Source organism: Oncorhynchus nerka, linkage group LG4 (genome assembly GCF_034236695.1).
Source record: "Oncorhynchus nerka isolate Pitt River linkage group LG4, Oner_Uvic_2.0, whole genome shotgun sequence".
Classification (NCBI taxonomy): Eukaryota; Metazoa; Chordata; class Actinopteri; order Salmoniformes; family Salmonidae; genus Oncorhynchus; species Oncorhynchus nerka.
The window spans coordinates 45,499,683-45,571,771 of record NC_088399.1 but is presented as its reverse complement, the minus strand read 5'-3'; the positions used below and the strand labels follow the sequence as shown (position 1 = coordinate 45,571,771).

General features: G+C 41.3%; 1 protein-coding gene and 1 pseudogene across 2 annotated transcripts; one reads left to right on the top strand and one right to left on the bottom strand.

Annotated features, from left to right (window-relative positions):
* Positions 1 to 14,892: 14,892 nt before the first annotated feature.
* On the top strand, positions 14,893 to 60,302 carry LOC115128162 (potassium/sodium hyperpolarization-activated cyclic nucleotide-gated channel 1-like). 2 transcript variants are annotated; one of them, XM_065017585.1, is made up of 5 exons: positions 14,893 to 15,157; positions 18,937 to 19,083; positions 25,893 to 26,133; positions 38,462 to 38,626; positions 55,254 to 60,302. In XM_065017585.1, the coding sequence occupies exons 1-5, from the start codon at positions 15,143 to 15,145 to the stop codon at positions 56,360 to 56,362; spliced, it is 1,677 nt and encodes a 558-aa protein (XP_064873657.1). In that variant the 5' UTR covers positions 14,893 to 15,142; the 3' UTR covers positions 56,363 to 60,302. The 2 variants fall into 2 exon arrangements, with proteins under 2 accessions (XP_064873657.1, XP_064873656.1); XM_065017584.1 differs by having other exon boundaries at positions 14,893 to 15,163.
* A 3,154-nt stretch (positions 60,303 to 63,456) lies between these two features.
* On the bottom strand, positions 63,457 to 69,432 carry LOC115128758 (zona pellucida sperm-binding protein 2-like; annotated as a pseudogene).
* Positions 69,433 to 72,089: the final 2,657 nt, after the last annotated feature.

The window sequence follows — 72,089 nt, the reverse complement described above, 5'->3', positions numbered from 1 at the left end:
TGGTAACATGAGTTTTGCTCACGCAACAGAATTTGGACTGCCATTGTTTTCACCTCTCCTACTGTGAAAGACATTTGCGGTTGATGTATTATCGATTATATATTTTAAAAACAACCTGATGATTGATTATAAAAAACGTTTGACATGTTTCTGTGGACATTATGGAAACTATTTGGAATTTTCATCTGCGTTGTCGTGACCGCTCTTTCCTGTGGATTTCTGAACATAACACGACAAACAAACAGAGTTATTTTGATATAAAAATCATCTTTATGGAACAAATGGAACATTTGTTGTGTAACTGGGAGTCTCGTGAGTGAAAACATCCGAAGGTCATCAAAGGTAAACAATTAATTTGATTGCTTTTCTGATTTTCGTGACCAAGCTTCCTGATGCTAAGTGTACTTAATGTTTTAGTGCGATCGATAAACTTACACAAACGCTTGGATTGCTTTCGCTGAAAGCATAATTTCAAAATCTGACACGACAGGTGGATTAACAAAAGGCTAAGCTGTGTTTTCCTATATTGCACTTGTGATGAATATAAATATTTGTAGTAATACTTATTGAATGTAGCGCTATGCTATTCAGCGGTTGTTGATGACACTTAACCCGATGTTGGGATTGCAGCCAGCTTCAATGCCATGCAACACTCCTCCAACTGCTCTTAAATGCTAGCAAAATCAAATGCATGCTTTTCAACCGTTCGCTGCCCGCACCCACTCCCCCAACTAGCATCACTACTCTGGATGGTTCTGACCTAGAATACATGGACAACTACAAATACCTACAGTGGGGTGAACAAGTATTTGAAACACTGTCGATTTTGCAGGTTTTCCTACTTACAAAGCATGTAGAGGTCTGTCATTTTTATCATAGGTACACTTCAACTGTGAGAGACGGAATCTAAAACAAAAATCCAGAAAATCACATTGTATGATTTTTAAGTAATTAATTTGCATTTTATTGCATGACATAAGTATTTGATCACCTACCAACCAGTAAGAATTCCGGCTCTCACAGACCTCCTGCCCTCCTGTTCTCCACTCATTACCTGTATTAACTGCACCTTTTTGAACTCGTTACCTGTATAAAAGACACCTGTCCACACACTCAATCAAACAGACTCCAACCTCTCCACAATGGCCAAGACCAGAGAGCTGTGTAAGGACATCAGGGATAAATTGTCGACCTGCACAAGGCTGGGATGGGCTACAAGGACAATAGGCAAGCAGCTTGGTGCGAAGACAACAACTGTTGGCACAATTATTTGAAAATGGAAGAAGTTCAAGATGACGGTCAATCACCCTCGGTCTGGGGCTCAATGCAAGTCCTCACCTCGTGGGGCATCAATGATCATGAGGAAGGTGAGGGATCAGCCCAGAACTACACGGCAGGACCTGGTCAATGACCTGAAGAGAGCTGGGACCACAGTACCAAAGAAAACCATTAGTAACACACTACGCAGTCATGGATTAAAATCCTGCAACACACGCAAGGTCCCCCTGCTCAAGCCAGCGCATGTCCAGGCCTGTCTGAAGTTTGCCAATGACCATCTGGATGATCCAGAGGAGGAATGGGAGAAGGTCATGTGGTCTGATGAGACAAAAAATAGAGCTTTTTGGTCTAAACTCCACTCGCTGTGTTTGGAGGAAGAAGAAGGATGAGTACAACCCCAAGAACACCATCCCAACCGTGAAGCATGGAGGTGGAAACATCATTCTTTGGGGATGCTTTTCTGCAAAGGGGACAGGACGACTGCACCATATTGAGGGGAGGATGGATGTGGCCATGTATCGCAAGATCTTAAAGAGCATTGAAGATGGGTCATGGCTGGGTCTTCCAGCATGACCATGACCCGAAACACACAGCCAGGGCAACTAAGGAGTGGCTCCGTAAGAAGCATCTCAAGGTCCTGGAGTGGCCTAGCCAGTCTCCAGACCTGAACCCAATAGAAAATCTTTGGAGGGAGGTGAAAGTCCTTATTGCCCAGTGCCAGCCCCGAAACCTGAAGGATCTGGAGAAGGTCTGTATGGAGGAGTGGGCCAAAATCCCTGCTGCAGTGTGTGCAAACCTGGTCAAGAACTACAGGAAACGCATGATCTCTGTAATTGCAAACAAAGGTTTCTGTACCAAATATTAAGTTCTGCTTTTCTGATGTATCAAATACTCATGTCATGCAATTAAAATGCTAATTAATTACTTAAAAATCATACAATGTGATTTTCTGGATTTTTGCTTTAGATTCCGTTTCTCACAGTTGAAGTGTACCTATGATAAAAAATGACAGACCTCTACATGCTTTATAAGTAGGAAAACGTGCAAAATCGGCAGTGTGTCTGGCTAAACTGTAAACTCTTCTTCCAGACTCATATCAAACATCTCCAGTCCAAAATCAAATCTAGAGTCGGCTTTCTGTTTCGCAACAAAGCCTCGTTCACTCACGCCGCCAAACTTACCCAAGTAAAACTGACTGTCCTTCCAATCCTCGACTTCGGCGATGTCATTTGCAAAATAGTTTCCAATACTCTACTCAGCAAATTGGATGTAGTCTATCACAGTGCAATCCGTTTTGTTACCAAAGAGCCTTATACCACCCACCACTGCGACCTGTATGCTCTAGTCGGCTGGCCCTCGCAACATATTCGTCGCCAGACCCACTGGCTCCAGGTCATCTATAAGTCTATGCTAGGTAAAGCTCCGCCTTATCTCAGCTCACCCGTCACGATAACAACACCCACCTGCTATCTGAGCAGCTAACTGATCGCTGCATCTGTACATAGTCCATCTGTAAATAGCCCACCCAATCTACCTACCTCATCCCCATATTGTTTTGATTTACTTTGCTGCTCTTTTGCACACCAGTATCACTACTGACACACCATCATCTGCTCATCATCATTTGCTCATCGATCACTCCAGTGCTAATCTGCTAAATTGCAATTACTTGGCTACTATGGCAAATGTATTGCCTTACCTCCTCATGCCATTTGCACACACTATATATAGACTTTCTTTTTTTATATTGTGTTATTGACTGTACACTTGTTTATTCTATGTGTAACTCTGTGTTATTGTTTCTATCGCAATGCTTTGCTTTATCTTGGCCAGGTTGCAGTTGTAAATGAGAACTTGTTCTCAACTAGTTTACCTGGTTAAATAAAGGTGAAATAAAAAATAAAAATAAAAAACCCATCAAACACCTTTGGGATGAATTGGAACGCTGACTGCGAGCCAGGCCTAATTGCCCAACATCAGTGCCCGACCTCACTAATGTGGCTGAATGGAAGCAAGTCCCCACTGCAATCATCCAACATCTAGTGGAAGCCTTCCCAGAAGAGTGAAGGCTGTTGTCGCAGCAAAGGGGGGACCAACTCTATATTAATGCCCATGATTTTGGAATGAGCTGTTTGACAAGCAGGTGTCCACATACAGTGCATTCGGAAGTATTCAGATCCCTTTATTTTTTCACATTTTGTTAGGTCACAGCCTTTTTCTAAAAATGTATTCAAATGTTTTTCAATCTACAAATGTTTTTCAATCAATTTGTTTGGACCCTTAAGTGGTCCGAGTATAAATCCTCGTTTTTGCTTACATAAGCGCACATGCCAAGGGAAAGAACCAAGTCTCCTGGTAGGTTGCAACCTGTTCTGAATGAGTCTGACGTCAGATAATTTCCAGGTCGATACCTGGAGATCAGTAAGAAATGATGTTAACCTCAAGACATATGTTAAGGGGACCTGTATTAGTTTTACCTAACATCAATATGTCTTACACCATTGTAGTGGTGATAGGTATGAAGGAGTCTGTTTCATAGCTATGTTACCCACGGAGGACGTAACCTCACGACGGAAGTACTCTCTAAGCACTGAACAGGTTGTATGCGGTGGGATCATGGTTCATGACTTCTAATAACTATCCTCCTGAATGGAGGGTTCTACTTATTAGTGGCATTGACCATCAGAAGAGTGTTCTGGGGATTCCCTTACACGTGTTGCAATCTGAGTGACTACTAACTCCTCTGTCGCGGTGATCAATAGCAATTTGACTTGTGAGGTCTAACCTTCTTACTGATTTTTGTTGGACTGACTGTGGTAGCATTGGTACTAGTGCTCAAGGGGACCAGTTGTCCTACCGATTTATTCTGAAATATGGTCCTACCGGAACAAATGATTAGAGGACTTTACTAGATGTATTGTAGTTGAAACTACACATGGCAAGATGACTATTTTTGCCATTTGTTTTGGAGGTAGAAGTTCACTGGACTTCTTTTACGACCAGTGTGGTACACCTCAGTAATATCTTAGATGTCTAGGGGCCTGTCTGCTCCTCACTGTTCTCATAGGGGAGTTTACAACTAGATTTGTTTTCTGCTCTGGTGGCCTCGTACGATGTTGCACGTGGTCTCGAACCCCCTATTGGCCTCGTTGAGGCTCATCATGGGTCTGGGCTACTATTCCCCCCTTTGTGTCCCCCCCCACCAGTGGTTGGTGTTGGTATCTGAGGTACAAACAAAAAGATTGGACCCTATGTATGAGTCATAACAACGAGCGGCCGTGTTGTTATGAGAATGGCTGTAACCTTTCAACCAAATCTCCTGGTATTTGTGCTTCTAAACTCTCAGTGGCTGTCGAGGTTTGTCAGTCACCACAGCGTATGGCAACCTCTTTCAACAGTGGGAGTCATCGGGTCAGTTGCGGTACTGACACCATTAGTGTCATTGTAAAGTGGCAGTCCCCCACAAAGTGGAAGATGTATCATCGGAAGTATCAATGTTTTTCTTGCTGTGGCGGCCGCAGTGCTTGCGGAAATGTTCGAAGAGCAAGAGAAGTTCATCTCAACTACGGTATTGCACGACCTCAAAGAGGGAAGTTGCTCATTCACAGAGACTGCTGGATCGTAATCATGAAATAATGGTCAATCAGGTTTGCTGATGGAATGTGTCGAGATATCATATCTCCTTGGATCGGATTCTGTACCAAGAGGTTTCTAAACATCTTTTTCCCAAGGGGTGCTTCGACAGATAGCCATCGTGGATGACTGCGTTGCAGCTAGCATCAGGGGAAGACAGTGTGGTCAGTGGATAAGCACTGTGACCATACGTGGTTGGTTTTCCAATCCCTCAGTAGGAAGTGGGAGGAACTGATCCATCAAGTCTGCTCCGAGTAGCAGGGGTTCAAGGCTGTTAACATACACAGGGTGAACAAGCGATACGTCCTGGAAGTGTAGTTTCAGCATGACTCTCAATGTGAGAGGTGAGGTAGTCTGAGTGACCCCTCGAAGTGTAGTGTCTCATCGTTCCACTTCTAATGAACGTTTAGTTGGCTTCAAAACCCCTTTGAGATCATCAAACAATGTTTGAGAGAGGAGCAACATTGTCGCGCCCGAATCAATTAGCGCATAACAAGTTAAGCAGTCCTCTAGGACTGTTTCCAGGTATGGCCGTGTAGAGTTGCATTTAATGGACATATTCCCCACAAAGTGGCATTGTCATTCGCAATGACGTGATTTCTGTACAAGGTGAAGGCATATCGACTTTTCGGACTTTGAGTGGGCTTGGCTTTATCTAAACTTTTGAACTTTTAGCAGTTGATTGGTTGTGATCAGTAATTGAGTGGTTATTTTCAGTTATTGTGTGGTTGTGTTCAGAAGTTGTGGTCAGTAGATGTGGTCAGTAGTTATCTGGCTGTGGTTAGGGATGTTTTACGTTTTACCACCACACCTGTGGTCACGAGTCATGAAGGCAGTCAAAATCCATGTGAATGCTTTAGTCACAGTAATTAGGCTTGTCAAAGCTCTGATGCTGCTGATGGTCATTAGTAGACTACCAAACTTGCTAACTGCCTGGTATGCCTCGCTCTATTGTCCCTGTAATCACTCTGACATCAATACAAATGTCATTGAATATCTAATCAAACACTTAATGAGAGCACATTAGCTAATGTTGCGCAACATTTCTATAGGCTATGCAATTGCGCGAGAAAACGCTCCTCTATATGGCCTCTATTAAAAAGAGGAGGATCCCATTAGCTTTCTATTGGCAAGGCCAACTATATTTATTTCTTAACTTTCCTAATATCAAGCACATTGCTTGTCTTTACAACAGGAGTATAGCCTACATGAAAAGTGTCCTCCATTCACTATTTACGTACATAGATGACATGTATTTTTTTCCGGTGCCCATATTTCGAGACAGGTGCATGATAATGGTCCATTCTAAATCAAAACAAATTTCACACATATATTATTTAGTATATGTAAAGACAAGATTAAATCAATTATAGTCTGATGGAAACTGATGGCAGCCCATTCTTGCATAATCAATGCTTGGAGTTTGTCAGAATTTGTGGGGTTTTGTTTGTCCCCTCGCCTCTTGAGGATTGACCATAAATTCTCAATGGGATTAAGGTGTGTGGAGTTTTGGCCATGGACCCGAAATATCGATGTTTTGTTCCCTGAGCCACTTAGTTATCACTTTTGCCTTATTGTTCGTCACCAAACTGTTCCTGGATGGTTGGGAGAAGTTGCTCTCAGAGGATGTGTTGGTACCATTCTTTATTCATGGCTGTGTTCGTAGGCAAAATTGTGAGTGAGCCCACTCAATTGGCAGAGAAGCAACCCCACACATGGCTGGTCTCAGGATGCTTTACTGTTGTAGGACACAGGACTGATGTTAGCGCTCACCTTGTCTTCTCCAGACAAGCTTTTTTCCGGAAGCCCCAAACAATCAGAGAAGGGGATTCATCAGAGAAAATGACTTTACCCCAGTCCTCAGCAGTTCAATCCCTATACCTTTTGCAGAATATCAGTCTGTCCCTGATGTTTTTACTGGAGAGAAGTGACTTCTTTGCTACCCTTCTTGACACCAGGCCATCCTCCAAAAGTCTTCGCCTCACTGTGCGTGCAGATGCACTCACACCTGCCTGAAGCCATTCCTGAGCAAGCTCTGTACTGGTGGTGCCCCGATCCCGCAGCTGAATCAACTTTAGGAAATGGTCCTGGCGCTTGCTGGACTTCTTTGGGTGCCCCGAAGACTTCATCACAACAATTGAACCGCTCTCCTTGAAGTTCTTGATGATCCGATAAAAGGTTGATTTAAGTGCAATCTTACTGGCAGCAATATCCTTGCCTGTGAAGCCCTTTTTGTGCAAAGCAATGATGACGGCATGTGTTTCCTTGCAGGTAACCATGATTGACAGAGGAAGAACGATGATTCCAACCACCACCCTCCTTTTGAAGCTTCCAGTCTGTTATTCGAACTCAATCAGCATGGCAGAGTGATCTCCAGCCTTGTCCTCGTCAACACTCACACTTGTGTTAACTAGAGAATCACTGACATGATGTCAGCTGGTCCTTTTGTGGCAGGGCTGAAATGCAGTGGAAATGTTTTTGGGGGATTCAGTTCATTTGCATGGCAAAGAGGGACTTAGCAATTAATTGCAATTCATCTGATCACTCTTCATAACATTCTGGAGTATATGCAAATTACCATCATACAAACTGAGGCAGCAGACTTTGTGAAAATTAATATTTGTGTCATTCTCAAAACTTTTTGCCACGACTGTAGAGCCTAACTGGCATACATAAGCAGCGAGTGAGTTTCAAGTTTTGGAAAAATCATTTTCAACATAAAAATGCACCTTTATAATAATAGCATTACATGCATAATCGCATTTGCGGTCACTTTTGATAATTGCGTTTTCCCGCTAATGGAACATTTGTGCTTATTGTGCCATGTGCTCATTGCTGCGCTTATAATGTGAAGAACTATCCTAATAGTTTATCAACATTTAAAGCTAAACATTCTGATCTGTTGTGTCAGCCACACTGTGTAAAAAAAAGTTTATTTTGATGCTAGTAGTAGTTGCATTAATTTGGGGTCTAACGCATCCCACAACTGTCCCAGACTATGTTTGGAATATTTATTTCTCACAGAGAAAAGATTAGGTCAACTTTTGTACTTTGGGGGATAGTAGATTGCTACATAGGCTAGTGCTCCTGCTGGTTCTTTAGGACTACACATCTTGTTGGGTGACAAAATGTAAATGTGGACAGCTCTTCCAATATCTTCAATATGCACCTCGGAATTGGATAAGGCCACCTGTAGTTGTGTCCCAATGTGTCTGTCTTCACTTGTAGCCTGTGAGAAAGACCTTATCATGTGATGGAGAGTCGTGTGAGTGAGAGGTGATTCGGAGCTCACAGCACTCAGGGAGTGCTGAGATGCAGTGCCTTAGACTGCTGCACCCCTCGGGAGCCCCCTAAGTAGTTGTGTTGTTGTGCTCAGTAGTTTTGCTCTGTAGTTGTACTCAGTAGTTTTGTGGTTCAGTAGTTGTGTGGTTAGTAGGTGTGGTCAGCAGTTGCATGGTAATGGTGAGTAGTTATGGTGAGTAGTTTTGCTCAGTAGTTGTCGGTAGTAGAAGTGTGATTATGGTCAATAGTTGTGGTCATAAATTGTGGTCATTAGTTGTGTGGTTGTAGTCAGAAGTTGTGTGGTTGTGGTCAGTAATTCTCGTCGCTCTCTTCCCTCGTATGATCATTTTGGGAAACAGTTAATGCAGTTACTAAAACATGCTGTATCGTTTGAACCATATAAGGTATTTTGGTTCCGGAAATTATGAAGGTGTCATACCCTCTAACTTTTATTCTAACTTGTTCAGGAAGTGGTAAATATGTCAGTTGTTTACAAAAAGTTGCAGCAATTTTGTTCATGCAGTTATTAAAGCAGCTGTAACTTTTTATCAGAATAAGATATTTTTGTTCCACAGTCAGTAGTGGTTGTGGTCAGTTGTGTGGTTCAGTAGTTACGTGGACAGTAGTTGTGTGGTAATGGTCAGTACTTCTGTTCAGTCTCTGTGTGGTTGTGGTCAGTAGTTGTGTGGTTGTGATCAGTCGTTGTGGTCAGGAGTTGTGTGGTCAGTCATTGTGTGGTCAGTAGTTGTATGTTTGTGGTCAGTAGTTGTGTGGTTGTGGTCAGTAGTTGTGTAGTTGTGTAGTTCAGTAGTCACGTGGACAGTAGTTGTGTGGTAATGGTCAGTACTTCTGTTCAGTAGCCGTGTGGTTGTGGTCAGTAGTTGTGTGGTTGTGATCAGTCGTTGTGGTCAGGAGTTGTGAACAGTAGTTGTGGTCTGTAGTTGTTATGGTCAGTATTTGCAGTCTGTCACGACTTCCGCCGAAGTTGGCTCCCCTGCCTGTTCGGGCGGTGCTCGGCGGTCGTCGTCACCGTCCTACTAGCCGCTACCGATCCCTTTTTCGTTTGTCTGTTGGTTTTGTCTTATTAGTTTCACCTGTGTGTATTTTAGTTTAATTAGTTTCCCTATATATCGTAGGTTGTCCCGCCCTTGTTTTGTGCGGGATTGTTTTTGTTACTCTGTTGGATTGTGGTTTTCATGTGTGTATTCTCCGGACTGTTTGGTCCTGTGTTTGGGCTGGTCTATTCTATGCGCCTGTATGTTGGCGTGACCGTTTGTTTGCCGGAGAATAAATTCACGATATACTGAACCCTGCTTTCTGCACCTGATTCCAAACCACCACTCCTAGTATCCCGTGACACAGTCAGTAATTGTGGTCGGTAGTTGTGTGGTCCAGTAGTTTTGTGGTTGGGGTCAGTAGTTGTGGTCACGCTCCTCTCCCTTGTCAAAATTCTTCCCTCCGCTGCCACATGTGATCCTCTCTGTCTGTGACTATCCATAGCAACGTCTCCGTTTGGGCTGCTCAATGATTAGACAGAGAGCTCTTAGCTGCTGTTATTTACCTACTTTCTTTCACTCTAAACTATGACAAACAGCTGTACGTTTTTATTGGTAGAAGATATTTCTGTTCTGTGTTTTGCTTTGAAAAGCAGAGAAGTAGAGGACGATTTAATAACCTCTTAGAGCTACCCCCCTACTTTTTTTCAATTTCCGCCTGAAGACATACCCAAATCTAACTGCCTGTAGCTCTGGCCCAGAAGCAAGGATATGCATATTCTTGGTAACATTTGAAAGAAAACACTCTGAAGTTTGTGTAAATGTGAATTGAATGTAGGAGAATTTAATACAATAGATCTGGTTTAGATAATACAATGAAAAAAGCCATTTTTTTTATTTTTTTATTGTTGTATCATCATCTTTAACTAACATTAGGCTATAATTAGCAATACAAATGGCTCTGATACGAATAATATTACTACACAGATCATACACATAATGTTAGCTAACAAGCCAGCCAGCTAGAGTTAGCTAGATAGCTAACAGTACGCTTTAACTTGAAATGAAATCAACTTTCTGACAAAATTTGAAATATGTAATATCTGAAGATGTAGCTAGCTAGACTATATTAGTTTTAAGCATTTTCGGCAGGATAGAACAGCGGCCTCTGGTAAGACAAGGGGTGGAGGTCTATGTATATTTGCAAACAACAGCTTCTGCACGAAATCTAAGGACGTCTCAAGGTTTTGCTCACCTGAGGTAGAGTATCTCATGATAAGCTGTAGAACAGACTATTTACCAAGAGAGATTTCATCTATATTCTTCGTAGCTGTCTATTTACCACCACAAACTGATGCTGGCACTAAGACAACACTCAATGAGCTGTATACGGCCATAAGCAAACAGGAAAACGCTCATCCAGAGGCGGCGCTGCTAGTGGCTGGGGACTTTAATGCAGGGAAACTTAAATCTGTTTAACCTAAATTTTACCTTAATTTCTAGCAGCATGACAAATGTGCAACCAGAGGGGGAAAAAACTCTAGACCACCTTTACTCCACACACAGAGACACGTACAAAGCTCTCCCTGACCCTCCATTTTGCAAATCTGACCATAATTCTCTCCTCCTGATTCCTGCTTACAAGCAAAAAGTGTATAAACGACGCAAGATTAAAGACTTTGTGCTTTTCAGCTAAAATTATTATTATTATTATTGCCACCAACAATATGTTGAATATTTGGGGAATAAAATCATTGAAACATATTTTGTTGTGAGGATACAGAATCAATAGACCATTTATTTTGGTATTGCCCTCAGGTAGCCTCCTTCTGGTCTCAGGTTCAGGAATGGCTGAAAATGCATAACATTAATTGAAAATTGACCCTAGAAATAGTACTAGGAGATCTGGAGAGACCGGGTCAGTCAATTACTAATATACTAATCCTCTTAGTAAAATTATTTATCTTCAACTCGCAATCTGTCAATTCTATTCGATTAGATAAATTGAAATTGTATGTTAAACATCAGGGCATAGTTGAAAGGCCAGCAGAGATAGGTGGGATGGGCTGTGGGAAGCTGAGGGTTGGGATGTGGAATTGGGATGTGGAATTGTAGACAAGTGGGAGTGGAGTTAGAATGATGGTCAAATTTCAAAATAAATAAAGTCAAAATAAAACATAATAAAAAGTACGTTTGAACGACACTGAGGGGCAGTGTTTTTACAGCTAATGCCGTTTTGCCTGTGGCTGATGCCGTGCAGGTGTTTGTACACATGCATATACACACACTCTCGTTCAAATACACACATACACGGACACACACATATGTAAATAGTGCCAGACGGCCAGCTAACGGCCAGCTAATGCCGTTTTGCATTATTTTCTGTTTTCTTTTGTCTTTTTCTTTTTTCTCATGAGTTCATTTTATTGGTTGTTGGTGCACTGTGGGGGTTCTTGGGAGTGTTGAATGGAATTCATTTTCTTGTTTATTATTTTATTATTACATTTTTTTAATTATTGGGGAGGCGACTGTGGAAGGGGTCTGGTTTGGTTGAAGGACAGCTATGGGAACGGTGGGGGGGGATCTTGGAGGTTTTGTGTCCCCGTTGCTTTGGCCTTTTGAGAGATTTGAGCAGGGCGTTGACCCTGGATGCTTCTGTGTGTTGCTCTGAATGGGAGTCTGTTGAATGACTGATGTGGTATCGTTGCAGAGCGGCTTCACTGCAAGTGAAACCTCCTCCATGTTTGAATGTAGGGAAGGTGTTATTTTCTTTGAAAGCTTCATTTTGTTTTATGTAAACATAGATATGGTGTGATTTACCAAAAAACTCTCATTTGGTCTCATCTGTCTACAGGATATTCTCCCAGAAGGATTTTGTCACGTTCAGGTGTGTTTTGGAAAATTGCAGTCGGGCTTTCTTATGTCTTTCCTTCAGCAGGGGTCCTCTTGGGTCTCCTACAATATAACCCATTTTCATTGATTTGGCGATGGATAGTGTAAGTTGAAATTGTCGTACCTCGTGTCTGAAGGTCAGCTTGAATCTGTGTGGCAGTTGACCAAAGTGCTTCCTCCACCATTCGAACAATCTAAACATCTCAGCGTTGGTTTGGAGTTAATAGCGGTTAAAGAGGAGATTTTCTTATTTTACCATTGTAGTCTATGGCCCTTTTATTCCCATTGAAATACATTGGTATCCATGGCAACAGCTCAATTTCAGCTGCACAAGGATGCAACATTCGAAAGCTGTTAGCTGACATTATCTAGCTGCTTCTCGTCACTAAACTATGACAAACAGCTGTTATTGGTTGAATAATTCTGTTCCGATTCCAGATTTTAATAGCAGAGAAGTAGACCAAGATGTCACCCTCTAAGTTTGTGTGAGTATTCATAGCAACAGCTCCGTTTGGGTTTCTCAATGATGACACATTAGCTAGTTTTTTTTGTCACTCTAAACTCCTGTGACTTTTTATTGGTAGAATATATTTTTGTTATAACGTCAGATTTGAATAGCAGAGAAGTAGAGGAAGATTTCATATGCTCTAATTCTTTATCAGACTTGTTGGGGGAGTGGTAAAAATGGCAGTTGTCTGGAAAAAATGGGGATAAATGTGTTAATGCAGTTACTAAAATCCTGTAGGTGTATCATTAGATCCGTAGCGATATTTTTGTTCTGCGAACAGACTTGCATATCAGAGAAGAATACAAAGATGTCCTACATTCTAACTTTTTGTGTAACTTGTTGGAGAAGTGGTCAAAAGTTCAGTTGTTCATAAAAAGTTAGTGAAAAGGTTGATATGGTTACTTAAACAGTTGTGACGTTTTGTTATTATTTCAGATTTGTAGAGGAAGATTTTATATGCTCTAACTTTTTGTACAAGTTGATTTCAAAGTGGTCAAAGTAGCTGATGTGTCAAAGTTACATTGTTTACAGTGAATGTTGGTAGTTATGATGTCACAATGGGGAGCTTTAGAATGTTGAAAAAAAGTCCCATTAAAGTGAATGAAGATGGGCAAAAAGTTTAATAGTTTAAAAGATATCAAAATGTTGTATGCAAGAAACCTAATCCAGATCAGTCTACATATTATAAAGCTTGAACGGGGTAAGAGGAGTAACATGCGTCAGAAGAAGAAGAAAAAATCAAAAGTATGCGTCGTAAGTCCCACATAATAAAAAGTCAGAAGTATGTCAAAGATTTAAGTGGGGGCTTTTACTTTGCGATCCCCACAATGATATAACGACATAAGACACAGTAAGAAACGGTAACTGAAGAGCTCCACAAGGGGGCAGAGCAGAGCTATGCTAAACAGGCCAAATTAATACAGAAGCCATGGTCATGATAAGGCCAGGGCAGCTTCAAAGGATACAACACAAGCGAATACCTATCTGACACTATTAGCATTGTTTTAGCTAATATAATAATATAGCTAGTTACATAAGCACAATTGAGTATGACACCATAAAGGTTATATAATTAGTACCTCACTTGTCCATGGTTATAAGGAAATACACAGAGAATACATTACGCTCCATGCATAGCTATAACCGGTGTGCTACAGTAGAAATGTCATAACATGGTATACAGAAACTGTTATGATGATGTAATAAGGCACTAACTTTAATAGGAACGCACGCACGTCCGAAGTAAGTATTAGTAAGGAAAACAACAATGAAGGCAATGTTGGCGCCAGACAGAAATTATGCCAGGGGGGGAAAAAAGTTTGGGCTGGTTCTGTTCTGACTGGAGATGAGCAAATGTCTGACAACTTGACCAGGGGAAACACTCCTTTGGCTCTCATCGAAAAAAGAAGTTTGTCCGACTCATCTAGCTTATCCTCGCCTACATTAGCATTGCATGCCTTAAATGTAAATTGTCGGCAACCGTGAAATGGGCTACTTCTATGTGAATTGATGAAGAGGTGGAACATATCTCATGTCAAACTGTTGATGGAAAACAAAACTGTTGTTTCAAAATCATTTTAAATTGAGATGTTGAAATATAGCCTATAGATAATTAGCATTCAGCGTGCCTTGGTTTGAGGGCAGCACGGATTATCTGTCCTGTTGCGTATCACTACAATTTTGGAACACTTAGCACATAAAAAAACTAATGCTGAGGTGATCATTAGAGATATTTGGAACTCAAGTGTGAAACAGTTAAAACAGGTTTTAACAGTATTCCTACTGTAGAGATTGACTCTAGATTGAATGTTGTGACAGCTGAATGACTCCATTAGGGCACAGCACCCTGCAGAGAGACTGGCTCCAGATCATATTTAGTGACCCCATATCCTACCATATGACAACCAACCCTCTGAGACATGACAACAACCACAGTCAAGACACACTCTGAATTATGCATGGCATGTCTTTAGTACATGAATTAAATTGCTTAATGTTCTCATTTGTGAACCATTTCAGGAAACTAGGCGTATGTCACAATTCACTACTTCACAAGAGAGCCATTTGAACGTTTATTTTTTATTTTGTATCAAAACATGTTTTTTTGGGGCAGAAATGCCTTCTGGAACATGTGAACTTTCATGTCCCTTAATAATAACAAAATTGTTTTCCATCTGTAAATACGAATACAATTGTTAATTACGAGCCTTGTTGGTAAACTACAGAAAAAGAGAGCAACCTTACTACTAGCCATGATTGGCTAAGATAATGAGTGGGCTGGACATGCCAAGTTCAGAGTTCAGATTGGTCTACCAAATAGATGGCTTTTGTGTATTTGAGCTCAGTCTGTTTTAGTAATCCTGTCGAACACTGATTTTTTTAAATGTAGCTGCATAAGTGTTGATCTCCACTTTTTGGAGGATCGAGATTTGAAATCAGTGGAATTAGAGTATGATAACTAAAGAGATGGCTGAAACACCTGTTTCCATAATACGTCTTCAAACTAAGGGCATTTGTGGCATGGATCCGTGACAGAGAGAGGAGTCTATCAAGCATGATGATGTATACTGTATGGGTAAATTTTCAGATATTACACGTTTCAAACAGAAAGTGATTTCATTTTAAACTGAAGTGTACCGTTAGATAGCTAGTTAACATTAGCTGGCTGGCTTCCTAGCTAATGCTACGTGTATAACGTTGTTATTCATCGTTGTTTAATGTTAGCTGGCTGGCTCGTGGTGTTTGTGCCATCACGTTGTTTACCTAGCTAGGTTCATTGTTTACCTAGCTAGCTAGCTACCTGTCTTAAGCCAACGTGTACTGATAGCTAGCATTAGCTGGTTGGCACCCTAGCTAACGTTAGGTGTCTGGCTCATTAGTTAACGCGACATGATGTGTGTGATATTACATGTTGTTTACCTAGCTAGGTTCATTGTTTCCCTAGGTAGCTAGCTACATGTCCTAAGCTAAAGTGTACAACACCCGTTGAATGTGGCCGGTGTTGGTAAACCTCGGCAAAAAACATAATGAAATTGTTGCCAGCTGAGCTGGTTAGGCTATTTTCATTTTATCCAGAGGTAAACAAATCATCGGCCAGAGCATCAAGTATGTGCTCTGAACGCTCAGAGAATGAAACGAGATGGGTGGGGCTAAATCTCAAGAGGGTGCGAACGATGCTGAATGGGTGTAGACGAAGAAGAGCTCTCTCACCGAAACACTAAAATGCAATTTTTTCAAAATTGAGTTTACAAGTTTATCAACTTTCAAAGCATAATTACTTTCACATTGTTCCTCAAATGCATTGTATGATATACAATTTTGTAGCTCTCAGTCTCTACTTTTGTTCAATGTAAAAAACAGAAATTTAAATTTCGCTACATAAGACCGAATCCAAATGGTGAGTCACATTTACATTTTTAGATTTGAGTCATTTAGCAGACGCTGTTATCCAGAGTGACTTACAGTTAGCACATTCATCTTAAGATAGCTAGGTGGGACATCCACATATTACAGTCATAGAAAGTACATTTTTCCTCAATGAATTAGCAATCAGTAGAGTCAGAGCTAGAAGGGAGGGGAGGGTCAAGTGCTGGTTAAAATGCATTATTTGTTTTATTTTGGGGGGAGGGAAGGGGATTATTTAAGATACTGTTTGAAGAGGTCGGGTTTCAGAAGTTTTTAGAAGATGGGAAGGGACTCTGCTGTCCTAGCTTCAGGGGGAATCTTATTCCACCATTGGGGTGCCAGGACAGAGAAGAGCTTGGACTGGGCTGAGCAACAGCTCCCGTAGGGGTGGGAGGGCCAAGAGACTGGAGCTGGCAGAATGGAGTGCTCTGCTTGGGGTGTAGGGTTAGAGCATAGCCTTAAGGTAGGGAAAGGGGCAGTTCCACTTAGTGTTCCATAGGTAAGCAACATGGTCTTGTCGTGTATGCGGATTTAGACTGGAAGAAAGAGGAGTGTGCGGAGGAGCGGGATGACATGAGAGAACTTGGGAAGGTTGAAAACCAGGCTGGCTGCAGCATTCCTGATAAGTTGCAGAGGATTAGTGGCACAAGCGGGGAGCCCAGCCAATAGCGAGTTGCAGTAGTTCAGACGGGAGAGTTCAAGTGCCTGGATTAGGACCTCCGCCTCTTCCTGTGTGAGGTAGTGTTACTCGGATGTTGAAGGGCATGAATCTGCAGGACCGAGTCACTGCTTTGATGTTTGCAGAGAATGACAGGGTGTTGTCCAGGGTCATGCCAAGGTTCTTTACACTCTGGGTGGGTGACACTGAAGAGTAGTCAACCATGATAGAGAGGTCTTTGAGCGGGCAGGCTTTCCCCTGGAGGAAGAACAGCTTGGTGGGCCGACAAGTTGAGATATCTGCCAGGCACACAGAGATGTGTGTCACCACCTGGGTGTCAGAAGGGGGGAAGGAGAAAAGTAGTTGAGTGTCATCCGCATAGCAATGATAGTAGAGACCATTTGAGGATATGACGGAGCCGAGTGACTTTATGTATAGAGAGAAGAGGAGAGGGCCTAGAACCGATCCCTTGGGGACACCAGTAGTGAGAATACGTGGTGCAGAGACAGATCCTCTCCACATCACCTGGTAGGAGCAGCCTGCCAGTAGGATGCAATCCAGGAGTGTGCAGAGCCTGAGACGCCCAGCCCGGAGAGGGTGGAGAGGAGAATCTGATGGTTCACAGTGTTGAAGGCAGCAGATAGATCTAGGAGGATGAGAACAGAAGGAGAGAGTCAACTTTGGCAGTGGGGAGAGCCTCCGTGAACCATCTTGAAGCCTGACTGTTTAGGGTCAAGAAGATCGTTCTGAGTGAGATAATGAGTAAGTTGATCAGACAGCATGCTCAAGTGTGTTGGAAAGAAAATAAAGACGGGTACATGTCTGTAGTTTTTGATGTCAGATAAGTCAAGTGTTGGTTTCTTGAGAAGGGGAGCGACCCGGACCATTTTGAAGTCAGTGGGAATGCAGCCAGTGATCATGTATGAGTTGATGAGGGAAGTGAGGAATGGGAGAAGGTCTGTTGAGATGGTCTGGAGAAAGGGGGAGGGAATGGGGTCGATCGGGTAGGTTGTCAGTCGGCCAGACCTCACTAGTTGCAGGATTTCTGGAGAGTGGAGAGAAAGAGGTTAAGGCATAGGGTAGTTATTTGTGAGTGAGACCTGTGAACTCAATAGGCTGAGTGATTGTGTAGTGGATGTCATCAACCTTCTTTTCAAAGTGGTTGACAAAGTCATCTGCAGGGGGGGGGGGTAAGAGAGGAATGTGTGGGTATGGCGATGTTTCTGCTGTTAGGCCTAGTGCTGCATTACGTCATGGCAGAGTTTGCAAAACAATGGCTACCCAATTGAAACAAATAATCATGACGTATAGTTCTGTCAGGTAAGCCAACTTTGCAGTTAACCCACAATACGGTTATCATTAACAACGCTAACTGGCTATAGACAAACACGCACACCAAACAGACAGACAGGGGCAATATTGCTGGATATTAATTGGCAGATATTGTGTTACGTCTGGATTTTTAAGCCAATAGTGGCCAACCAGGGGTGGGAAAATGTCAATGTGGCTCTGATTGTATAGTAGCCCGGAGCTTTATGTTTATGAAATTTTGTGGTGAAAAATGTATGTACTTTCAGAATTCAAATCAAATCAAATGTATTTATATAGCCCTTGTTACATCAGCTGATATCTCAAAGTGCTGTCAAGAAACCCAGCTTGAAACCCAAAACAGCGAGCAATGCAGGTGTAGAAGCATGGTGGCTAGGAAAAACTCCCTAGAAAGGCCAAAACCTAAGAAGAAACCTAGAGAGGAACCAGGCTATGAGGGGTGGCCAGTCCTCTTCTGGCTGGAGATTTTAACAGAACATGGCCAAGTTATTCATATGTTCATAAATGACCAGCATGGTCAAATAATAATCACAGTAGTTGTCGAGGGTGCAGCAAGTCAGCACCTCAGGAGTAAATGTCAGTTGGCTTTTCATAGCCGATCATTAAGAGTATCTCTACCGCTCCTGCTGTCTCTAGAGAGTTGAAAACAGCAGGTCTGGGACAGGAAGCATGTCCGGTGAACAGAATTGATTGGCGAGCTACTCATATGTGGGCTGCGATCTACCTATTGGAGACCCCTGATGTAGTAGATCTCTCTTGTTTACGTGAGATCATGGGTAGCCTATATTTAGAGTGAGGAGAGAGACAATTGTTTAGGCCGGAGTGGAAGCCTCGCTCAGAAGAGCCTCAGGCTGTACTTCATAAAATCAAATGACAATCAATGTGACAGCTTTTGTTGTCTGTTATTTTCAGTTCAATTGGTTTATTGACATTATCTCTTCTCTCCATCTTTACAGTACAAACAAGTGGAGCAGTACATGTCATTCCACAAGCTACCTGCAGACATGCGGCAGAAGATCCATGATTACTATGAGCATCGCTATCAAGGCAAGATCTTTGACGAGGACAATATCCTGAGTGAGCTCAACGACCCTCTCAAAGAGGTGAGAATGATGTTGTTTGTTGTATTTGAAGGTCTGTCCCAAATGGCACACTATTCCCTATATAGCAAACTACTTTAGGCCACTCACTTCAAAAATGGTGCACGATATAAGGAATATGGTGGCATTTGGGATGAAGTTAAGGCTTTGTGAATGGACATTTGTTACAGTAATTCATTCTGCAACAACAAGGCAATATTTTCTTCATACAATCTCTAAGCATCTCTAATGGAGCAAACATGGAGTGTTGAGTGGTTTTATCTCTAATTCATATATATTTAATTCATTTATGACATATTCATACTTTAGATATCATACAATGACCAGGTGAATTTTTGTCAACGAATGAATCGTCATTAATATTCAGCTGAAAATATCTCTGTAGAGGGTTTTTGTTAATCTCATGTGCTCTGTAACAAATTTAAAGGACAAACTGCAAAACAATAATCACTACAACTGGTGGAACACAATCTGAACATTAATCAGTGTAACAGATATTTTTATTGGCATAAAGACATTAAGTTGCTCAAGAATGCAATATACAGCGAGATACTGTACATAGAAGTGAGATACATGAAAGTGAGATTATATTTTAATCTGATTAGTGTTTATGCCCATTACACTAGAACCGCTGGGCCTCGAGGGACCCCCCTTCAAGCTAATGAGCAGTCATTCTGACTGCAACATTCTAATAGTGTAATGAATACATTTATACAAAAAAGTGTAATTTGGTTAGGTCAGGGTAAACTGACAACACTTGTTTGATTAGGTGGACTGGTGGATATACAGTGCCTTCAGAAAGTATTCAAAACCCTTTACTTTTCCCACATTTTGTTGTGTTACAGCCTGAATAAAACATTTATTAGAATTAGGAATTTTCTGTCATGGCCTACACACAATACCCCATAATGTCAAAGGGGAATTATGCTTTTCGAAATGTTTACAAATGATTTAAAAATGAAAAGCTGAAATGTCTTGAGTCAACGTTGTTATGGCAAGCCTAAATAAGTTCAGGAGTAAATATTGTCTTAACACTAGAACCACCTGGCCTTTCAGCATATAAATTCATGCTAGAGAACGGTGAATGGTGTTTTCCAGCTAATTGATTGCATTTTGGAACTGCCTGCTGCTGTGTGCGCATTTCTGCACTTATAATGTTAAGCTAAACATTCTGAAATACACATCAACAACCGTTGTTTTATATAGCTTAATAACAAAAAATATTGGTGGCTGACTAAATACTTTTTGCCCCACTGTATGTGTACACAAACAAAATCATGGCCATTAATATGGAGTTGGTCCCCCCTTTGCTGCTATAACATCCTCCACTCTTCTGGGATGGCATTCCACTAGATGTTGGTGAACATTGCTGCAGGGACTTGCTTCTATTCAGCCACAATAGCATTAGTGAGGTCGTGCACCAAACTTTACAATTGGCACTATGTATTGGGGCAGGTAGCGTTCTCGGACTGCCAGACGGCGAAGCATGATTCATCACTCCAGAGAACACAATTCCACTGCTCCAGAGTCCAATGGTGGCGAGTTTTACACCACTCCAGTCAACGCTTGGCATTATGTACGGTCATCTTAGGCTTATGTGCGGCTGCTCAGCCATGGAAACCCATTTCATGAATCTCCCGACGAACAGTTCTTGTGCTGGCGTTGCACCCAGAGGCAGTTTGGAACTCTGTAGTGAGTGTTGCAACTGAGGACAGATGATGTTTACATGCTACATGCTTTACAAGCTACATGCTACAGCCACTTTGAAGCTGAACCGTTTCCATTTCACAATAACAGCACTTAGAGTTGACCGGGGCAACTCTAGCAGGGAAGAAATTTGTCGAACTGACTTGTTGGAAAGGTGCCATCCTATGATGGTGCCATGTTGAAAGTCACTGAGCTGGCCATTCTACTGTCAATGTTTGGCTATGGAGACTGCATGGCTTTGTCCTCGATTTTATACACCTGTCAGCAATGGGTGTGGCTGAAATAGCCGAATCCACAAATTTGAAGGGGTGTCCAAATCAAATCAAATGTATTTATATAGCCCTTCGTATATCAACTGATATCTCAAAGTGATGTACAGAAACCCAGCCTAAAACCCCAAACAGCAAGCAATGCAGGTGTAGAAGCACGGTGGCTAGGAAAAACTCCCTGTGCCAGGTGGAGACTATAACAGAACATGGCCAAGATGTTCAAATGTTCATAAATGACCAGCATGGTCAAATAATAATAATCACAGGCAGAACAGTTGAAACTGGAGCAGCAGCACGGTCAGATGGACTGGGGACAGCAAGGAGTCATCATGTCAGGTAGTCCTGGGGCATGGTCCTAGGGCTCAGGTCCTCCGAGAGTTAGAAAGAAAGAGAGAAGGAGAGAATTAGAGAACGCACACTTAGATTCACACAGGACACCGAATAGGACATGAGAAGTACTCCAGATATAACAAACTGACCCTAGCCCCCCGACACATAAACTACTGCAGCATAAATACTGGAGGCTGAGACAGGAGGGGTCAGGAGACACTGTGGCCCCATCCGATGATAGCCCCGGACAGGGCCAAACAGGAAAGATATAACCCCACCCACTTTGCCAAAGCACAGTCCCCACACCACTAGAGGGATATCTTTCCTGTTTGGCACACTATCAGTGACTCAACGCACACTATGTTTGTCTATTGTTGTGACTTAGACGAAGATCCGATCAAATTTGATGACCAATTTATGTAGAAATCCAGGTAATTCCAAAGTGTTCACATACTTTTTCTTGCCACTGTATCTTAGCCAGTAAGCTTGCCAGCCAGCTAATGTTAGCTATTTAGCCAACTGTTAGCCTAGCCAACCACCACGGTTATGGTCTGCAAGCTAGAGCCCAACTAGAAGGCCATTATCCCTGAGTCGCCTCTTCGATGCTGACGTTGAGACTGGTGATTTGTACTTGTCCTCTTGCTCACTTGTGCACCGGGGCCTCCCACTCCTCTTTCTATTCTGGTTAGAGCCAGTTTGAGCTGTTCTGTGAAGGGAGTAGTACACAGCATTGTACGAGATCTTCAGTTTCTTGCTCGAATGGAATAGCCTTCATTTCTCAGAACAAGAATAAACTGACGAGTTTCAGAAGAAAGGTTTTTATTTCTAGCCATTTTGAGCCTGTAATCGAACCCACAAATGCTGATGCTCCAGACACTCAAGTAGTCTAAAGGAAGACAGTTTTATTGCTTCTTTAAGCAGAACAAACATTTTCAGCTGTGCTAACATAATTGCAAAAGGGTTTTCTAATGATCAATTAGCCTTTTAAAACAATAAACTTGAATTAGTGTAACGATCGTCGTTGGAATGAGAAAAAAGCGCAGCGTGGAAATTGTTCATATTTAATGTTCACAAAAAACACTCAAACAAAATGACAAACGGAGAAAACGAAAGCGCAGAGTTCTGTCAGGGAAACAACCTAAACAGAAAACAATCACCCACAAAACACAGGTTGGAAATTGGCTACCTAAGTATGATTCTCAATCAGAGACAACGAACGACACCTGCTTCTGATTGAGAACCATACTCGGACAAAAACGTAGAAAATATAACCTAGAAAAAAGAACATAGACAACCCACCCCAACTCACGCCCTGACCAACCTAACACAAAGACATAAAATAAACTAAGGTCAGAACGTGACAAATAGCTAACACAATGTATCATTGGAACACAGGAGTGATGGTTGCTGATAATGGGCCTCTGTACTCCTATGTAGATATTCTATAAAAAATCTGCTGTTTCCAGCTTTCCAGGAGTCATTTACAACATGAACAATGTCTACACTGTATTTCTGATCAATTTGATATAATTTGTATGAACTTTTTTTTTTTTTTTTTTCAAAATCAAGGACATTTCTAGGTGACCCCAAACTTTTGAAGGGTAGTGTATGTAAATGAGCTATATCTGTATTTTATTTTCAATACATTTGCAAACATTTCTACAAACATGTTTTCACTTTGTCATTGTGGGGTATTGTTTGTACATCTAGTTAACCCATTTTGAATTCAGGCTGTAACACAACAAATTGTGGAATAAGTCAAGGGGTATGAATACTTTCTGAAGGCACTCTCTAAGCCTGTCTGCACCATCTTGCAGATGTCCTCCAGCACGGTTAGTCTCCAATGAAGACTGACATTAAACAAAGTCTGTAGGCTGTACAGTTTAAATTAGTCATATTCAAAGTTGACTTAATATCTATCAATGTGCTCAATTTCATAAAAAGGTAAATGGTAGTCAAGATATTTGTTACAGTTTTCTTCTGTCGAAGGAGAGGAGGACCAAAATGCAGCGTGGTTATTCATAAACATCTTTAATAAAGATGAAAATACAAACAATATACAAACACAAGCACCGTGAACCTAAACAGCCCTATCTGGTGCAACAATCACCCACGAAACACTCAAAGAATATGGCTGCCTAAATATGGTTCCCAATCAGAGACAACGATAAACACCTGCCTCTGATTGAGATCCACTCCAGGCAACCATAGACTTTCATAGACTGCTATAATATACCACAATCCCATAACCTACAAAAACCCCAAGACAAAACACACCACATAAATAACCCATGTCACACCCTGGCCTGACCAAAATAATAAAGAAAACACAAAATACTAAGACCAGGGTGTGACAATATTAGAATAATATTACAATGTCTATAGCATTCATGAAAATGTATTTCACAATATAATTTCAAGTTTAATCTGATGTGTCATTTTTCACTCTGAATGAATTTCAAGAAGGGTCAGGTAACAGTCAAACAACAATCGATATTGACATTTCACTATAATTTCAGTCATGTTACTAGTATGCAAATCAGTCTTATTTGTATACTAGTAACATGACTGATAGTAAAATGTGTTTCAGCATGGAATTGAACATCAAGGTAGGTATTCTGGTAATAATCAAATAGTGCAAATATCAATTGCCATAGTCAACGCAATCGTATTTTTTCCGGCCAAGGTAGGATTTATCCTCCACCCTCATTCTCTTCCGAACTTCTTCTTTCCACTTTTGAAGGTTATTTTGTTTTCTTGGCTGGCCCATTCTCCTCCCCCTTTGATGTGCCACTACAAGTTGTAAATAAAAATACAGACAAAAAAAGGTATTTCTAGTATATGGCACAAAATGCTCGCTGAGCTGATACCCTGACTTCACTGTATGGCAGATGTGCTTATAGGCCCTGTCATAAAAACAGAATGACATTTAGACACAGACACAGAGACAGAGAGTTATAAGAGAGCTGATGGGATGCTGTGCTGGACTGACCGAACTGTGCTGGACTGCCTCAAACAAGGTTCTAAAGACTGAATGTCTAGTGGAAGCCTTAGGGAGTGCAATATGACCCCATAGACACTGTATATTCGATAGTCAATGAGATGAAAAAAATGAGATGAAAAACTACAATCCTCAGATTTCCCACTTCCTGGTTGGATTTTTTCTCAGGTTTTTGCCTGCCATATGAGTTCTGTTATACTCACAGACATCATTCAAAAAGGTTTTAGAAACGTCAGAGTGTTTTCTATCCAAATATACTAATTATATGCATATTCTAGCTTTTATGGCTGAGTAGCAGGCAGGTTCACTTGGGCCCGCTTTTCATCCAAAATTCCGAATGCTGCCCCCTACCCTAGTGAAGTTAAATGGATAAAGTCTAAAGATTGTTTCCCCACTGGAGTCGGGCCTGACCAGGCTGGGCTGAATACTGGGTATCTTAGTCATTATTCATTGTACATGATTGAGGTCAGAACCCATGGCTTTGGCTGGCCCACTGCTACTGTTGTCTCAGTACTGAGCTAAAAGCATCAAGCACAGCCAGACAGGAGACTGGCTGATGTCACTTTGGCTTGGATGCTCCCATTGGAGAGTCATCATCCCTCACAAGAAGTGAGTAAGGGGTTATAGTGGAGCAGTGAAGGTCAGGCTCTGTCAGTTTGTCTCTCTGCATGGCAGACTGAGGAGCGGAGGGTTGAGGTGCTTCTCAGTAAAACATCTGAATGGCACAGTGAAGCTACAGAGACGGAGACGTAGGAGTAGAGGGAACTGGAGAGGTGGGTAGGGGAGGTGCTAGTAAGTAAACATCCCAATACAGGAAACAATCTCCAACAATATCTGAGAGTTGATGTGTCTGAGAAGACGAGAAAGATGACTGGCTTTCACTGAGGTCAAACTCATCATCATCAGAAAATAGTTCCTGACCATTTTCTACAGAACCTTTTTTTCCTTATACCTTGAACATGTATCAAGCTAAAACATGGAAACAGAGCATTTTATTAACCATCCCTGAATGACCCCATACATTAAGCAATCGCTGGTTGTGTCTGAGGAGACCAGAATGACCGGCCTCTACTGAGGCAATGATCATCATATTCAATAGACAATAGCACACAAGTTCCCAAAAGAGTAATGAAAAGTGGCTCAGAGATATTAAAAGCGGATCTTATAGACGTAGCTATCATACATTCAATCAAATACAGAGAAAATATGTAATCTGAGATTACCTGTTTTACTTGGATGAACTCACATTAAAATACTACAATTTGTTATGGTGTTTTATTTAACCAACAGAAAATAGAAATTGGAGAACCTTCAAAAAGACATTGCCTTCCTGGATTATTCATCTGACTAAAATCCAATAAACAAATTATTCATGATTGAAATCTAATAGAGTAGAGGGACACGTCAGGGTTGACCGATATCACCACTCTTATTCCCTTTTGTTATAGTCATACAATTCTTTAAGTATTTAAGTACCAAAAACTATATATATCTTTTTTTTTCAGGAAATTGTGAACTTCAACTGCCGGAAGCTTGTGGCTACCATGCCACTGTTCGCCAACGCAGACCCCAACTTCGTGACGGGCATGTTGAGCAAGCTGAAGTTCGAGGTGTTCCAACCCAACGATTACATCATCAGAGAGGGCACCGTGGGCAAGAAGATGTACTTCATCCAACATGGTGTGGCCAGTGTTATCACCAAGCTCAACAAAGAGATGAAGCTGACTGATGGCTCCTACTTTGGAGGTACGTAGAGAAAACAGAAAAACAAAGACATCCTGCATGTTTTCTATGGTACCAATTTTCACTTAGACAGACACCAAGCTATAATACGGAAAAAGGGAACTGTGTCAAGGACCACTGTGTAGGCGTACTCAGACTCACTCCATCCACTCAAATCCTCTTTTGCCTTTGCTTTGATGTTTGTCAAGTCCCATCACTGCAGATAAAACATTTTGGGACTGGAGTTAGCTTCTCATATTACATAACGTTCATCTGGATGGGGTGGTGGAAGGCGGGGTTGAGGGGGATGAAGAGAGGACAGGCCAAGCCAGGGATCAGGACTCAGATCACCCAGAGGACAAAAAAAGGTTGCATGTCTGTCTGCTCTGCATTGGGGTCTGTAGCAGCAGCCAACAGGGAATATTCCTTCTGCGTAATTGAGGGAGTAATTCACCCATCCTGTTAGAACATTATACAAATCATCAAATATTTTTCCATTGAACTATCCATTTAAAAGGCAGTTGTTTACATTTCCAAATTATCTGGGATGTCTCCTTGTGCAAAAGAGAGAGAAGCAGGCTAACTATTTTTAGAGGGACATTTAATTTTTCATTTGATCCAAGTTCAACCCCCCCTTCCCACGGAAAGACAACTTAAGATTCTAAGTATATCTTCTGGCTGTGTGGCATGCAATCATGTAATCTTCCAGATAGATATGGCCTGCCTGGGAAGAAAGATGTGAATCAAGAAATTAATGAGTGGACGATTTTTTCATTCAAACTCCCTGCTGTCCGAATAACCTCACATCCGATTATTTACTCCAAACATCGAATTGAATTAAAACCAGGTAAAAACAGCGAAGCAATCAGAAACAGTACCATACCGTGCATTTGATGCATGTTAGATACACAAATGTATTGTATTGTAATCAAATAAATCATTGACAAATAAATTCTCTGAATTCATTCAGCTTTCATGTCATTATGTTGCGTGGGCACAGTCAGACTTGTCCTGTCCTGACACAGCACAAAACAATACTGTAGACATTTACATTTACATTTAAGTCATTTAGCAGACGCTCTTATCCAGAGCGACTTACAAATTGGTGCGTTCACCTTATGACATCCAGTGGAACAGCCACTTTACAATAGTGCATCTAAATCTTTTAAGGGGGGGTGAGAAGGATTACTTTATCCTATCCTAGGTATTCCTTCAAGAAGTGGGGTGTCAGGTGTCTCCGGAAGGTGGTGATTGACTCCGCTGTCCTGGCGTCGTGAGGGAGTTTGTTCCACCATTGGGGGGCCAGAGCAGCGAACAGTTTTGACTGGGCTGAGCGGGAACTGTACTTCCTCAGTGGTAGGGAGGCGAGCAGGCCAGAGGTGGATGAACGCAGTGCCCTTGTTTGGGTGTAGGGCCTGATCAGAGCCTGGAGGTACTGAGGTGCCGTTCCCCTCACAGCTCCGTAGGCAAGCACCATGGTCTTGTAGCGGATGCGAGCTTCAACTGGAAGCCAGTGGAGGGAGCGGAGGAGCGGGGTGACGTGAGAGAACTTGGGAAGGTTGAACACCAGACGGGCTGCGGCGTTCTGGATGAGTTGTAGGGGTTTAATGGCACAGGCAGGGAGCCCAGCCAACAGCGAGTTGCAGTAGTCCAGACGGGAGATGACAAGTGCCTGGATTAGGACCTGCGCCGCTTCCTGTGTGAGGCAGGGTCGCACTCTGCGGATGTTGTAGAGCATGAACCTACAGGAACGGGCCACCGCCTTGATGTTAGTTGAGAACGACAGGGTGTTGTCCAGGATCACGCCAAGGTTCTTAGCGCTCTGGGAGGAGGACACAATGGAGTTGTCAACCGTGATGGCGAGATCATGGAACGGGCAGTCCTTCCCCGGGAGGAAGAGCAGCTCCGTCTTGCCGAGGTTCAGCTTGAGGTGGTGATCCGTCATCCACACTGATATGTCTGCCAGACATGCAGAGATGTGATTCGCCACCTGGTCATCAGAAGGGGGAAAGGAGAGGATTAATTGTGTGTCGTCTGCATAGCAATGATAGGAGAGACCATGTGAGGTTATGACAGAGCCAAGTGACTTGGTGTATAGCGAGAATAGGAGAGGGCCTAGAACAGAGCCCTGGGGGACGCCAGTGGTGAGAGCGCGTGGTGAGGAGACAGATTCTCGCCACGCCACCTGGTAGGAGCGACCTGTCAGGTAGGACGCAATCCAAGCGTGGGCCGCGCCGGAGATGCCCAACTCGGAGAGGGTGGAGAGGAGGATCTGATGGTTCACAGTATCGAAGTCAGCCGATAGGTCTAGAAGGATGAGAGCAGAGGAGAGAGAGTTAGCTTTAGCAGTGCGGAGCGCCTCCGTGATACAGAGAAGAGCAGTCTCAGTTGAATGACTAGTCTTGAAACCTGACTGATTTGGATCAAGAAGGTCATTCTGAGAGAGATAGCGGGAGAGCTGGCCAAGGACGGCACGTTCAAGAGTTTTGGAGAGAAAAGAAAGAAGGGATACTGGTCTGTAGTTGTTGACATCGGAGGGATCGAGTGTAGGTTTTTTCAGAAGGGGTGCAACTCTCGCTCTCTTGAAGACGGAAGGGACGTAGCCAGCGGTCAGGGATGAGTTGATGAGCGAGGTGAGGTAAGGGAGAAGGTCTCCGGAAATGGTCTGGAGAAGAGAGGAGGGGATAGGGTCAAGCGGGCAGGTTGTTGGGCGGCCGGCCGTCACAAGACGCGAGATTTCATCTGGAGTTTGAGGGGAGAAAGAGGTCAGAGCACAGGGTAGGGCAGTGTGAGCAGAACCAGCGGTGTCATTTGACTTAGCAAACGAGGATCGGATGTCGTCAACCTTCTTTTCAAAATGGTTGACGAAGTCATCTGCAGAGAGGGAGGGGGGGGGATTCAGGAGGGAGGAGAAGGTGGCAAAGAGCTTCCTAGGGTTAGAGGCAGATGCTTGGAATTTAGAGTGGTAGAAAGTGGCTTTAGCAGCAGAGACAGAAGAGGAAAATGTAGAGAGGAGGGAGTGAAAGGATGCCAGGTCCGCAGGGAGGCGAGTTTTCCTCCATTTCCGCTCGGCTGCCCGGAGCCCTGTTCTGTGAGCTCGCAATCAGTCGTCGAGCCACGGAGCGGGAGGGGAGGACCGAGCCGGCCTGGAGGATAGGGGACATAGAGAGTCAAAGGATGCAGAAAGGGAGGAGAGGAGGGTTGAGGAGGCAGAATCAGGAGATAGGTTGGAGAAGGTTTGAGCAGAGGGAAGAGATGATAGGATGGAAGAGGAGAGAGTAGCGGGGGAGAGAGAGCGAAGGTTGGGACGGCGCGATACCATCCGAGTAGGGGCAGTGGGAAGTGTTGGATGAGAGCGAGAGGGAAAAGGATACAAGGTAGTGGTCGGAGACTTGGAGGGGAGTTGCAATGAGGTTAGTGGAAGAACAGCATCTAGTAAAGATGAGGTCGAGCGTATTGCCTGCCTTGTGAGTAGGGGGGGAAGGTGAGAGGATGAGGTCAAAAGAGGAGAGGAGTGGAAAGAAGGAGGCAGAGAGGAATGAGTCAAAGGTAGACGTGGGGAGGTTAAAGTCGCCCAGAACTGTGAGAGGTGAGCCGTCCTCAGGAAAGGAGCTTATCAAGGCATCAAGCTCATTGATGAACTCTCCGAGGGAACCTGGAGGGCGATAAATGATAAGGATGTTAAGCTTGAAAGGGCTGGTAACTGTGACAGCATGGAATTCAAAGGAGGCGATAGACAGATGGGTAAGGGGAGAAAGAGAGAATGACCACTTGGGAGAGATGAGGATCCTGACCAGAAGCTCTCAGGGCTGAATCTGATTAAAACATAGTGGACCCGTGAAACTGTAACACTTTACCTGACACCCAGCATTATAACAAGTTATGACACATTCATAAACATGTCATATTTCACAACCACTGACATAACTTGTCACAACCTATTATAAAATGGTCATAACACTTTCATGACACTTATTTAGACCTGTTGTGACATATACTGTACTACGTTATTCAATAGCTGGTTATGACTCCTACATAAGTATCAAAACCTACCACACAAGACAAAACATTACATTACACCATATCCTACGTGGTAACAGTATGTTTATGATATATAAAATCTTTTGACATTTACCTTGTTAGAACTACCCCTCCCGGCTCTGGGAGAATTGTCATAAGCAACCGCTGAATAGCAGAGCGCAACAGTCAAAAAATATTACTAGAACATATTCATATTCATGAAATCACAAGTGAAATATTTTGAAACACAACTTAGTCTTTTGATAATCACCCTGTCGTCTCAGATTGTGAAATTATGCTTTACAGCGAAAGCAACACAAGCGTTTGTGTAAGTTTATCGATAGCCTAGCATAGCATTATTTCCACTTAGCATCAGGAAGCTTGGTCACGAAAATCAGAAAAGCAATTAAATTAACCATTTACCTTTGATGATCTTCGGATGTTTTCACTCACGAGACTCCCAGTTTGACAGCAAATGTTCCTTTTGTTCCATAAAGATATTTTTTATATCCAAATACCTCTGTTAGTTTGGTGAGTTATGCCCAGGAATCCACCGGAAAAAGCGGTCACGACAACGCAGACAAAAATTCCAAATTATATCCAGAAACATGGCAAAAGTTTTTTATAATCAAGCCTCAAGGTGTTTTTCAAATATCTATTTGATAATACACTGCTCAAAAAAATAAAGGGAACACTAAAATAACACATCCTAGATCTGAATGAATGAAATATTCTTATTAAATACTTTTTTCTTTACATTGTTGAATGTGCTGACAACAAAATCACACAAAAATTATCAATGGGAATCAAATGTATCAACCCATGGAGGGTCTGGATTTGGAGTCACACTCAAAATTAAAGTGGAAAACCACACTACAGGCTGATCCAACTTTGATGTAATGTCCTTAAAACAAGTCAAAATCAGGCTCAACGCCTGGGCATGCTCCTGATGAGGTGGCGGATGGTCTCCTGAGGGATCTCCTCCCAGACCTGGACTAAAGCATCCACCAACTCCTGGACAGTCTGTGGTGCAACGTGGCGTTGGTGGATGGAGCGAGACATGATGTCCCAGATGTGCCCGTTTGGATTCAGGTCTGGGGAACGGGCGGGCCAGTCCATAGCATTAATGCCTTCCTCTTGCAGGAACTGCTGACACACTCCAGCCACATGAGGTCTAGTATTGTCTTGCATTAGGAGGAACCCAGGGCCAACCGCACCAGCATATGGTCTCACAAGGGGTCTGAGGATCTCATCTCGGTACCTAATGGCAGTCAGGCTACCTCTGGCGAGCACATGGAGGGCTGTGCGGCCCCCCAAAGAAATGCCAATCCACACCATGACTGACCCACCGACAAACCGCTCATGCTGGAGGATGTTGCAGGCAGCAGAACGTTCTCCACAGCGTCTCCAGACTCTTTCACGTCTGTCACATGTGCTCAGTGTGAACCTGCTTTCATCTGTGAAGAGCACAGGGCGCCAGTGGCGAATTTGCCAATCTTGGTGTTCTCTGGCAAATGAAAAACGTCCTGTACGGTGTTGGGCTGTAAGCACAACCCCCACCTGTGGACATCGGGCCCTTATACCACCCTCATGGAGTCTGTTCCTGACCGTTTGAGCAGACACATGCACATTTGTGGCCTGCTGGAGGTCATTAGGCAAGGCTCTGGCAGTGCTCCTCCTGCTCCTCCTTGCACAAAAGCGGAGGTAGCAGTCCTGCTGCTGGGTTGTTGCCCTCCTACAGCCTCCTCCACGTCTCCTGATGTACTGGCCTGTCTCCTGGTAGCGCCTCAATGCTCTGGACACTACGCTGACAGACACAGCAAACCTTCTTGCCGCAGCTCGCATTGATGTGCCATCCTGGATGAGCTGCACTACCTGAGCCACTTGTGTGGGATTTAGACTCCGTATCATGCTACCACTAGAGTGAAAGCACCGCCAGCATTCAAAAGTGACCAAAACATCAGCCAGGAAGCATAGGAACTGAGAAGTGGTCTGTTTTCTCCACCTGCAGAACCACTCCTTTATTGGGGGTGTCTTGCTAATTGCCTATAATTTCCACCTGTTGTCTATTCCATTTGCACAACAGCATGTTACATTTATTGTCAATAAGTGTTGCTTCCTAAATGGACAGTTTGATTTCACAGAAGTGTGATTGACTTGGAGTTACATTGTGTTGTTTAAGTGTTCCCTTTATTTTTTTGAGCAGTGTATATCAACCGGGACAGTTGGCTTTTCACTAGGACCGGCAAGAATCACTCTGAGAGCCCCCATCTATCCACTTACTCTTACAATGTGGTCATTCACGCTCATTCTTCAAAATAAAGGCCTGAAACTACGTTTAAAGGCTGTAGACACCTTAGGGAAGCCATAGAAAAAGGAATCTGGTTGATATCCCTTTCAATGGCCAATAGGGATGCATAGGAACACAGAGCTTTCAAAATAAGAGTCACTTCCTGATTGGATTTTTCTCAGGCTTTCGCCTGCAATATCAGTTCTGTTATACTCACAGACAATATTTTTACAGTTTTGGAAACTTTAGAGTGTTTTCTATCCTAAACTGTCAATTATATGCATATTCTAGCATCTGGTCCTGAGAAATAGGCCGTTTACTTGGGAACGTTATTTTTCAAAAAATAAGAATAGTGCCCCCTAGCTTCAAGAGGTAAAATTACATTGTAATTGCAAACACATTGATGTCAGACATCCACCTACCCCAATGCTCTGTTGCTGATGACTGGGATGAATGCAGGAGCAGATTTCAGGAGGAGGACAAGATGGCAATGTATCTGATAGGCCTATCTGGCATATATGACTTTGATGGTCATAATGCTTCTTGACAGTGTCATGGCGTGTATTTTCTTAGTCTAAGTAAAGTGACAGAGGATGGTCATAATGCTTCATGACAGTGTCATAAAGTGTATTTTCTATGATGAAAAATTATGAAAAAAACATGACTAAAGAATTCATTACAACAAAACAAATTATTTAAGAAATAAACGTTCAAATGAAAGGAAACTTCTTGGCAGTGAAAACACAAATTTGAATAAATGTGGGGTTTGACACTTATGTAGGTGTAATAACCAGCCATAAAATAACACATATGTCATAACAGTATTATGACAAGTTATGTCAGCTGTTATGACATACAGTTGAAGTCGGAATTTTACATACACTTAGGTTGGAGTCATTAAAACTCGTTTTTCAACCACTCCACAAATTTCTTGTTAACAAACTATAGTTTTTGCAAGTCGGTTAGGACATCTACTTTGTGCATGACACAAGTCATTTTTCCAACAATTGTTTACAGACAGATTATTTCACTTATAATTCACTGTATCACAATTTGAGTGGGTCAGAAGTTTACATACACTAAATTGACTGTGCCTTTAAACAGCTTGGAAAATTGGCTTTAGAAGCTTCTGATAGGCTAATTGACATAATTTGAGTGAATTGGAGGTGTACCTGTGGAGTCTGGTTCATCCTTGGGAGCAATTTCCAAATACCACGTTCATCTGTACAAACAATAATATGCAAGTATAAACACCATGGGACCATGCAGTCGCTCAGGAAGGAGACACGTTCTGTCTCCTAGAGATTAATGTACTTTGGTGTCAAAACTGCCAATCAATCCCAGAACAACAGCAAAGGACCCTGTGAAGATGCTGGAGAAAACAGGTACAAAAGTATCTATTTCCACAGTAAAACGAGTCATTTATTGACATAACCTGAAAGGCCGCTCAGCAAGTAAGAAGCCCCTGCTCCAAATCTGCCAATAAAAAGCCAGACTACAGTTTGCAACTGCACATGGGGCAAAGATCGTACTTTTTGGAGAAATGTCCTCTGGTCTGATGAAACGAAAATAGAACTGTTTGGCCACAATGACCATCGTTATGTTTGGAGGAAAAAGGGGGAGGCTTGCAAGCAGAAGAACACCATCCCAACCATGAATCACGGGGGTGGCAGCATCATGTTGTTGGGGTGCTTTGCTGCAGGAGGGACTGGTGCACTTGAGGGAGAAAAATATGTGGATATATTGAAGCAACATCTCAAGACATCAGTCAGGAAGTTAAATCTTGGTCACAAATGGGTCTTTCAAATGGACAATGACCCCAAGCATACTTCCAAAGTTGTGGCAGATTTGGCTTAAGGACAAAGTCATGGTATTGGAGTGGCCATCACAAAGCCCTTACCTCAATCCTATAGAAAATATGTGGGCAGAACTGAAAAACCGTCTGCGAACAAGGAGGCCTACAAACCTGAATAAGTTACATCAGCTCTGTCAGGAGGAATGGGCCAAAATTATCCCAACTTATTGTGGGAAATGTTTGACCCAAGTTAAACAATTTAAAGACAATGCTAACAAATTCTGATTGAGTGTTTGTAAACGTCTGACCCACTGGGATTGTGATGAAAGAAATAAAAGATTAGATACATCATTCTCATTTCACATTCTTAAAATAAAGTGGTGAATTTTTACTTGGATTAAATGTCAGGAATTGTGTATTTGGCTAAGGTGTATGTAAACTTCTGACTTGAACTGTATTATGACATGGGCAAATTAAGGCTCTAATCAGAATGGGTCACAGCGAGGGTGCAGTTAGCAGCTCCATCTAGAGATTGTACTGTAGTGTACTGCTTCAGCTCTGCACTTTTTGTTAACGTCCCAAATGACACCCTATTCTCCATATAGTGTACTACTTTTACCAAGGCCCAATAAGGCTCTGGTCAAATGTAATGCACTATATAGGGAATTTCAGGGGTGTCAACAGTGAACTCTGTTTAGGTTGAGCTTGATGTGTGTGGTGGTGGCACTGTAAGCCCCCAAATGAATGGGAAATCTAATTTAAATTAAACAAAGCTTCCACTTGTTTTGATGCACAAAGTGTGTGTGTGTGTGTGTGTGTGTGTTGCCAGTCATTCTACCATGTTATGCTGAAACCAGGCCCCTTTTCCGGCCAGCTGCCCATCTGGTGGGGGTGATATTTTTACCTCATCTGTTTGTCTTTGCATGAGTATGGCATTAAGAGATGAGCTCTAACTTGGGAGCAGCTGGTCCATTCAGGAAACTCCTTACTTCCCCTCCACTGAACCACACTATCAGCATCATAATATAGCGGCCATTGGACCAGCCCATAACCGGCAATGCTCGGCTAGCTGCACCCAGTGCCACTGAATATCATTACCATATTGGATTAGCATTAGTCAGGAGACTCACTACTTCCCCTCCACTTAACCACATTATCAAAATCATAACATAGCCCAGCTCTTGGGTCCATGGGGAAATGAGATGTATGACACATGAAGTGATGGCAAATTACCCAGGGTACCCCAGGGGTCAATGGTGATGACATATGACAGGAAGGGGCGATGAAGAGACACGTCAGATCATGTGGAGCGGTACTAACCGGTGAGTCACACTCTCCTAGGCCTCACACTTCGAGGCCTGGTTGTCCAGATGACTAGTCTTCCTCATTCCCACAACAGATCTGGGTTCAAATTCTATGAATATTATTTGAACCCAGGTCTGCTTGTCATCAAGAAGACTTTGCAACAAGGCTGGATGCCTGGGCTCTGTTCCCACACTGTTTACCCTGAAGGAGATACAGGACAGGAGAGATAAGCTAACCGATTGTCCACTCATTTGTGAGAGTGACAGAAACACCTTCTCTTTGCTCGCCCACTCAGGCGGCTAACAGCTAACCTTCCTCCTTTCCTCTGTGCCGCCAGCCACAAACTGTAAAATACTACAATTAACCCCAAATACAACCAACTCTATATCTGCTCTTAGCTGCTGTGTATTTGTTATTGCTAGCTCATTATTTTTTGTCTCTCTCTTTCTCTATGAATAGTATACTTTCTCTTGGACTGGGATGGTAAGGAAGTAATTAGAGTGAAGAGGTTATGAGTACAGAGGGGGGACGGTGTGGCAGTTTGGCTCTGGCTGTGTCCCAAATGGCATTTCCTATGCAGTGCATTACTTCTGACAAGAACCCTATAGGCACTACATAGGGAACAGGGTGCCATTTCAGACACATCCAGTGTGGCCGCCTCCTGTCATGTTGCACCCCATGGAGTCTCTCTGTGCCAACATAGATTGCATTTATGAGGAGATTTTTCCATTGTAAGAGCACTAACACCTTGTTCACACTCGCAGCTTGAGCGTTCTGTTTTCATATCCTGCGGGCTACAGCAGGCAGCTCTAGCAGCTAACACTTTTCACAAAGGAAATCTAGGCTGTGAATGTCAAGGGCATTTTCCTCTAATAAATCATACCTCTTTTCATTCACTGTGCTACTAATATGACTCACTGTTCTGCTCTAAAGAAAATATTGCAGCATATGGACATGTTTGTCTATACACTATCAATAAATAGTAACCCTATGTTAAGGGAATTTTTATCAATGATGACTATGTATACATTTCAATCAGGACTGACTAATCAGAATACTATTATGTTACTGTATATGTATGAATTTTCTTTTTAATCCTAGTACTGAATATAATGTGTGTAAATATAATCAAGAATTAGAACAATGACTGTCTGTTCCTTGGTAGAAATGAATTAACTATATCGCCAGACTGGCTAGAATGCTTATCTACACAGGCTGACCTTGGCTCTGGACGATGTGGGAAGGTTTGAGAACTATACAGCCTCTGAACCAGTGTCAAGAAGAGACGGAACAGTTTAGAAAACGCTGTCGTCATTTTTCAGTTTATAACCTGTGGTAAAATGTGTAATGAGCAGTACTCTCGTGAATAAAAGCTGCTGGTTGACTTTAAGACTCGGCTCTATCAATTTTATACAAATAAGGATCATACAAATCCTTATGAATTGACAGAGTGTTTGATTTTAATTGGGTATTAAAACAGAGGAATTTAATTCCTGCAACACCCTAGCATCAGCTAACATCAGCTAGCCCCTGGGGACAAGATGTGCAAGGTTTACTTTCCCAGTGACCCTCTTTTCTGATAGGTCTGTTTGGATGGTCTGACCCCACAGTAGCAGGGTTGATAATTACCTTTCCTGAATTAGATCCAAGAATAGCGTCAGTCAAATGTGATGGGTAACATGTCCATGGGCAGAGTGATTGATCTTGGAATTAGGGAAGCAAGTCTAGCACATTAGGTCCCAGTGGCTAACATACTGTACATGTCATCTGGGTAGGTACTGAAGGTCTGGTTAGGTACTGTCTACCACTTCGATAGGAAGCAAAAGTATTGGGACTACGCTCGCTACATACAGGCCAAGCTGAGGGGAGCTGAGAACCAGCACCTCAAATATTTTACTGCTTGAGCTCCTTTTCCTCTTATAGAATATAAGCTGGAAAGTGTTGCAGAGTTCCTGCACCTGTATATAAACAGCACCCAAATTAATACTAGCACCTATTTCAGTCCAAGTCAAGCAATGAGGCCAGGATTCAATCCATCAAATATTAACTATACCTGTGCACAGCTATAGACTTTTAAAGGCAGTTGCCCTGATGTCATAAGGTGAACGCACCAATTTGTAAGTCGCTCTGGATAAGAGCGTCTGCTAAATGACTTAAATGTAAATGTAATGATCACTGAGATCATGATCGCTGCAATTGCTGTGGATGTCGGCTCAGGAAGAAATCATCTTCAAAGTTCAATCACAGTTCACCAGGTTGTAATCTGTCTTTGTTTTAATCCTGGCCACTGTGTCTATACTGTATACAGTATGTACTGTACATACTCAACACTAGCAGTATCAGCAACCAGCAGTACATAGTGATTTTTCCGACTCATCAGCTCAAAGTGACAACATGATGAATTGACTCTGCATAGCTCTAGTTACAATGCAGCGACCATCATTTTATTGACATGCACATTAGGTTATCATGCCACCAGATCCAGCTGTACCTTGGAAACTGCTCATTCTTCATTTATATGGTAATTTGTCCAATGTTGGAGGTTGCACACCCCAGATTAGGTTAGAGCTGGTCTTTGTTATGGCTGTAATTACTCAGTCCATTGGTTCGTCCCACCCTGTGTGTCTATCAGAGATCCTCTGTTCTAACAAACAAAGGTATTACTGACAATGGAACGCATTTTGGCCATGAAGCCTTAGTCAGCATAGACACCAAACAGAAAGAGTTTATAAGTAGTGTACACACATCCAGTAGTAATTAAAGAAATATAAGATACCCACAGACCCATGGTCTTCTTGCACAATAAAACTGCAGGAGTGTTCGAAAGTGTGGGTATCTATCTTTCTTTCATGAGCAAACAGAAACAGTGCATTATTTCAGTGACATCAAAAAGTAAGAATTGAGCTTATTGTCTAATTGTGCATATTGTATTTTCTCTACAGAGATTTGTCTGCTGACGAAGGGGAGACGCACGGCCAGCGTTCGTGCCGACACTTACTGCCGTCTCTTCTCCCTCTCTGTGGATCACTTCAACGAGGTGTTGGAGGAGTACCCCATGATGCGCCGTGCCTTTGAGACTGTAGCCATCGACCGCCTGGACCGCATCGGTAAGACCATGACCACACCTTGCTGTTGATACTGTACTGTGTTGGGTTGGTGCCCTGTCATGCCCTGCCTGTGCTGTGTCATGTGTATCTATCTGTTTTTATCGTGTTTGCCCTCCGTCACAGCACTGTGTCCATCGCAATGCATGACTTGTAAGCTGCACTATCTTTGTTCTTTCTTTCCTCCTCTCTTTCCATCAAGTTATCTTAATTTTACAAACAAATTACATTGGTAACATAGATTGTTTTCAAAATGAAGTCAAAGTCCAATTGTGTTAATAAATGATAGTCAGTGGCAATGCATTTCACTGACTATCCGGTAGGGTGTCAGATCTGTCCCAGATCCGTCCCTTCTTTGGTTTTGTGTTGACCCCCAACTGGAACCCCTTCCGGCGATTGGACGGAAGCTAGAATGCATTTGCATGTGCCTCCGTATTCATTCACCTGCACACCTAGGTATGAGCTGCACCCTGACCCCATCCCTAGGCCAAGGCCAGCCAGGGCAGCCAAAGACTGGCTGATCCGGGCACGTGAGACCATGGAGGAAGTTAGCCAGCTTGACCAGGCTTTTCCAGGCACGGCTTGTACACATGATATGATGCCACTTAGCTTCTTGGGACCCAAGGGTTGCAAAATTCGTGAAACTTTCCACAAAATTCCCCGGTTTTCCAGAAATCCCAGATGGGATATTCCTGGATTCAGGAGGGAATATGCAGCAAATATGGGAATCCTCCAACCTGGATTTCTGGAAAAACTTTTGTGGAAAGTTACCAGATTGTTGCAACCCTAGATTCAAGCATTTTCCTTTCTAAGAGCAACATAGACAAACTTGGCCATTATTAGTGACCATTTAACTAAAGTCATAAAGAACGATAATCAATAAATCTGAAACATAATTATTATAATGATGGAAAAAAGGGCCACATGTATGTAATGCAACCAGGGCATCTATTTGTTTTTAATACTGTTTTTTTTCTAAGTAACTTTTCCATTTTAAAGTATAATTGTTTTAAATTAATTTGCTCATAATGTAGTATATTTCTACTATGTCCAAATTTGGGAAATATTATGATATAATCTGGTCTAGCTGTTTCTCCTCAATTGAGTGCTTTATAACTAAAAATATTATGGGATAAACTTGCCTGCAAAACTCACATTTCAACATGGCCACACAGAGTACAAAGCATATAGCATCTAATGCTTGTAGAATATTGCACTAGTCACTACCGTTCAAAAGTTTGGGGTCACTCAGAAATGTCCTTGTTTTTGTTTTGTAAAGAAAAGCACATTTTCTGTCCCTTAAAATAACATCAATTTGATCAGAAATACAGTGTAGACATTGTTTTTCTTTGCAACTCTGCCTAGAAGACCAGCATCCCGGAGTCGCCTCTTTAATGTTGATGTTGAGACTGGTGTTTTGAGGATACTATTTAATGAAGGTGCCAGTTGAGGACTTGTGAGGAGTTTGTTTCTCAGAAGAAAGGTCTTTGTTTCTGGCCATTTTGAACCTGTGATCGAAACCACTAATGCTGATGCTCCAGATGCTCAACTAGTCTAAAGAAGGCCAGTTTTATTGCTTCTTCAATCAGAATTGCAGTTTTCAGCTGTGCTAGCATAATTGCAAAAGGTTTTTCTAATGGTCAATTAGCCTTTTAAAATTATAAACTTGGATTAGCTAACACAACGTGCCATTGGAACACAGAAGTGATGGTTGCTGATAATGGGTCTCTGTACGCCAAGAGTGGTTCCTCCTTTAAAAGTTGCGAGCTTACACCACGGGACTTAGAGGTACGTCACGGCTTCATTGCTCCAGACTACCACAAGGGGGAGTTAGAGCACTTATTTTGCATTTGTGCCCCAAGGCTTTTATATGACCAATCATATCGAGTGATTCTAATGACGAATTTGACGTGGGCCAGCAGTCCCTGGTGACTTCAACAAAGATGGCTGACAAAACATTACGGGAAGCAAGTGTATGTAGTTATAACGTCATAACGAGTCAAGCTAAAAAAAATACAATTGAGAGGAATATGTTAGTTAATGTAGAGACAAACGATTGTGCATATGTTTTTGTCATAAAGTTAATTTACGAAAATCGTTATTTATCAAGTTTTTTTCAGCCATATCCAATACCAGGTGTATCAAACTCATTCATTATAGCAAGCAGAGAACAGTTTTCGAACCCTCAACATTCTAGCCCGAAGTCCAGCACACTATCGACTGTGCCCAAATGTATTAACTGGGGTTGAGGCCGATTGTGGCTAAAAACACTTTATCAATTGGAATCTTTAACGTGGAAAGGGAAAAAAGTATTATTATTCGTTTTTCACAAGCGTAGCAGGATGGGCTATTAGCTGAACAATAGACTATTCAACCTTTACTAAAGAATTTTCTAACAGCTGAGCTAGGTGTGAACCCCCCTCCCCAACTTGAGCTAGGTGTGAAACCCACTCCTCCCGAACTTGCAACAAATAATTTTCAGGACTATCTCGAAAAAGCAGCGGAAATGCGCAAAATAGGTTTCGAAGAAGAGGCTATTCTCCACAATGTGTGGATGAAGCTCTTAATTTGGCATTGGGGAAAACAAGACATGAATTGCTACAAAGAAGACCTGCTAAAACTAAAGAACACTCTGTAATGTTCACAACTACATATACTCGCGAAAAGTGGGAGATGCGGTCAAGAAACACTGGCATGTTTTATTTCCAAGATAAATTTGTCCATGCCAACTGCCAGCCACAAAAGAAAATCATCCAGAATGTTTTTAGATTTTCTCCCTCCAGACATTATTTCCTAAAGATCTTAATTATGAAATGCCTATGTATGTTATGTTGTAAATTTGAACATGAATTATGCCCCTATTTCAGATTACACTGACGTTTTTCTTACACTACCCAATGATTTATGAAAACTTGCTTGGTAGGTCGATGTCCTCATTGTGTTTTTACAGACCTGTTTAATATGTTTTATGTACACACTTTATTTGAATATTTATGATATGCATATTGTTATATTTGGTAGCATTTATTTGTTTTCCTTCGCCTCCAACTCCTTTCGATGCGTGGAACGGATGTGGGTGTGGCTAGGTGTAGGGTGCTAATTTAAAACACTCACAAAAGCTCTGAGGAAGGCCGTGAGGCCGATACATAAGGCTTATTAAAGATCAGTGACACGATCAAGCGCAGTGCGCGGGTTTCTTCCTCTTTTCCTCATCTTATCCGGCTGTTGCCATGCACCAGCAAAAAAGATAGCTCAGATGTGCAAGTGCCTTTTGAAATTGTCTTTACAAACAACAAGAGGGCTTAATTGGAGTCTATTTCTTCAGAACCTAGACCTATATAAAATAACTTAACTGGCTGAGGTAGGCTATGAGGCTTAACAGCCTAATAGAAGTAGGATTTCTTTTATTAGGCCTACTTACAATTGCAACTGGTCAAAAATGTAGCATCCTACATTAAAACAATCATTTAAATAAAAAAGTCTGCATGTTCGAAGTTAAACAATGTAACTAATAATTAAAAGCGCACATTTGTAAATCCCGAACTCTAGAAGTAATTGGAAAGGTAGAAACAAATTATGTGTGACATTGTGGTTACAATAAAGAATGTAGCCCATAATGCAAATGATTCCTATTAGCAGGACAATAGCCTTTTTACAGCCCGGCTACTGTTGTGAAAATAGCTCAACTTGCAATGTATTCGATGCTTAAGTATTCTAAAGTGTTACATTTCTAACTCAAAACAGCATTTCTTCATCAAATTTTATGCTTTTGTCAATCTTCTTGATATTCTTCCTTTTTTTCTTCAAATTTTTCCAATTTTGAGCAAATTGCTCAAGGGCCACGGTTGATTCATCTGTGAAGATGACGTAATTGAATGTCTCGCCAGCTTTGATCCATGCCTGGGCCTGCAGGACGCAAAGTTCTTTGTTTGTCAGACGAATCATTGGGTCAAAACTACAGAACAGTACAAAACAAGTGAACACACATGGTTAATGTTCTGAGAATTAAATATATATACACTGCTCAAAAAAATAAAGGGGAACACTTAAACAACACAATGTAACTCCAAGTCAATCACACTTCTGTGAAATCGAACTGTCCACTTAGGAAACAACACTGATTGACAATAAATGTCACATGCTGTTGTGCAAATGGAATAGTCAACAGGTGGAAATTATAGGCAATTAGCAAGTAACCCCCAATAAAGGAGTGGTTCTGCAGGTGGGGACCACACTTCTCAGTTCCTATGCTTCCTGGCTGATGTTTTGGTCACTTTTGAATGCTGGCGGTGCTTTCACTCTAGTGGTAGCATGAAACAGAGTCTACCTCCAGCAGGCCACAAATGTGCATGTGTCTGCTCAAATGGTCAGAAACAGACTCCATGAGGATGGTATGAGGGCCCGACGTCCACAGGTGGGGGTTGTGCTTTTACAGCCCAACACTGTGTCGGACGTTTGGCATTTGCCAGAGAACACCAAGATTGGCAAATCCGCCACTGGCGCCCTGTGCTCTTCACAGATGAAAGCAGGTTCACACTGAGCACATGTGACAGACGTGACAGTCTGGAGACGCCGTGGAGAACGTTCTGCTGCCTGCAACATCCTCCAGCATGACCGGTTTGGCGGTGGGTCAGTCATGGTGTGGGGTGGTATTTCTTTGGGGGGCCGCAGAGCCCTCCATGTGCTCGCTAGAGGTAGCCTGACTGCCATTAGGTACCGAGATGAGATCCTCAGACCCCTTGTGAGACCATATGCTGGTGCGGTTGGCCCTGGGTTCCTACTAATGCAAGACAATGCTAGACCTCATGTGGCTGGAGTGTCAGCAGTTCCTGCAAGAGGAAGGCATTGATGCTATGGATTGGCCCGCCCGTTCCCCAGACCTGAATCCAATAGAGCACATCTGGGACATCATGTCTCGCTCCATCCACCAACGCCACGTTGCACCACAGACTGTCCAAGAGTTGGCGGATGCTTTTGTCCAGGTCTGGGAGGAGATCCCTCAGGAGACCATCCGCCACCTCATCAGGAGCATGCCCAGGCGTTGTAGGGAGGTCATACAGGAACGTGGAGGCCACACACACTACTGAGCCTCATTTTGACTTGTTTTAAGGACATTACATCAATGTTGGATCAGCCTGTAGTGTGGTTTTCCACTTTAATTTTGAGTGTGACTCCAAATCCAGACCTCCATGGGTTGATACATTTGATTTCCATTGATTATTTTTGTGTGATTTTGTTGTCAGCACATTCAACTGTGTAAAGAAAAAAGTATTTAATAAGAATATTTCATTCATTCAGATCTAGGATGTGTTATCTTAGTGTTCCCTTTTTGAGCATGATGCCCGCAGATTACAGATTGCCTTTGCCGATCGACTCACTCATTAGTGAGTCAATGGCTTGAATAGTCATTGACTCACTCACGCGTTGAAAAGGAACGAGATGGAGTCGCAATCCATGTCAGGCCACCTCTGGAACTCCACCTCCAACAGGCAGAGTCAACAGGCAGAATGTCACCCTGACATTTTCATTCTTCTTCTGACAACAACACTTGACCAACTGCTCACCAGGCACAGCAAGGGCCGCCCGGAACATTATGCTATTCAAAGGATGTGTAACCGAAGAGAGATACCATGAATGGGCACAGAATACATAGCCTTCCCACTGTGGCCGTCTATTTCAGCTCCGTTTCGCACTGCCCTGAGACCAGCATGAAGAAACGAACATCTTCAAATATTTCATGATATTCTTAAGATATGTGATGACTGAATATAAGCAAGTGATGTCTGCTAAATAATCAAGTTAGGTTTCTCGAGAAATAAATAATTCTGAATAACTGGCTTTATTTACAAATCAGTGAGAATGTCTCACCCCAATATAAAGAATTGCCTTTTTCTCACTAACTCTAGGTTAAAACCTCTTGAGGATAGGGGAGACACTAGCGTCTCAACTGGCCAATTGCCAGGGGAAATACAAAGCGCCAGATTAAAATAAAATGCTATAAAATTCAAACGTTCATTAAATCACACATGTAAGATACTCAATTAAAGCTACGCTCGTTGTGAATCCAGCCAACATGTCAGATTTTAAAAATGCTTTTCGGTGAAAGCATAAGAAGCTATTATCTGATAGCCTGCACCCATCTGCACCAGCAGTAAACAAAGGAGCTATAGCATAGCAGGCGCTACACAAAATGCTGAAATAAAATATAAAATATACATTACCTTTGACTGGCTTCTTTTGTTGGCACTCCAATATGTCTCATAAACATCACAATTGGTCCTTTTGTTCGATTAATTCCGTCTATATATAGCGTGGTTGATCCAGAAAAAGACAGCTTACAAAAATGCAATGTCACTATAAAATATTTTAAAAGTTGCCTATAAACTTTGCAAAAATATTTCAAACTACTTTTGTAATACAACGTTAGGTATTTTTAAACGTTAATAATCGATCAAATTGTAGACTGGGCAATCTGTATTCAATATAGGAACGAAAACAAACCAGCACTGCTGTTAACGTCTTGTGCAACTCATAAATTGTCCCCAGTTCCGAGTTGGCCTACTTCTTCATAGAACAAAGGAATAACCTCAAACATATTCCAAAGACTGGCGACATCGTGTGGAAGCGGTAGGAACTGAAAATGGGTTCCTATTAAATATCCAATGGCAATATAGTAAACAGAGAGGGGGGAAAAAAAGATCTGAACAGTTAGTCCTTGGGGTTTTGCCTGCTACATAAGTTCTGATATACTCACAGACATGTTATACTCACAGACATGATTCAAACAGTTTTAGAAACTTCAGAGTGTTTTCTATCCAATATTAATAATAATATGCATATATTAGCAATCTAAGACAGAGTAGGATGCAGTTCACTATGGGCACGCAATTCATCCAAAGTGAAAATGCTGCCCCCTATCCCTAACAGGGATATAGAGTCCTCCAATCCTCTAAATGTAATTATTGATGGAGAGTCAAATCATTACATTTTAAATGTCTTAGATAAACGGTTAAAAATGGTGTAGGTCTTATTTATTTAAAGAGCATATTGAACTATTTTAGCACTCTTTCTGCTGCTCTGAGACTAGCATGACACAGGGATTATTTAGCTAAAAAGCCCAGTACTATACTGCCGGACATCATGCTGTAAAGCCCCATATTTTCCATTCCATCCTAACAGAGGGTTTTTTGTTTTTCAAAACCCCATAATATTAATCAAATTAGTTAATCAAGTACCAGTCAAAAGTTTGGACACACCTACTCATTCAAGGATTTTTCTATATTTTTACGATTTTCTACATTCTGAATAATAGTGAAGACATCACAATTATAAAATAACACATATGGAATCAGTTAAGAAAAAAATCCTATTTACCAGGACAGCCTTCTCCTTCCTCCCAAATGGGGGACCCCGGTCTCCTGCGTGCCCCACATTCTGTAGTACCGACATGGCCTGCTCTTTGTTATGTAAGGAATTAGGCACTTTCCCACGTTAACTACAGTATCTATTGTAGATTGTAAAATCAACCCCATATACTATGTTATTACAAAAAATATTTAAAATTCTCTGCTAATGCCAATACGTAATACTATCAAATGCTTCTCAAAGATGCCCTCTGGTGGTCAAACTAGCAAAAACTTGTCAGAGAATTAAATGACAGAATGCTGCGGCAGCACGCAAGGTGTGCCACAGTATGACGCAGCTTTTAATGGAGGAACCGCTGTATGTAGATATTCCATTAAAAAAGGAGCCATTTCCAGCTACAATAGTCATTTACAACATTAACAATATCTACACTGTATTTCTGATCAATTTAATGTTATTTTAATGGACAAAAAATGTGCTTTTCTTTCAAAAACAAGGACATTTCTAAGTGACCCCAAACTTTTCAACGGTTAGTGTAAGTAATGCATCCGTATTGAAAAGGCACCTCTTTCATATTGTATGTACTGTACGGACTCTTTGTCCTAAGACGGCCATTATATGTTTCCACATAAAGTATCTATTAGGACAAAATATAGCAAATATCTTGGTAAACAATACTTTATTATGTTCCCAAGTGCCTTTGTCAGGTTTTAGATTTTAACAGAAGTACAAAGTTAACTGATGTTGTATGCAATAATATTCTTTATAGAGAGCACATTTTGCGTCTCTCAACTGCAGTTTCTGCATTGAGAGGCTTTATTTTGAAGTGAGGTTGGTAGGGATGTTGGAATGTTTTGCTTCTCCATGAGAGTCTTAAGTTCATATTGTACAAATACTTTATTTTGCCCCCATTTATTCCCTAGCCCTCGAATTTCCACTTTCTTGAAGGATGTTAAGGTAGACTTGGGCCCATCTAGCCTTGTTTTAATCTTTGACAAGCATATATCTTAACAAAACTTATATAGATTCCTTAAAATAAAAATGAGCTATTTCAAACATTAAATTTGAATATAATTGTTTTAATAAATCAGAAACAATATTTGAAGAGATTATTTTAAAATAAAGCATTAAAATAAATAAAGCATGTACCATTACCGAAATAAAATAGGAATTGGGTAGTAGTGGTTGGGAATATGTATCATCCTAAAGTATGCTGAGGGCTAGAGACTTATTAAAATAAGCTATTAAGCAAAAACTCAGGGACATTTGTATAAATTGCATTGACAAATATTTGATATACAACAGCAGAACATTATTGTGAATTTGATCTATAACAAATCTCACAAAATTACACTTGACAATATTCTCAGGCACTTTATCATTCAATCTACAACTGCAGTGCCTTTGGAAAGTATTCAGAACCCTTGACCTTTTCCACATTTCGTTAGGTTACAGCCTTATTATAAAATTGATGAAAATTTTCTTCCCTCAAATCTACACACAATACCCCATAATGAAAAAACAATAACTGGTTTGTAGAAATTAAATAATACATTTACATAAGTATTCAGATCCTTTACTCATTACTTTTTTAAGCACCTTTGGCAGCATTACATTCTTGAGTCTTCTTGGGTATGACGCTACACGATTGGCACACTTGTATTTGGGGAGTTTCTCCCATTCTTCTGTGGAGATTGTTTCAAGCTCTGTCAGGTTGGATGGGGAGCGTTGCTATACAGCTATTTTCAGGTCTCTCCAGAGATGTTCGATCGGGTACAAGTCCGGGCTCTGGCTGGGCCACTCAAGGACATTCAGAGACTTGTGCCGAAGCCACTTGTGTGTTGGCTTGGCTGTGTGCTTAGGGTCATTGTCCTGTTGGAAGGGGAACCTTCGCCCCAGTCTGAAGTCCTGAGCACTCTGGAGCAGGTTTTCATTAAGCATCTCTCTATACTTTTCTCCATTCATCTTTAACTCTATCCTGACTAGTCTCCCAGTCCCCGCCACTGAAAAACATCCCCACAGCAGGATGCTGCCACCACCATGCTTGGCGTTCAGGCCAAAGAGTACAATCTTGGTTTGATCGGACCAGAGAATCTTGTTTCTCTTGGTCTGAGAGTCTTTAGTTGCCTTTTGGCAAACTCCAAGTGGGCTGTCATGTGCCTTTTACTGAAGAGTGGCTTCCGTCTGGCCACTCTACCATAAACCCTATTTGGTGGCGTGCTGCAGAGATGGTTATCCTTCTGGAAGTTTCTCCCATCTCCACAGAGGATCTCTAGAGCTCTGTCAAAGTGACCATCGGGTTCTTGGTCACCTCCCTGACCAAGGCACTTCTCCCCCGATTGCTCAGTTTGGCCGGGTGGCCAGCTCTAGGAAGAGTCTTGGTGGTTCCAAACGTCTTCCATTTAGGAACAATGGAAGAACTGTGTTCTTGGGGACCTTCCCCAGATCTGTGCTTTGACACAATCCTGTCTTGGAGCTCTACGGACAATTCCTTCGACTTCATGGCTTGGATTTTGCTCTGACATGCACTGTCAACTGTGGGACCTTATATAGACAGGTGTGTGCCTTTCCAAATCATGTCCAATCAGTTGAATTTACCACAGGTGGACTTCAATCAAGTTGTAGAAACATCTCAAGGATGATCAATGGAAACAGGATACACCGGAGCTCATTTTCGAGTTTCGTAGCAAAAGGTCTGAGTTCTTATGTAAATAAGGAATTTGTTTTTAATGAATCTGCAAAGGTTTCTAAAGACCTGTTTTCACTTTGTCATTATGGGGTATTGGGTGTAGATTATTGAGGAATTTGTTTTATTTAATACATTTTAGAATAAGGCTGTAATGTAACAAAATGTGGAAAAAGTCAAGGGGCTGGAATACTTTCCGAAGGCACTGTATAATCAAAAAGGGGCGGTATGATTGGAGTGGAGTTTTTGTATAGGCACCCAGTGTCTTTTAAAATAACAAATTCTGTGAGAAGATTTTTATAAAATCAATTTTAATTTGCAGAACGATAGTGTGCAAATGTCTAAAACCTGGATTAAGCCTGTGGTTTGTATTTATTTTCTGTTTGTTTTTTCTTCTTTCTTATTTGTAAATTGATTTTAAATTGTTATGTTTGTTTGTGTGACTCAGGCATGTTGATATTGAATTTATTTGCATCCCAAGTATTGGCTCAACATTGCAATATTATTATGACAGGCAAGTCGGCGTCAATCGATAAAACATGATGTCATGATTGGGATATGCAATTCAGATCGAATTAATAGTCCATAGGGCCTATACGATATGGTCATACTACCATTTACTGGTCATATGAATCAATCCTCCCATATCTTTAAACATCTGGCTATAGTACTGTACATCAATTCCATTGCCCTGTAGATTCTGAGTGTGTGTTTACTACCCTCTGAAACGTATGCCCCTTTGACCTCTGTGGTGGTCGTGATTTACATTTGCCCTTTTCACCAAAGATTAAAATAACACTTCTCCTAAATCAGGAAGTGTTATGGAATAAATCCGTTCATTTGGACTTTTAAAAAAGGGTGTTTTGTCTCATACAAGGGAAAATACAATGTCATGATCAGTGCTGGATGTCCCGTTTATATATGGACTGCATTTTGCTAAGTGCTTATCTGGTTGGTTCTTTAACAAAAAAATACCATGCATTGTAACAAATAACATGTTGCACAATTCATTGTATCTCTATCTAAAAATGATTTGACCAGGAGTTCCTCTTGAGATGAGCACATCTCGTTGTCAAGAGTGTCCTGGCCGACGAATAGGCAGCAGGTAAATGCTTTATTACAACTACAATATTCGCACATCCAGGTAAAATGACCCAGAGGGACGCTAAAATGGATCCGAACTCAAATACATCTTCCAGAACATGAACTCACAAAGTTACATTAATTCACAAAGTTACATTAATTCCTTCCTCCATTGAAAAGAAACCTGAAGTAGGTGTAACATATTTTTGTTTTGAACATACAGGCTGATAAAGTAGTAATTTGACAGAGGTAACTAAAACAAAGGAATATTGATCAAATATAGCATGTACTGTTTCTGTACGCATTTTCATTATCCTGACCATTAGATGTTATAGGATTGACTACAGTATTTGTTCACATCTGACATTTGTTCACAAATTATTACATTTCCTTAGATTAGAAAGTACTTGGATAGTATCAATGCAACTGTACACATATTGTTGAGTAAAGGAATCCATTTTCATCCAGTTCTTTAATGTTTTTAGTTATTTCAGAATTATTAGAGTTTTTGGGGGGGGAAAAAATGTTGAGAAAACAATTAGAAAACAAAAAAATTGAGATGTTAACTGATCATTTTATTTTTTTCAGTACAACAGTTAGAGAGACAGGGCTGAAAACCTAAGCAGCTTAATGCCCTTCCTATTTTTTGAGTTTGGGCTGACGTCATAGCAAGCAACCACCTGGTGAGGTGCTTGAGCTCTGTGTACTACAGCATTGGTACCACTGTTCCGCCCCGTCAGTAATTACCATAGGTTGGGACAAACCTGCACAGACTGGTCGGTTAGATAACGAATCAAATGCATGAATTCCAAATTAAAAATGGTCTCTTTATTGATTAAAGCCACAGTCAAATTAAAGTTAATGTGCTTTAATCTACAGGCCTAGGTGGCAAAGTCATTTTTAAAATGGGATGCGACAGGAATGTTCCGTATGTTTTTGAATAAACTAAAGTTTGTTACTCATGATAACTCATCAATCAGTGAAAGGTTTTGGATACATTTTTATATTCAAAAGTAGTTCAAGTTTGACAGCAGTTTCTTTCCTTTGTTTGTCATTATAACCAACATCAGTGTTTTTTGTTGTTTTTATTGTTGTTCTCGTGGTTATTTCTGTTTAACCACCTTTTTGTTTCAGTTTTTTTTATTTTCTATTTCTTTATTGGTGTAGTATTTATTTTCCCCAGCGCACTGACATAATGGATTGACAGTTATCACCATGCCATTAGTTCAACCCTTACAAACAGCAAAATACAAAAATGCTTTGTGAAACAGCTACTGAAATAGCTGATTACCCATTTCCGTGTATATTTCGGTGCATTTTAGTTCGTTTCATGTTTAAAGACAATAAATATTCATCATAAACACTAGTACTATCCTTTCACCAAAAAGGAAACCAAGTACAGTATGTTGAAAGAAAACAACAGTGCCTTCGGAAAGTATTCAGACCCCTTGACATGTTCTATATTTTGTTACATTACAGCCTTATTCTAAAATGGATTAAATAAATACAAATATCACAGCAATCTACACACAATACCCCATAATGACAAAGAGAAAACAACCTATTTACATACATTTTCAGAACCTTTGCTATGAGTCAAAATTGAGCACAGTTGTATCCTGTTTCCATTTGTCATCCTTGAGATGTTTCTACAACTTGGAGTCCACTTGCGTTAAATTCAATTGATTGGATATGATTTGGAAAGGCACATACCTGTCTATATAAGGTTCAATTGTCGGTAGAGCTCCGAGACAGGATTGTGTCGAGGCACATATCTGGGTCAGGGTACCAAAACATTTCTGCAGCATTAAAGGTCCCTAGGAACACAATGGCCTCCATCATCCTTAAATGGAAAAAGTTTAGAACCCCCAAGACTCTTCTTAGAGCTGGTCGCCCGATAAACCCGATGGTCACTCTGACAGAGCTCCAGAGTTCCTCTGTGGAGATGGGACAACCTTCTAGAAGGACAACCATCTCTGCAGCACTCCACCAATCAGGCCTTTGTGGTAGAGTGGCCATACGGAAACCACTCTTCAGTAAAAGGCTAACCCTAACCTCTTGGAGTTTTCCAAAAGGCACCTAAAGACTCTCAGACTATGAGAAACAAGATTATATTAGGATTAAATCAGGATGACCCCAGAGCCAACGAGATATGCCATATCCCGGGTTGATGACATAAAATCCTGCGACTATTTAAACATTTGAAATGGTTTCAAAACAAATGTCCTTGTTAAACTTTGACACAAAGTAGTCTGTGATAAATAGCACAATATTTTTCAAGTGCAGTCGCAAACCATCAAGCGCCATATGAACAGGGTTGGGGAGTAACGGAAACTGTAAACTTTTGAAAAATTATGATTACTTTGATTACTTTTAAATTCAGAAAGGATGTTTGTTCCACTTGAGTGTGTCTGACCACAAGTCAGAGACCACTATGATGATGGATTGCGGTAAAAGAGCAGGAATAGGCTTTTGTAGGCTACAGTCTAAGCTATGTCTTCCAAAGGTGCGACTGCTGTCGGCATCCGAAGATTATCCAACTTGAATAAACACTTGGAGGTAAGGATGACAGCAGTGGTGTAGTCTACGGCCATAGAGATATCACTTACTATTGATATCTACATAGCACATTGATGTGAATCACACTGCTGCTCTCTCATTTAGCTATTTGTGTCTTACGGATTGTGGTTGTTGTGGATGGCTGTTCAGAAATCTAAATGTGTATTTGAACCCAATAATGGTTGAATTCAAGAAGTTTAAGCTGCCTATCAATCATTGTTTTTGAAACCAGTGGACAGCACTCTTGCAAAAATGTACGCTCTTGCATCAGCTGCATAGTGCGGATCCCAGCCTATGAAATAAAAGTGGGGCTTTTATCGCTCAATTTAATTCATGCTGATAAAAAATAAATCCATAGGCCTAATGGACACATGCTCAAACTCATACACTTTTGATCGACTTAAAGGGCCAATCTGTAGTTGCTACATCCATTTTCAGATATATTCTAATCATGTTATTACACAGTTGAAGTTGGAAGTTTACATACACCTTAGCCAAATACATTAAACTCTGTTTTTCACATTTCCTGACATTTAATCCTAATAACAAATTCCCAGTTTTAGGTCAGTTAGAATCACCACTTTATTTTAAGAATGTGAAATGTCGGAATAATAGTAGAGAGAATGATTTATTTCAGCTTTTACAACATTAACAATGTCTACACTGTATTTCTGATCAATTTGATGTTATTTTCATTAACAAAAGTGCTTTTAAAGCAAGGACATTTCCAAGTGACCCCAAACTTTTGAACGGTAGTGTATTTACAGTGGGTATAGAAAGCCACCACCTCCTTTCAAAATGTTCACCTTTTGTTGCCTTACAGCCTGAAATGAACACACATAAAATCAGACTTTTTCCAAGCTTTAGTTAGGCACAGTATTCTACACTATCCAAGTTTTAAAAATATTAAAATAAATGTGACAATTTATTACAATTAAAACTGTAAAATACCCTATTTGGATAAGTGAACACCCCCCTGAGTTAATACTTGTTGGAACCACCTTTTGCTTGAATTACAGCCATGAGTCTCTTTGAATACTTTTCTGCTAACTTTGCACATCTGGACTTTGTAATATTTGCACATTCTACCTTTCAGAATTGTTCAAGCTAAGTCAAAATGCATGGTGACCGCTCACTCTTCAAGTCATTCCACAGATTCTGGATGGGATTTAGGTCGGGGCTCTGACAAGGCCACTCAAGGACATTCACCTTCTTGTCCTTCAGCCACTGTACAATTGCTTTAGCGGTGCTTTGGGTCATTGTCATGTTGAAATGTGAACCATCTTCCCATTTTCAACTTCCTGGCATAGGCCTGCAGGTTCTACTCAAGAATCTGTCGGCATCTTGCACTGTCCATTATATCCTGACAAGCGCTCCAGTCCCTGCTGACGAGAAACACCCCTACAAAAGGATGCTGCCACCGTCATGCTTTACTGTAGGCATTGTGTTCTTTAGGTGGAAAGACGTATTGGGTTTTCGCCAGACACATCGTTTTGCGTTCAGGTCAAAAGGTTCAGTTTTGGTCTAATTTGACCACAGCACCTTTTGCCACTTGGCCTCGGAATCTACAAATGTGCTTTTTGGCAAAGCTCAAACGAGAATTGATGTGGCTTTTTTTGAGGAGCGTTTTTTTTCTTTCCACCCTCCCATAGAGGCCAGATTTGTGGAGTGCTTGTGATATTGTGGTCAAATGCACACATTGACCAGTCTTTGCCATAAAGGCCTCTAGCTCCATCAAAGTTGCCATTGGCTTCGTGGAAGCCTCTCTGATCAGTCTTCTCCTTGCCCGGTCATCCAGTTTGGAGGACGGCCTGATCTATGCAGGGTCTGGGTGGTGCCATACGCCTTCCACTTCATAACAATGGTCTTAATTGTGCTCCGAGGGATAGACAAATCTTTTAATATCCATCCCCTGACTTGTGCCTTTCCACAACTTTATTTCATAGATCTTTTGAAAGTACCTTTCGGCCCATAGTGGATTCTTTGCTTTGAATTGTACTACTAAGCAGTGGAGTCCTCTATGAACAACTGCTTTTATTCTGAACTAATCAAAGTCACTACAATTGATCACAATTTGAAGCCAATTAGCTTGGTCTGTGATCTGGAAGGTGGTAAATGTACAATTGCAATTCTAAGGGGGGTGTTCAGTTATCCAAATAGGGTATTTCACTATTTTACATGTAATTAATTTTAGGATTTAAAAAAATAATAATAATCTCACTTGGATATTGTGTGTTACTGTGTGTAAATAAAGCTGGAAAAAGTATAATTTTATGTGTTTTCATTTCAGTCTGTAAGGCAACAAAATGTGAACATTTTGAAAGGGGGTGGTGACTTTCTATATTCATTGTATTTTGTATTTTAAAAATGTTTTATAACGTCATGTCACTAACTTAAACTGTCATTAAACAAATATGTTACAGTAGTGGGGACCTATAGTTTTTAGAATGTGTTGAAATATATTTAATAGTGGTGGTTGAATCCTTACAGTGTATTCTACAGTTTATAGCCAACTGTTGTACAACTGAATGTGTAGTTAAAATTAGTAAGGTGTAAATTGAATGTGTTTTTTAATTAGATATGGTTCTCCTATGGTGTATTTGTGAAAATTATTAGAATCAAACCTTTTTTGGGGGGTGTATATCCTAAATCCTTATACTACTCTCTATATTAATTTCTTACCTTTTACCTCTGACTTCTTAATATCTTATCACTATATACTATGATGTTTTTTTTCTTATTACAGTACTCTCACTCAGATTTCCTTATACTTATACCATAGTCACCCCCATTTATACTCACTGTTATCACACCTCATAATAACCAGTGTCATAACATCCACCTTTGCTGGAGTGTATATAGTGTGGTTTGTTAATATGTTAACATGTGTGCCATGGCTGAAGTCAACCTAACCGCTAACTGATCTACTCCTAACAGGAAAGAAGAACAGCCTACTCCTCCAGAAGTTCCAGAAGGATCTGAACGCTGGGGTATTCAACACACAGGAGAACGAGATATTGAGGCACATAATCCATCAGGACAGGGAGATGGTGATGATGGTGGACCGCAAGCAGTCGGTCACAGGGATGTCGGTCACCGGAATGAACTCCACCCCGATATCTGGAAATTCCATGATTAACTCTCCTGCTCAGCAGCCCTACACCACTGCCCTGGGCACCAACCAGTTTCAGCAGTCATCCTCCCATTTAACATACAGTGCTTCGGGCGTCATTGCTCCCTCTGCCGCAGCCACCGCCCGCATCCTGCCAGCCTCGACGCAGGGTGTCTACCCTGTCCCCAGTGTCTCCCACAGCAGCCTGAACTCATCCTCGCCTGTCCCCCAGATCCCCCTCTCTCTCCAGCAGCAAGGAGCTATCATGTCCCCAGTATCCTGCAACACGGCTGTGTGCAGTCCACCTGTGCAGACCCCTGGGCTGGCGGGACGCAGCTTCCAGTATGGCTCGCCCACCGCCTCCCAGCTCTCCCTTTTCCAGCAGCCGCTGCCTACTGCCCTACCACCCCAACAACCACTACCACAGCAACCACAACAGCTGCCCCAGCAAACAGGAGGAGCTGCAGCCTCCTTGGCAACACAACAACCACAGCAGCAGCAGCAGCCAACACTGCAGCAAGTCCCTTCACCTCAGAGGAGTGACATTCTCCACAAGGGCAGCCATACTCTCCAGTCTGGAAGCCTGAGTCAAGATGTACGCCACCTATCTGCCTCCCAACCCTCCCTGCCCCATGACACATCCCTGGGGCCCAGAGCGCACCCTGGAGTGTCCGGGGACTTCCTGTCCTCCATCGCCCTGCCGGTGGCTGCGGTCCAGGGGCCAGGTATGCAGAGCGGTCTCCACATCACAGTGCCCCAGAGGGTCAACCTGTTCCGCCAGATGTCATCGGGAGCATTTCCCCCGGTGCGAGCGGCGTCCTCTACAGCCCAGCACAGGGATTCCACAGGTTCTAGAAAAGATTCTAGAAGAGATTCTAACTTAAGTAGTACAGAGACCGACCAAGATAAGATGCGGTTCGCATCAAATTTATGATCCCATTTGACTTTTTGAATTCTGTTTGAATTCACTTTTAATGGAGATACAAGAAAAGATAGATTAATTTCTTCTGAAAAAATAACCTCATAGAATTCCTGTACAGACTACCCTTGTATTATATTTTAGACACATTTTCTTCCTAAACTTAAGAATGTATATTAAACAAATATATATCAATATTTGTAAATCCAACTAGAATGTTTGGCAAAGACTATTTAAAAGCTCTAGTATATAAAACATGAGTATTTCTTTCCGAAAAATATAAATATACAATGTATGGATATTTTTTTTGGGGGGGGGGTTTGTTTGTTTGTTCTTTTCTGTTTTTGTAAACTGGAATGCGTCGTGATGAATCCTGAGTATTTATATTTTTTGTTTTGTACCTGCGAAAAGAGGAACAAATATTATCTCATACAACGCAGCTTTGTCACCACTGTGGAATAACTGACGCAACCTTGAAACTGTCAAAAAGCACACACTCAAACATAAATCTGATAACAAATTAGTGGAAACCTTTATCTCATCTTAGCAATCAAACACTAGTACAGTAGCTAGGTGTTCCATTGCTCTCAACAATACATCCTCTTGAGCAACAATATCTTCCTACAGCGGTTCGGGTCCAAAGGGAATGAAATAAATATAATTGCTGCTTTTATTTTTATTTTTGGAAAGAAGGATGTTGTGTGGTGTGGGCGAGGGATGGATGATTCTGTTTTTTCTATTCCTAATTTCAGACCGTGATAGACGTTATGTAATGTTGCTTAAAAAACGGTGTACATTTATAATAGACTGTGATATGAAGATTATCTATATGTGTGTTGTAAATAGTTTTATAGATCTAGTATTTGCAGATACTGTGTGGTGCATTCTCAATCATAACAGTATCTTACTTCTTTCAGGGACCTGGATATCATTTATATGTGGAAAAAAAGTGAATAAGTGACAGCAATACATATGTTCATTCGAGATAAGAAAACCTTAATGCAATAGCTAGCACTACTTGATACTGAGAAATGCCTGTTCTGAAGTCAAACTGAGAATCCTTATTTGTCTGTATAGTATTTATGTCCTTGTTTCATAATTCATTTAAAAAATTAGGCGTCCCGTCAACGGGACAGTTGTAAATCATGCAGCACCTTGTGTCACGATCGCAGACTTGAGAGAAACAACAAATGTTGGTACATATAAGTGTCTTATATCGGCTGAAAGCTTAAATTCTTGTTAATATAACTGCACTGTCCAATTTACAGTAGCTATTACTGTGAAAAAATGCCATGCTATTGTTTGAGGAGAGCTCCTAACAACAAAACACTTTTCACCACGATAGGTTTGATATATTCACCTCTGAAGGTGACATGTGTACTTACATTCTGAAGTCTTGCTCTGACTTATCATCCAAAGGTTCCCAGAGATAACATGTCCTTTTGTTAGATAAAATCGTTTTTCATATCCTAAAAAATATCCTAGCATTTCCACACATTCAAGTTGCAAAGAAGGAATCTGTGAAAATCTAACACTAAACGTTGTTTCAACCAGTAAAATCACGTTCGTATTTATTCCGCAGAGATCCTAGAACGTAACCAGACTTCACTATATAATTCAGAGTGTAGTATATCCTATAGGACACCAAATTTGGTCAGAGAGCGACGCCTTCATGGCATGCCTATGACGCGGGCACTCTTCACTTGATTGACTATAACTTTGTCAAATAAGCACCAATCAGGGTCAAACAAAGCTAGCTAGATAGCCAATGTGCTACGGGAGTATGCGGAAACCTCGTATCTGTCACAAAATGTTGCTGCTATCCTTGTGCGGAAAAATGTAATGTTAATGTAAATGTCTCCTACACGATTTGCCCAAATGTACCTGGGTGACTTCACACTAAATGTCATGTAGTTCACTCATACTTCAAGTTATCCGTCTGAAACTTTGCACATACACTGCCGCCATCGTGTGGACACCATCGGACACCAACCAGAGCGATGGCTAGATTTCCGACCTTTTTGTTGTATTTCAAAGATGGTGGTAGTAAAAAATAAATGTTTTTATTTCTTTATATTTTCTTTTACCAGATCTATTGTGTTATATTCTCCTACATTCAATTCACATTTCCACAAACTACAAAGTGTTTCCTCTTTATGCTACTCCATCTTTGGAACAATATTATTTCAAGAGATGCTATATATGATTTCAATCAAATGGATAATACCAATAACTTTAATTTTACCAATATATTCATGCTACACAATATAGAAATACCTTCTTAAAGTGTACATGAAGTTGTCAATCATTTTTTACTGTGGGTGTGTTGGGTGAGTTGCCTACAGCAATGGTCAGTTATTATATGTCTGACGACCCACACACAATATGCCACTTTAGAATTACTGTAAATATGAATTATTGTTGAATATTATATCTTGACTGCAAATGTTTAATTAATTTTGACACCATTTTATTCCCTATTTTTTCATGAAATTGTTTATTTCGTCCACTGAAAGAACTAAAATGTGTTACATTTTGGATGTTATATTCTGTCAGCGTTTTTTTATTGTTGATTTTTAACCTTTTCTATTCATTGACTAGCCTTTCATATCATGTATTGTGAATAATGTGATAGAATAGTGTGGCATGAATGAATTTTTAAAAATCCCATTCATCTCAATGGAAAGAAAAGTCTTCCTGCCGACAGACAATTTATAAGTTTCTAATTTTTTAACACAATGTGAACTTCTATAAAATGGTTCTGTCATTATATTCTAGCATTCTCAGAATTACAGTAATGACTAGTATAGTAAGAAATGCAGTCTATAGAACTGGGAAGTTATAACATGGCAAGTTGACTAGACATTATAGAAATTCTGAGCAGATGTGTAACTCTCTTTGTAGCTAGTCACTGATGTTGGGTTGATTATTAATGTTGCGTGGAATGAAACTGGCCAAAGCAAAACATTCTAAGTAATTTTCTTTGTTTTGAAAACCGATACAGATTCTTCAGTCAGTTAGATTAAGTGTAAAGAAGGTTAAGAGCGAGATATATTATATAGATTCTAGATTGGAACTCTCTGGCCCATTCTAGGGTTCTAAACGTGGAGAGATGTTCTATTCCAACAAAGAGTGCTTAATCCTGTTCTGCCATAGTACGTGTATAGGAACTAGTATTGTACACAGTTCAGATGGATAGCAGCACTGTTGGTTTGTGCTGTTTTTGATGCATGCCTTTGGAGGGAAAGTTTCCTATGTGCTTTTTTCACAATAATTCTGACCACAGCTAGCTAGTATTCTGGAATGGGCATTATGATGATGTATATAGCACAGCATGAAGGGACATGTGCGTTTACCATTTTAGGAGTATGGAGAACACTGAATAAACCAGCACATAAGTTTCTATATATATTTTTTTTTAATGCAAAAATAACAAAATAACAGTGCCCAGAGAAAGGAAATAGGAAATAGCCTCAGAGTAGAATTTCTGAACTAGGATCAGTTTTAACTTTTAGATTATAATGAAGATTATATGGACATAGCACTAAACTGATCCTCCTAGATCAGCACTCACACTCTGAGACGCTTTGTGAATACGGGCCCGGACCTTTTGGTTTACGACCATGACAGTACAGGTTTAATATTTTTACGAAAATGTGCATGTTGGAGAGAGAGATGGAGATAATGTAACGAGCCACACATACACTCCCCTTAAACCCTGCTGACACACCTGGTCATTGTTGAGCTCATTCATGTTAATGAACCAAGGCTGGGTAAAAATAAGCAATTAGTTGGTTACTTGACACAGGCTAAGGAAAGGTACATGTAAAACTTTCTTACAACTATATGCAGACAAACAGTGTTTGTCCCCCAAAAAATGTGGATTTCTGTTTTTATTTTTGTTTGTTTGTAAATAAACCTTTAAAATATAGAAAATAAAATACATTGTCATTTAGCTGCTGAGTTTGCATGTCATTTTGTTTCTCAATGGTTTTAGACAGACAGACAGACAGACAGACAGAGACAGACCGACCAATACTCTCTCATAGGTCACATTTTCTCTTTTCATATTTGAAACAGCTAAAGACAGAGAGACGATTGAGAGGAATGTGATGGGATGGAGGGATGATAGAGTGAGAGGAGAATGGTGGGACGGAGGGATGATATGATGAAGGAGGGTGGGGTGGTGGTGGCGGTGCCATCAGGAATAGAGTTTATCAGCAGTTACTGGTGAGATTAATAATGGGTGTTCTGGAGCTTTGGGGATTTCCATTCATTACCTCATAATACAGTTATCACTCATAACATTACATCATTACATTTAAGTCATTTAGCAGACGCTCTTATCCAGAGCGACTTACAAATTGGTGCGTTCACCTTAAGACATCCAGTGGAACAGCCACTTTACAATAGTGCATCTAAATCTTTTAAGGGAGGGGGGGGGTGAGAAGGATTACTTTATCCTATCCTAGGTATTCCTGAAAGAGGTGGGGTTTCAGGTGTCTCCGGAGGGTGGTGATTGACTCCGCTGTCCTGGCATCGTGAGGGAGTTTGTTCCACCATTGGGGGGCCAGAGCAGCGAACAGTTTTGACTGGGCTGCGCAGGAACTGTACTTCCTCAGTGGTAGGGAGGCGAGCAGGCCAGAGGTGGATGAACGCAGTGCCCTTGTTTGGGTGTAGGGCCTGATCAGAGCCTGGAGGTACTGAGGTGCCGTTCCCCTCACAGCTCCGTAGGCAAGCACCATGGTCTTGTAGCGGATGCGAGCTTCAACTGGAAGCCAGTGGAGAGAGCGGAGGAGCGGGGTGACGTGAGGCATAAAGACAGATACCCCTCCACCTAACAATGCACTTCAGTTGAGGACACCAGGGTACACATTTTTAATCATATCCTCTATAGTGCATAGGGCTCTGGTCAAAAGTAGTGCACTATATAGGGAATATGATGACATTTGAGATGAAGCCATTGACTCATATCTGAAGGTGTACTGTAACTGTGCTAGTTTATTTGAAGACAAAACATTCATAATTTAGGGATGACACTTATCTTATTCCTTTTGTTTTTACAAATTCAGGTAAAGGTAAAGACAAGATTTACTGATAATTCATGTTTTGCACGTCCCTCACTCGGTCACCGTTGCCAATGTTATCAAAGTTATACAGACTCCACAGCCATGTTGATGTCCAAAAGTGGAACGAGAGCTAATGACTGTTTCACCTAAAAACACTATAGAGGCTTGGAAAGACGATGACATTGTTAAAGTAAGCAACTATTTAGTAGGAAAGAACTGTGTCATCATCATCATGTCATCAAATTTACAATGTTGTCATTAGCTAGCAATGTTTGTCAAAAATACTTAGCAATTCTAACATTAGCTAGCTAAAAATCCGGTGGTCTCCACTCAATCTTAGCTAGCTAGCTAATGTTATACTGCAACTACAGTCAATCTGGAGACATCAATATTTTGACAAAAGATTTTCCCTCTATTAATTTGCATTCTTTAGAAATGTAATTATGTTTTCAAGCCACAGTAATGCACCCTAGACCAAACCTTCATCAGTGCCCGTTAAGAATGCATTGAGTAGAACGTTCAGTTGGTCATCAGTCCTAAAACGAACGTCCAAAACAATATTGTGACGAAATGTGCATTCCATGAATACTATACACTACCGTTCAAAAGTTTGTGGTCACCTAGAAATGTACTTGTTTTTTAAAGAAAAGCAATTTTTTTGGACATGAAAATAACATCAAATTGATCAGAAATACAGTGTAGTCTTTGTTCATGTTGAAAATGACTATTGTAGGTGGAAATGGCTGATGTTTTATGGGATATCTACATAGGCGTACAGAGGCCCATTATCAGCAACCATCATTCCTGTGTTCCAATTGCATGTTGTGTTAGAAAATACAAGTTTATAATTTTAAAAGGCTAAATGATCATTAGAAAACCCTTTTGCAATTATGTTAGCACAGCTGTAAACTGTTGTCCTGATTAAAGAAGCAATAAAACTGTCCTTCTTTAGACTCGTTGAGTAACTGGAGCATCAACATTTGTGGGTTCAATTACAGGCTCAAAACGGCCAGAAAAAAATAACTTTCTTCTAAAACGGGCTCTAACCAGCATACGGTGTGTAAATCTTATCCTGATGCGGAATAGATTGCAAAGTATTCATGGCTCTGTACCTTCCGTAGTTCGGACTTGGAGATTGTGGGGAATGCACGGGTGTCCAAGCTGTGTGCTAGAAGTTTCAAAAACAGACAGCTCGTCAACACTTCTTACACAAACAGGTAGTGATGAAGTCAAGCTCTTCCCATTTGAGATTGACATGCATATCATTCAAATTATGATTATATATCATTAAAAGAAGAAATGTCCATATTTGGATGGAAACCAAGCTAGTAAGAGGTATCAAGGAAAGTTGTAATTTCAGTTGAAAATGACCAACAACAGCCCTGCTGGGCTCACTTTGGCAAACCACCATCTGCTATAACATTGAGTCAGTTCATTCTACTGGACATTGGAAAGCTTTTGTTTTGACACCCATTGTTTGTCCTAGACGGGAAATTGGTGTGCAACACTTATCTCCCTCCGGTGGATAGTTCAGAGTTCCATGCTTACAAAAGGGTTGATTGATACACGTCAGATGACAAGCCTACGACATGGTGTTAAACGCAAATCAGATAAAATTAAGGTAGCTCCAACGGTTAGGATTGTTTTATATAGAACACTTTATTTTGACATGTTAGAACAAGACATTACACCCAAAGAATGTATCCAGAAGAAACATATAAATTACGCTCCTCAAAGAGGTCTTTGACATGTCGTTGACCTGTTGAGAGAGAGAACCTATTAGTTCAGTTATGGTCTGCCAGGGTCTGAAAAGCATAAAACAAGACCTACCTCTTTTCGGGTTGTCCTGATTCACACATTGTCCACTACAGGGGCCGCCAGAGGGACTACTGGCATCACAGATGACCACATCACAATGGACAAAGACCTAGGAATCAAAGATGTGATGGTGTCAGATTTTTTTTTTTTAAAGGGATGATTGGCACTCACAAAATTAACCAATAAAGATTGTTGGGTGAACTTTGTTACCTGGCCACTCAGCTAAACCGCATCCTTGGCGAAGGAAAACATATTGCACTCAAAGCGTTTGACGTGAGTGAGGGGGGAAGTGGACCCTGGCGTCAGCTACCACCGGGTGGAAGACCACACGGTATGGAACCTCGGGGTTCTCACAGCTAACAGTGGAGAGAGGGACTAAGTTAGGAACAAGAAAATGCTGCAAACCCCAACCGCCTTGTGTAAGAAGTATTGTGGTGGTGTCATGACTGTCCTGTGAGAATCAGTTCAATTTACAGCAGAAGTGGGTTCCTTCTCCCCCTCCAGTATGAACTAAAGGAATGTCTTGAAAAAACATATTTCATATACAATGTAAAGGCTCGAGACTTCCTACCTGTAGAGTGAGCACTTTTCTAGTAAAAAAAAAAAATCACAAAATAAAACCCAATGACATTCATTTTCTATAGCTAATCTCTCACCAGTCTTATGTTAGAAATATTGTTCCAGTATTCACTTTTGAACGTGTTAGAGAAACTCCCCTAGAAAATGTGCATAGTAAGTAGCCATGCCACGAGGGACATCAGAGCGGGTCAGACTGACAGAACCGTCTCCGGCGGTCAGAGTGCATAAAAGGAATGGTAACAGAAATTAACATTAGACCAGAAAACCGTGAGGCGCAAGCTACACGTTTGGAACTTTCCTAAACTCACAAGTACCTAGAAAAATGAACTTAAGTGGGACCATTCTGCTACTATATCATCACCCACTGAGGAATCAGCGACAGGGTTGATTAGCCTATTGTTAGAGTTGCGTCAATTCGAATCTGGTATCAGGATAAATATGACAATGAGTCACCGATTGTATACTATGTACTTTTTATTAGCTAAGCAATAAGTGGTAAATGCAATTTTCGTATATACGGGCTCTCTGTCCCACCTCGCAGGGCAAAACAGAGAACTGACAAGATGTATGTAAACAGTATTCTTTATACTGTGATAGACAGTTCCAACCCGTCTGTTGGCCTATCACAGTAGAGACTGGGCGTGATTTAAACTTGCTCAGCCTATTGCAGGCGCTCAGGCGGGTCCCCGCCTCTTGGCGCTTCTTTGATAGATGTAACTTGCTTGTGAAGAACATCCAGGCTCTCATGCTCCATACCGTTATCTCGCACCTGGCTCCTGTTATCTAACAAAAGACCGCTTATTCTCGCAACACCCCGCTCTGAATGTGCCCCCTTCCCAACTCATTGAACAGTTCCTGTCTTCATGCTACTTTTACATCATGAGAAAGGCCCATGGCCTTGAAACTGTTAACAATGTTTCAAGTCAGCTATGTTGCATAACAGATACATACATCCACACAAGCCAACAGCAGATAATATTCAATGATATATATGGTAATGGCTATAGTGTAAAAAACAGAAACCTCATACTATCCATCCTGTAGTTCTGTTCAAGACTAGTCAGCCACGGACAACCAACGACATTGTGACCTCATGTAGCCAATCAGAGAAGACCAACCACCTACCTTTCCACGGCGGCATCCCACATAAATACATTCATGCTTTTACTCCAAGCTGGTGCCGGTTCGTGTGTTCAAAAATGTATCAACGATAAGTGTCCCTTACGGAACGGGGGGAAGAGAAACCTAACAAGCCGTCATATTGTGTCACCTGTGTGTTTAGCCTGTGTTATTTAGTTAGCTAGTAATTCAATTAAACCAACTTGTATAGTACTGAATCATAAGGCTGGGGGTTTTTGCAGCTGCAAGGAGGATACGAGGTAATGGTTAATAAGTTGACTATCAAATGAATTGATAGTCTCTTTAAAACCGCTTCCTCGGCACCCCAAATCCTAACATGATTCATTTAGAGTCGGCTAACAATTAAACAGTCCTCAGATAATTCAAGTCAGTGGTTTGTTGGTTTTAATTTCTGATCTTTTGGCCCATCAGACCTGGATGAATCTGATTTAGTACATTTTTATTTTAAAGAACAGAAAAGGGGCTTTCCATCAACAATATGTATTTGAGTCTACTGCAATGGCTTGTAAAATGACGGATGTCAAACATGTATATTCAATTCCATTGACATGAGGTGAGATGTCCCTCTAAATGGTTCTTAAAATTCTAAATGATCCAGAATGGTCAGACTACAGGTGACCTGAATATTGATCAATTGACCGTGGTTTAACCAAAGTTGCCGAATAGACAGTCGGCATCATCAACAAGGTAATCATATTTTTTCAACACAAGTACTTCCTTTTAAACAAGAATTTCATGCAATGCGCCAGAGCAATTCTTCCGCTGTTGGAAAAATTGGTCACACAAAATAAATTCTACACCCATGGCATCTGATACACACGTGGAGGACTTCTGAGAAGGGCGCAGCTCTACTATACAAAGCAACCTACGCATTGACAGTTTAGGCCTACTTTCTTTATTTGCATCTTTATCCTTTACTGTTTAACTGCCAGATATTAGCAAAAAGGAATTTGTGAAATCTGAAGACGTTACATTAAGAGACAAACGCCCACACCAATACAAATCACTTGAGCTGACAGACGATGGTCAGGATTTTGCACAACGATATAGTTGCAGCTGAAGTGACAAATCTGAACTGCCCATTTTGTGCACAGCCATGTGAATGTTGTGTATATTCCTATGATATACAAAACATTTCAGCCTGTTTTTTTTAACTGCTATGACATTGCTGATTTAATAAACAGCTGCAAAAGTTACTCCGTGTCCACATGGCCAAATGTAGGTTTTTGATACCATTTCATAAAAATTGTAAAATTGCGTGATTTGATAGCATTTTGCAAACCCGATCCCCCAAATGAATGGTTTTGACCAATAAAGTTGCTTCACTACACTTCTTGGTGTAACATGCACCCACATACTGAAAAGGCACCCGCAAAATAAAGTGTAATTTGCAGCGTGCATAATCATGGTCAGTCAGTGTAGCCCATTACAATATAGGAAAAATAAGTAATCTTTCAATAGTAACCCAATTTAAATTATTGAGATAAAAATTAGGCCAGCGTGTCCATCTGTGGCAAAGTGCTCACCCAAATCAAAAATGTAGTAATTTTTTTAAATATGAGCATTAGCTAGCTAAATAAGGTTAGCAAGATGCTGCTACACTTGACCGTGGTATTTGTTCATGTTTAGCAACTCAATTAGCGCATTCCTCTAGGACAGGAAATTCCATTGAAAGCGGCATCAACTTCTGGGGATCCTGTCAACTGATCCTATTCAGTTTCAATTATCCATGCTGCACAGGCAACTGAACCATCCTTAAGGTTTAGTGCAATAACTGTTTTAAACACAAGAGGTCACTTGTGCCTGAATTCAACCCAAAACCAACAACTATTCAGTCAGTGTTAAGAGCAGTTGTATGAAACCAATCGGAAAGGCAAGCCAAGCTTGCCAGCCGCTCTTGATTTCCATTCGACTGACCATCAGCTTAGCACAACACTGAACTGTAGCAAACCAAAAGGATAACATTGAGTTAAAAGGTGTAGGTAATGCCAACATTAACCTTTTCACACACGAGTTCCAAACATCTTCAACAGTCGCCCCAGTGGGAGTTGATTTTATGCGCGTGATGTCAGAATGCACTCACCGTTCCAACATGTGGACATTTAACCCGCGCTGACCTCAGACCAAGGCACACTACCTGCTAATTTTCTATAGGCCGTTTCAACTTCTAATTTTGCCTCATTCATTCACAAAAGTAGCCCATTTCACTGTTGCAGACCATTTCTATTTGAGAATTTAATGAGCCGGACAAACTTTCCTTCAAAAGAAAGCCCAAGCACTTCCCCAGATCAAGTATACAGTCCTTGCACATTTAGTGCCTTCCTTACAATTAACTGTGGACATGCGTGCATTCCTGTCAAAGTGCCTTATTTTCTGCGTAAGGTGTTGTCGTTTCTACTGTATCGTACCGTAAGTATAATGTACTTAGCGTTTTATTCATGCTTTCTGATTCTTGCCTAGATTGTAATGGACACGTGTGGAAAACACTTTTGAAGGTGGTACTGAATATGAGCTAATGCTAACGCCATACAATGCAGTCAGGTTATCACGTACGCGTCTGTCAGACTTATGGTGATCTCAACTGGAGTACCCCCATTGTCTTGAATGCACTGAAGTCGTTAGTTGATTTGAACACGGCATCAGAGTGTAAACTATGGTACCTCAGGGTTGCCAGATCAGACCCCCTTTCCAGGGGTATTTAGCTTAGAAAAATTGTCTGCCCCGCCATTTATTGTTGATAAATCCCCCATCTTATTAATATTTCCTGCATCATCCTCTCCATAATACCTTCCCCCAATGACTTCACCTCCCAAAATAGATTGAGCTATATCTTGCAACTCTGTTTAGCTTTCGTGCTACGGTTGTATTGGCTTTTTGATTAGTTAACTGTAAACTACTTGTCATGTGTATGCCGTAACAAGTACAAAGATTTGTCACATGCTGAAGTGGCCAAACTAAGTTAAGAACTCAGGAAACGGGCGCAGTGAACGGCATTCTGGGATTAGGGAGTTCTTGCTTGACAAACATGGCTGCCATATTTTCTAACTAGATTTACATGTTCCAATGGTACGCTGCAGGGACCACTCAGTGATAACAAGCATGTGACCGTACACGCCAGACTCTCCCATAAGTGTTAAATTGGGTGGAGATCTGGTGACAGACCTCACATGGCTCAAACCATTGTGACCACTCATGACCTATGGATGGGGGCATAGCCACGGTAGCCAAAGTAAATGGCCTGCCAAGCATGATAGGTTGCTAATTACTCAGGAACCACACCTGTGGAATAACACTTGTTTAGGCCCAAAAACAACATGTTACCCATTAATGATGAGATTTCACCGGGGTCGGGAGTCGCGGTCCTCGTTGAGGGTGGCCCAGCAGTGGTCAAGCACCAGCGCTACCTTGGGGTCAGAGGACCTGGTCAGCTCCACCTCAAAGTGCAGAGGCTGTCTCAGGTACCTCACCACTGGATAGTCCTCCTCCTGGAGGAACGTGTTATACGAGGCGTCTGGAACACAGAACAAGACAACCGGGGGTCGTGATCAGTGGGCACCATCTGAACTTGTCCATTAAGAAAAGCTTGTTTATAATATCCTGTTGTGCCCCGATGAACACAAGCCATTTATAGCCAACACTACCCCCCCCCCCCCCAGAGGCTTCTGAAAAATTCCCAAATCAGCTCCTCACCGTTACTACATAGCCACACCTGTAGATCTCAGAACGCAAGAGTAATATATCACAAGGCTTACATTTTTGGGAATGATTTTGTAAAGTAGACCTTCCAAGATTCTTTTAGAGGTTAGGGGTCAAGTTGAAATGCAGAATTTGTGCACGCTTACCCTGAGCGAGTCTCATTCTGACCATTAGTCGACCCGTCCCAGTCTCGGCAAAAGGCTCGTTGTCACGCGGCCTGGTCAGGAAGGCCAATGTCCGAGTGATGTTGACCACATAGTAGCAGGAAACCTTTCACCTTGAAAGAGTATGCAACTTCAATAGGGGAAACTTCAAGCAGTGGAGTGGACACACTGGTAGTAGAGGCACATTTTCCCTGTATACAAAGTATTGAGCAATTGGTGAAGGAAAAAAAACACCCTATAACAGCTAATAGCTACAATTGTGATGCGTAATGCACTTACTGATATTCCTCCTCTGAAGACGTCGTGGCATTCAGCTTCACCTCAAGTTCATCTGGCAAGGAGATTTCGTTCTCATACAGCATGAATTGTTGATAAACTATGTAGTAGAGGGGAATTGCTTATTACAGCCTACAGAAGCAAACAGTCCATAAATACACAGTACCCATCACCTCAGGGTAATAGTCATTTTACCTTCCTGGTGGTGCCACAGTTCACAGTGAAGTGGAAGTAGGCGAAGCGATCGTCACTGTAGGTGGGACCACAGGCGGGGGTCGCTCAGGGTCAGCTGACCAGGGCTCAGACCAGGAACAGACTCCACCTTCACCGCCAGCGCAGTCATCGTTCCGTTAGAGAAACACTCATGGAGGTGGGGGAGCAAAAGACAGGTAGCCATCAGACCTGGGTTCTGTATTTGTTACACTTAATTGAGCTTGCCAAGCACAGTAGAACCAATGGAATAGCACCAAATGTGCAAACAATGCCCATCTGGTTCTCCAGATTGAATTGAAGAATACACCTGAAGTCGTAAAATGTCTAACTTGTTATGCTAACTATCTAGCAAGAGATTGCATAGCAACATCATCAACTTCCGGTTGACAGGTGAAGAGCTAGTACACGCGACTGAAAGCATACGGTTCGTTTACAGGTTGGAACAACCTATTTCATATGTTTTTGCGGTCCTTTTTTGGAACCCTATAAGCATAAATGTTGCGGCATCCTGCAGCACATCTTGCGTGGTTCCGCATAATTCTATGGCACGTTATTTAAGTGTCAGCTAAGACTCAATTTACCACAATCTGCCACCATCTACCACAAACGGTGGCTGCATAAGCTCAAAACTTTCAAAAGTAAGAACCACTGTACATCTGACAACGTTATCATATGTAACATTTTACTGGTTGTCTCAGATAAAAAAAAAAAACACTACTACTTTGTTCTCCTGTACCTCTTCTCCCTGCCTGTTTGTTCTTCTAGATTCTCCCCTTCCATCTATGTCCCCATCTGTGGCAAATCCACCCTTGTCTCCTTTTCCGAGCATTTTCCACCAAACAGACGTACTCTCATCTGGGCTACCTGCACAGCCTACCTCAGTACAGATGTGCAGATCCACCAACCAAACGCACCACTACATTCACTTCCGAAACCGAATGTTTTGATCGAACACAACATTTTTTAAATAATAATAATTCAATGTCCAAAGTCAGATTCCGCACTCATCTGGTACGTTGTGATTCAAACTGTAGCCCAAATGAGCGTGCTCTGGTATCAATGCTCATCGGGAGAAGTCCTCAACTTCAAAACTTTGTTTTCTACAGCAAAGCTGGCTTACCTTACGTTTTTCACTACTGCACTTGTTTATTGCAATTGAATGGTAAAAACACATCCAAGAAACACCCATATCAAACCACACCACCAAGACAATTCTTGTTTGCCTTCAGTCATGGCCGCTAGCATTTCTTAATGAGCATTGATGAAAAACAAGAGCTGTGCTCGAATACCCATACTAACATACTGTATACTACATACTTAATGAGTATATACTGCATACTATATATTATTAGTTCATTTTAGTATACTGTAAACAAACAGTATGCTTTCAATTGCGCGTACTAGCTTTTCACCTGTCTACCGGAAGTTAATGCTGTTGCTATGCAACCTCTTGCTAGCTATCTAGCATAACAAATAACTGGTTAGACATTATACGACTTCAGGTGTGTTCTTAAATTCAATCAGGAGTTCCAGAATGCGCTGATGAATTCAGAGCGTTGTCAGATTGTCTGTTTGTAAATTCAGAGCAGAGTAGACAGCCAGAGCGAATTTACGAAAGCACCCGAATGTCCATTGAGAACGCACAATGACTATACATTTACATTTACATTTACAGGAATAATTAGTCAGACATTGGCTAGTTAGTCCAGAGCCTATACAAATTGTCAAGTTTGACCTATAAGACATCTAAGTGGAACAGCCACTTTACAATAGTGCATCTAAATCTTTTAAGGGGGGTGAGAACATTACTTTATCCTATCAAAGGTATTCCTGAAAGACGTGGGGTTTCAGGTGTCTCCGGAAGGTGGTGATTGATTCCATTGTCAACATTTTCTGAGGGATTTGTTCATAATTGGGGGTTAGAGCAATGAAAGTTTTGACTCGTTGGCTCGACTGCAATGTTACATTTTCAACAAATCTGGTAGGGATGCGAAGCAGGCCAGAGAATTGTGGAATGCATATATAAATAGTGTACCATTCATGTATTCCTGAATTTTGGGAATAATCATCCTCAAACATTTGGCATACTAAAAAGCCATAGTTTTTTATTTCTATTTTATTTCATAGCTTCATTTAACCAGTACATAATGCTGTTGAGAACAAGCTCTCATTTACAACTGCAACCAGTGGCCAAGATATGCAAATTGTCAGCCAATATAACAACACAGAGTTAACAGATGGAAAAACAAATTACATTCATTACATTGCTCAACATTTTGTTAATATTTGTCATAATTAGTTAAAGCAATGAATTTGTATCTCTCGTTGTACTTCGACTGCATATTTTCCACCATTTTCAACAAATCTGGAAACGATAAGCCACCTAAGGCAAAAAACCTAGGCCGATGGTGGCGATGTCAACAACTACAGACCATTATCCCTGGAATTTTCTCTCCAAAACTCTTGCAAGTAGAGATCCTGGCCAGCTCTCCCGCTATCTAAATCAAATGACCTTCTTGATCCAAATGAGGTCAGGTTTCAAGACTAGTCATTACAATGGGCTATTACAGGTCAGTGATCTGGAGCTGCTCTGACACTGGTGCTTAACTGTTATCTCCTCTGCTTCATCCAACTAGACTCTGGAAATGCTGCCTATGCTAAATGCTAAAGTATTAGTTAAAACTCCAAAGTTCAGTAAAATACACATTCAGGGTATCGGCCCACGCTTGGACTCGTTGCGAATCCAGGCAACAAGTCAGATTTTTACCAGGTGGCGTGGCATGAGAA

Coding starts and splice junctions, on each gene's coding strand:
- LOC115128162 (XM_065017584.1), top strand. CDS start 15,143: ATGATGATGTATACTGTATGG. Junction 15,164..18,936: donor TGATGATGTATACTGTATGG/GTAAATTTTCAG, acceptor CCATCTTTACAG/TACAAACAAGTGGAGCAGTA. Junction 38,627..55,253: donor CGACCGCCTGGACCGCATCG/GTAAGACCATGA, acceptor TACTCCTAACAG/GAAAGAAGAACAGCCTACTC.